Source organism: Alexandromys fortis, unplaced genomic scaffold, assembly GCF_014885135.2.
Source record: "Alexandromys fortis isolate MF-2015 unplaced genomic scaffold, M_Fortis_MF-2015_v1.1 scaffold_119, whole genome shotgun sequence".
In the NCBI taxonomy this organism is placed as follows: Eukaryota; Metazoa; Chordata; class Mammalia; order Rodentia; family Cricetidae; genus Alexandromys; species Alexandromys fortis.
Genome location: NW_026067991.1, coordinates 2,314,664 through 2,385,754, shown reverse-complemented (window position 1 = coordinate 2,385,754; position 71,091 = coordinate 2,314,664). Strand labels below are relative to the sequence as shown.

Here is a 71,091-nt window from a genome sequence, read left to right as displayed (position 1 = left end):
TGGACAAGGTGCCCTGAGAATTAAGAATGTCCTCAGCTTACGTAGCTACCTTCCCCCAGCTACCCAGGATCAAGTGAGGCTCCTCCCTTGGTCCCACTGGGACTTACTTCTCAAAGGGCTGCCCTTCTGGGGTACAAAAGGGCTCTACCACTTTTATCCAGTGACCATCTCCTGGGGAGTAAGCACCTCTCTTGGCCAGGCCCTCTATGTGAATTTGTTCAAAGTCAATCAATAGGTCAACCAAGCGTTCGTTCCAAGTTTACTGTATGTGAGTTGCTTGCCAGGCCCTAGGTATAGGAGGTAAACCTGGTCCCTGCCCCTCAGGGTGCTCGGTCTCAAGAGAACTTCTCCCCATACCTCCTGCACCTGTCTCTTCTCCCTCTCCTCCCAGGCCTCATGCCTTTTCCTGATGAGGGCCCCCCACCCCCCACCCCCACCCCGCTTAGGTTTAGTTTCTGTTTCAGAGTTTGACCTGGTCCCTCCTCATCCTGAGGTTTCCGTGTATGAGTCACTGGCCTCGAGGAGCATGAGGTGACAGAGATGATGGGGTCATCAGGAGGATAAGGAGGAAATCTGGACAGGGCAGCAAGGTCACATTTCAGGGCCCTGCAGCCTCTAGATCATTCTGGAATGACCCACACCGAGCTTGTCCTGAGAAGGACACTCACCTAGTGTGGGGAAGGACAGGAGCATCTGGGGCAGAGCAGAAAGACTCCCATCTTCCATCAGCCTTTTGATGGAGATCAGGGTCGTGTGTTTGTGTCAGTTCAATGTCTGATTATCTGGACTGTGGAGCAGGGAGAAGAAGTGACAAACGGAAGGCTGTCTACCAGTGGTGTAGGTACTAGGAGGACACCACTGTGCCTCCAGTGTGAGGACTCTGCACGGGCCCGTGGACAGCAAACATGGCTTCCACAGTTGTCCATGCTTTCTAAGGAACGGTTCCTTCTGCATTAGTCCGTATCTTTACTCTTTCCCAATGGCTTGGCATGGCTAACGGTTTATAGGACAATAGCTAGAGATGTTGGAGGAGGCGGTGGGGACCTAAGCCAGGGTCTGGCACATCCTGAGTCTCCACCTCCTGATAAACACTGTACTTCTCTTAAGAGAGTTCAAGGGTTCATTGCTGGGTCTATGATGCCCACAAGTGAAACTGCAGCCTGGGAAGTCTGAGGAACTTGTCCGTACCTTGCGTGTGAAGACATGGGGTATACCGGGCAGTCACAACTTAAAGACCCAATGTCCTCAGCCATGTCACTGATGAGACAGCATGGGACGGGACTTCAGATTATCAGGTCCTCTGCAGTCCTATGAAGCCCTTCGCATGTTCGCAGAGCGGTATCCCAGGCAGTGACAGGGTCGAGGCGCGCACAATCTTCCTTAGCTGTCAGAGCCACGGGGCACTCCTCTGCCTTCTCCTCCTCCCCTCGGGTTCAGACTTGTCTGGTCATCTCAGGGCTCTCTCCTCTTCCTCCTAGTTTCCTTTCAAGCACTCACTTCCTCTAGGGTGATCTTCAGCTTTAATCCCAACGATATGACTGCTTCTTAAAGACTCTGGACCATGCAACCAGCCACACACTTTCACCCACACCCTCAGCCCCACCCAACACAACACCCTGGGGAAGCATGTGTTTATCCAGAAGTAAGAAACACAGACAGGACAGCCCATTAGGAAAACTCTCAGCAGGACACCCCCCCAAGCATCTCCCCAGATGAGCACCCCCTAAGCAAGGCATTCCCCCAGCAAGATACTCCTAGCTAGCACTCCAGGTCTTTGGCTCAAGCTCAGTCTGGGAGACCCCCACCCCCACACTCCCATCCCCTCACCCCAGCACAGGGTATGTGCGTCTCTTCTCCTCCCAGCTCAGCCCTGCCCCCATGCCTTGGTGTTTCTTGTGTGCACCAGTCAAATGGCTAGCCTTCAAAACCTGGCTCAAGGTCAAGTTCCTTCAAAGCACAGCAGTGGTCTAATCCTGGCTGTTGGTCAGACCGCGACTGTGTGGAGCATTTTTGAAACAGGTCTACAGCCGTAAATGTGGTACTTGCCACCAAGCCTGCCGTTCTGAGTCCATGCAATCCCTGATAGAAGGAGAGAACAGACTCCCACAAAATTCTGACCCCCCGCAGGTGCACTGAGACATATGCACCACCCCAGAAAAATAAGTGGATAAATGTAGGACTGGAGAGATGGCACAGGGGTTAAGAGCACTTCTTGCTCCTGCCTTGGACAGTTTCAGTTCCTAGCAACCGGCTGACAGCTAACTCCAGTCTCTAAGAGATCTGGCACCATCTTCTGGCCTCCACGGGTACTGCATATATGTGGTGCACAGACATACGTGCATGCTAAAACAAGCATATGCATTAAAATAATTTTTTTTAAAATAATAAGTCTGTCTCCAAAAATACCAGTATCTCTGAGATGTGGGGCCTGGGAAGGGGATTGTTTATCCTCAGGGTCAGGAACCTTATGGAAGCATTTGGGGCAAGCAGGACGAATTGCTGCCTCTGGCTCTAATTCAGGATATTGCCATAGTTCTTCCAACCTCAGTTTCCCCACCTATGAAAAGAAACTTGTAACGGCCATTCCCTGGAGGTGCTCTCAGAGAGGAGGACAACATCCAGCAGTGGCCAAGCGGCTGGTTCTCAGCTGCCCTCTCTCAGGTCAGACACGGCAGTACCGGGGAAGGCGTGGGTATACGCTCTTCTCAGGGCTACTGGAGCTCACACATTTGAGGTCAAGGACAACAGATAACAAACACATCGAGTCCGGGTCTTAAAGGATCTGTATGCTTCTCTTCACACTCGAGGGAAGAGTCGGCGATGCCCAGGGTTAGTGAAGAGATGAGGAGGTTTGCTTGCTGGCAGTGTGCCATCTGAGCTAGACACAGGTACTTCTGCTTCCTGGGGCCCACATCAGAGTGTGAGAGCAGCCAAAGGCCTTACAACCTGGTTGCTGGCTTCTTCAGGTCCCTCTGTGGTATATGGACAATCACCTCGGGGTGAGCCTGAAGAAGGGGACCTGAGACTGCTCCATCCACCAACCCAGGCTCCTCAGGCCTTGGACAAGCATGATGGTTGATCTCATTGATGGAATGTCTATGGGGAACCTTCAGAGAGGACGAACGGAAGAGCTGAGACACACACGCTCACGGAGCACGAGTCACACCACCGTGGGTTGGGTTCTGGATAAAGTACAAAGGAGGAAGTGAGCAGAGGGCCAGTGTCCATCTCTTTCTGGTCCTTGACTGCAGATGCTGTGTGAGCAGTCACCTCATGCTCGCCCACCGTGATCCCCCATCATGACGAGAGAGTGAGCTTTAACACTAAAAGCTGACCGTTTGGCTACGCACTTGTCACGGCACCGAGAAAGGGAACCAACATCTCAGATGAGGCTCCCAGAGGCCCAGCAGCTCCCAGCCTCAAGTTTTCCCAGTTCTCTTGAACCTGCAGCAGTGAATGCGCCCAAGATGTCGTTACTCTTGACTGCTAGAAGGAATCTGGAACAGAAAACAAGGATCTGGCTGAAGGTCATCCCTGATCCAGACCTGGATTGCTCTCACACTTACCAACTGTGTGACCTCTTGAAGATGTCTGATGGCCCAGAACTTTGGTTTTCTTAACCAAGGTTTGAGAAGGGCACAGACATCTTAAGCTGACGAGAAAATCCCAATAAATAAACATTAACATTAAGTTCCGAGTGCAGGCGGTCGGAAGAAAGCACTTGTTCCAGGGGAGGGCAGTGGCCACCCCTAGGGGACAAGCTGAGAAATTCCACGGCTATTTTTAAGTCACAGACGACAAGAGCAGGGCCCAGGGACCCCACGGCACAGTCAGGCCTGAGAAGGTATGTCCTGTAGCCTACGTGACAAAGGAAGGTTTGTACAGTTTTTAGACAAACTGAATTTTCCAGGAACTCAACCACTGTGCAAACTCAGAGAGTTGGGTGTTTTGTTTGGCACGTCACCAAGAGTTGTTAACTTCATGGAAAATCTCCCCGCTCACGGTACTGCCGGTGTAGTACGAAGATGATGCTGGTCCTAGGCGTCCACATTGGCGCAGTAGTCCCTCGGGCGCATGCGTCGGATCTTCTCACTGTTCTCACCGGGGTTTCCCATACTCTGACGTGCACCCCAGGGGTTCTTGTTAGAGTCCAAGTTCCTTGTGATAGGCCAGAGATGGGACAAGGCCCTGGGAGATGCTGGTGTGGAAGAGGGCAGGTTTCATTACATACTCTGCTCCTCTATTCCTCCTTTTGAGTGACAGGCACCATCTTGAGTCCCGTTCCCCAGTCCAGTGGGCAAACTCTAAGAGAGAACGGAAGGCAGGGGACTAATGGGGTGTATCTCAGAATTACAAGCACAGAGGAGGAGGTGGGACTGTGAGATTGTCACAGCCCAGGCCTCAACTGGCATCCTTGCTCTGGGGTGGCCCTGGGCTCGCCTTCAGAGAGCTCTCAAACTAAAACAGGAGGATGAGGCGTCTACCAGTGTGGTAGTGTAACTGCAACCGGCCCCCACAAGCTCACAGGAAGCCACACTATTAGGAGGTGTGGTTTTATTGGAGTAGGTATGACCTTGTTGGGGAAAGTGTGTCACTGTGGGGGTGGGCTTTGAGGTCCCTATGCTCAAGCTACACCCAGTGATGCAGTTCACTTCCTGTTGCCTGCAGATCAAGATCCAGCACCATGTCTGCCGGCATGCTGCCACGACCATCCATGAAGACAATGGACTAAACCTCTGAAACTAAAGCCAGCTCCAATTAAATGTTTTCCTTTGTAAGAGTTGCTGTGGTCATGGTGTCTCTTCACAGCAATAAAATCCTAAGAAAATAAAACCCACTGAAAATCAAGGTCTAATTTTCTCTCACCCTGGGAATATCAATTCGGTTCTCTCTCTCTCTCTCTCTCTCTCTCTCTCTCTCTCTCTCTCTCTCTCTCTTTGAGTGTGTGTGTGTGTGTGTGTGTAATGTGTGTGCTGGTGTGCCTATGCACACACAGAGGCCAGAGGAGGTTTTAGGAGCAGCTCTATCACCCTTCACCTTATTCCCTTAAAACAGAGTTTCTTACCAAACCTGGAAGGACCCAGTCTACCCTCCCCACAGCACAGGGGTTACAGACATGTGTATGAACATGCCCCCCTTTTTATGTGGGTGCTGGGACTCAACTCCCACCCCCATCCTTATGTCTGCACATTGCCTCCTAAGCTCCTTACTGTGCCTGCTTTGGCTCTCTGTGGCCTCGGCTGGGAGCTGTCAGCACTCAATACTTAGGGAAATGAAGGAAGGGGAGGAGCAGATGAGAGCTGGGTGGCGCACCTGGCACTCAGTAGAGCCATTTACTAACTTTTTTTTATTTGTTTTTGTTTTTGTTTTTTGAGACAGGGTTTCTCTGCGGCTTTGGAGCCTGTCCTGGAACCAGCTCTGTAGACCAGGCTGGTCTCGAACTCACAGAGATCCGCCTGCCTCTGCCTCCCTAGTGCTGGGATTAAAGGCGTGCGCCACCATCACCCGGCCATTTACTAACTTTTAAATAATGTATGGGGACAGACTGTATCATCTATGAAATCCCGTTATGGCATAGTAAGGGGACTACATTCCTAAACAGGGGACAAGGAAAGGTGGCATGAGGCTTAACAAGCTAAGAACCTCCGTGTAACCAACAGCAGCAGCTCCTGGAACAGAAGTGGGAGCTTGCCAAACACAGCAAGTATTCCTTGGTGCCCACCATATCCAAACACAAGTATTCCTCACTGCCCACCACATCCAAACACAGCAAGTATTCCTTGGTGCCCACCATATCCAGGGCTGGGTTAGGCACCCAGAGGCTCAATCAAGCAGCTGCAGGGCTGTCTGGGCCATGAGCCCAGTTCTTGATTTGAGGTTTGCACCTCCTCCAAATGATCCACACCACCTACCCATGCTGGACTGTCAGTGGGGTTCAGCTAGTGGTAGGTGCACCACAAAGACCCAACCGGGCCTAAACCTTGGCGAGGAGGACGGCTTTTCTCCGACCAGACAGTCTACAGCCCAGAATCATGGGGATCTCCTCTGGTTTTCTCTCTGCCTCCCCTTTTCTTGGTCCCAGAGGAAGACATATATAGTAGGACAGAGAGTCAGATGCCATCACTTTGGGCTCAGACAGGTGAGAAGCCAAGCTGGCACTTGGGTGAAAGACATGTGGAAGCCTATGGCAATGGAGCTGCCCAAGCTACAGACCTCAGAGCGCTGTGCTGGTCCAGGACATGGCTGGTCCATGGCTCTAACCTGCTCATATGAGGGGCTGAGAGGGGAACCAGCATCCCTAATTGGCCACCGGGTGGCACATGTGGGACAGATCCAGAGAGATTAAACAGACATTGGAACCACAGTTCCCAGAAGGCAGATAGGCGCGTGTGGTCAGGACTACAGAGACGGTTCAGTTGATGGGCTGCTTGCCATGTAAAGGTGAAGACCCAAGAAAGGATCCCAGATCTCATGGAAAATACTGAGTGCGGGCCAGAGTGCGCCAGAGATGCTCAGTAGGTAGCCACACTTGCCCCCATGCCTGATGCCCTGAACTCCACCTGGGGATACACATGATGCAAGGACAGCGCTGACTTCCTTAAGTTGCTTGTCCTCCACACTCATGTCATGGCATGCCCGTGACACACACACACACACACACACTCATGTCATGGCATGCCCGTGACACACACACACACACACACACACACACACTCATGTCATGGCATGCCCGTGACACACACACACACACACACACACACACACTCATGTCATGGCATGCCCGTGACACACACACACACACACACTCATGTCATGGCATGCCCGTGACACACACACACACACACACACACACACACACACACACTCATGCCATGGCATGCCCGTGTACACAACAGAGAGAGAGAGAGAGAGAGAGAGAGAGAACTAAATGTAATTTTAAAAGATGTTTTTAAAGCTAGGCACAGCCGTTTGCAGCTATGACCCCAACGCTGGGTCCCTGGGGCTGAGTGGCAGTCAGCCTAGCCAAATGGCTGAGCTCCACTCCAGGTTCAGAGACCCTGTGTTTAAAAAGAAAATGTGGAGAGTCACTGAACCAAATATCAGACACTAACCTCTGGCATCCACCCACACATGCACACACTCACACTTCTGTACACACGCATGAACACACTCATACAAAGAAATGTGTGCCCTGACTTACACTCATCTGCTGAAACAAATAAACACACAAGGAAAGCCCCCCTCCGTGGGCTTTAAACATGACCCCGAGTCTCAGAAGATAATAGGCATAGTGTCTACGTCCCAACTCAAAACCACTTAGTGAGATGACTATTGTCTCCCCACCAAAATAAAAGATGGCTCCTTACCCCGAGTAAAACATTTCCTTTCTTTGCCAAAGGAAATTCTTCGTTATAAAGCTTCAAGAACCGAAAAATAAGGCCTCCAGCTCATTTTTAGTTCTGACTTTTGAATACAACCAATGTTTATTTTATTGCTGTTTCTACCCTCGTGTGCGTGTGTGCGTGCGTGCGAGCATGTGTGTGTGTGTGTGTCTGTGTGTGTGTATACAGTCTGTGTGCTGTTGGTCATTTGAAGGGGTAGTGCCTGGTTTCCTTGCTTTATTTAACTAATTTACTGAGACAGGGTTTCTCTATGTAAATCTGCCTGCCACTTCCTCTGAGATTCCTGCTGGGATTAAAGGTGTGCACCACTATGTCCGGCAATCCTTGTTTTATTTTTAGTGCCAAAGATTGTGCTAAATCAATTTCTCTTTACCAGGATCTCTCAGTGCACAGTGTGTCGTCTGGTGTGTGTGTGTGTCTAAAATCAACCGGGGACAAGGGCTTGTGGGGGCAGTGACTCTCTCCCTGTCTCTCATCTTCTCCCGCCAAAGGCCTTGACTTACAGGCGCAAGCATGGCTTGGGGTCCCAGCTTTGTTCTTTGGGTGGGGCTGTGAGAACACAGCTGCCAGGGGCCACTTGTGCTCCTCCCTCCTCATGCCGTGGAGGCCCTGAGCCCCCAGCCCCGACTCAGCCTGTGAAGACACCTTTTGTGCCTTCTACAAGCAGACAGCGTGAAGAAGAGACAGAGAGCCAGGCAAGTGGCTCAGGGGCCGCAGGGTCTGGGGACAGCGCCTCCGCCCTCGACCTTCAAACCTGGACAACTTTTACCAGTGGAATTGTTTTATTTATTTATTTTTTGAAACTGTTACTTTGACTGTTTGACTCTTTTTTTTTTCCTTCTAAATTTTCCATTCCTTAATTTTTTGTAGGTGGGGGGTCAGAAGGAGGTTCGATACAGGGCTTCATTACGTAGCCCTGGCTGTCCTGGAACTTGCTTTGTAGACCAGGCTGACCTCGAACTCAGAGATCCGCCTGTGCCACCGTGCCCCGGATCTCAGTTCTGTTTTTAAAAGCAGTTTAATAAAGTTGGTTTGTTTTTTTTAATATAGTTGCAGAATTTTTTTAAGCCATAAATCAAGGCACTTTAAAGCCGATGGCTCATAGCAAAACGAGGAGCCCTCTGCTGTAGCTATCAGATGCTGGCTGCGGACATTCTTAGCTTTGGTGTTGGTGGAAACTAGCGGTCTATTACTATATCAGCAAAGGGTTCACATGATAGCCACACGGTCACACAGATGTTAGGCCAATGATTACCTAGAAACACACTAAGATAGCCTGAGATAATTCGGCTCCAGATCGGCCGACTCTCCACATTCACTATGGAGAATCATTAGCACAGGGATGGCTTCGGTTCACACCCGTCCCATAGCCGTGGAGTCCCTTCCCATGTAATGATACGTTTTAAATATTTAATTTATCTGTTGTGATGTCCTCTTTCTTTTCACTCCAAGAGAGTTTCTTCTGTTGGAGCACAGTCATCATGGCTGTTGGGGAATGGATGTCTGCTTTGTCTATAGCAGTGGTCTGTCGAATGTTAGTCCTTGTGGGACGTCAGACTGTGCACGGAGTGGTTTTGAGTTGGGACGTAGACACTATGCCTATTATCTTCTGAGACTCGGGGTCATGTTTAAAGCCCACGGAGGGGGGCTTTCCTTGTGTGTTTATTTGTTTCAGCAGATGAGTGTAAGTCAGGGCACACATTTCTTTGTATGAGTGTGTTAATGCATGTGTACGGAGGTGTGTGTGCGCGGAGGGTGGGTGCCAGAGGTTAGTGTCTGATATCTGGTTCAGTGACTCTCCACATTTTCTTTTTAAACACAGGGTCTCTGAACCTGGAGTGGAGCTCAACCATTTGGCTAGGCTGACTGCCACTCAGCCCCAGGGACCCGCTTAGGTCATAGCTGCAAACGGCTGTGCCTAGCTTGAAAAAAAATTTTTTAATTACATTTAATCCTCTCTCTCTCTCTCTCTCTCTCTCTCTCTCTCTCTCTCTCTCTCTCTGTGTGTGTGTGTGTGTGTGTGTGTGTATGTGTGTGTGTGTGTGTGTGCGCGCGGGCATGCCATGACATGAGTGTGGAGGACAAGCAACTTAAGGAAGTCAGCGCTGTCCTTGCATCATGTGTGTCCCCGGGGTGGAGTTCAGGGCATCAGGCATGGGGGCAAGTGTGGCTACCTACTGAGCATCTCTGGCGCACTCTGGCCCGCACTCAGTATTTTCCATGAGATCTGGGATCCTTTCTTGGGTCTTCACCTTTACATGGCAAGCAGCCCATCAACTGAACCGTCTCTGTAGTCCTGACCACACGCGCCTATCTGCCTTCTGGGAACTGTGGTTCCAATGTCTGTTTAATCTCTCTGGATCTGTCCCACATGTGCCACCCGGTGGCCAATTAGGGATGCTGGTTCCCCTCTCAGCCCCTCATATGAGCAGGTTAGAGCCATGGTCCAGCCATGTCCTGGACTAGCACAGCGCTCTGAGGTCTGTAGCTTGGGCAGCTCCATTGCCATAGGCTTCCACATGTCTTTCACCCAAGTGCCAGCTTGGCTTCTCACCTGTCTGAGCCCAAAGTGATGGCATCTGACTCTCTGTCCTACTATACATGTCTGGTGTCAACCTTAGTTAGCTACTGGCGCAGTGCCAAGGGACAGACATAGCTGCGAGCTCATCTGGTGGGATTCCTTTTTGCTGAGGTTAGGAATGCATGCATGGATAACATATTTGGGTTTTAAAACTTCTCATAGAGGAAGGGGTTAGAAATAAGAACTGTTCCAGATGGGAGCTGTGTGCAAGGGAAAATGAACGTGCTTTCTCGCCCGAGGCTATGGTTAAACAGAACACAATCAGCCCACGCACAGAGATCCGGGAGGCCGGCCCAAACTGTTCCTAAAACCAGGTGGGCAGCGTTTCTGCTTGACAATGCTCTGCGCTTCCTCCAGGGGGCGCACGTCAGCAGTCCTCTGGCTCGCCTTCACTGGCTTGGCCCAGCTGAGGTTTGAGGTTCCCCGAGGTGAGGGAGGTGCGCAGTGGAACCAGGAGGGCCAGACCCCTGGTGTGGGGGAAGTTCCTTGGCCCTACGTTTCCCGCTATAGGCTGGACGCCACGTAGAGGAAGGGGATGGGGGAGTTATGGAGGGGAAGAGCAGGAGAGCTGGGAAGGGATGAAATCAAATAGAGAAAGTCCGGTCCACAAAACACCTAGGAGTAAGATACCGGTAGACTCTATAGAACTCGAAAACCTTTCACAGAGGCAGCGACCCCAAGCCACCTGCGGGGCTTTTTCCTCCGCTTCCCCAACCTCCCTACAACAAGTCTTGCCACTGTCCTCCACTGCAGGGGTGCTTCTGTGGTTCCAGATGTCTGCTCACCACTTTCTACTGCTCCTAAGGTCGGCATCCCCGGTGACCCATTCACCCTGAGGTTAAGACATCCAAGTTTCTGTCCCCACCCACCTCACCACCAGGGCTGCCCATGGCTAAGCAGGGACCTCCGTGAAGAGAATGGTGTCTGTCTGTCCCATGTGGGAGAGGCAGCCTGGGCTAGAAGGGAGAGGTGGGGGGGGGGCGGTGGCTTTTCCATAAGATGATGGACAGCACACACAGTGGAGCGGGGAGAACGGGACTGGGGGGAAGCAGACGTCACGTACTCGCTGCTTCAGGAACAGACTAGTAACACCTTGAGGGAGGAAAGTTGAGACAGAACCCGTTGGTGTGTGAGAAGCGAGCTGGGCGTACTGGGCGGAAGGGCAGAAAGACATTACGCCAACTGCGAGAAATGAGACTCCTGGCTAGGAGGTCCAAAGAAAAGACAAAACCAGGACAGCAAACAACCTGAGGAAAAGGACGGGCAAAGACAGGATGTTTCGTAGGAGACCAAAGTCACAGTATGATGCCGCCCACACCGACAGGAAGAAACCAGTGCACAAAGGAAGGGGCATGGAGGAAGAGAAACTCTGTGCATTGTGAGTATGAACGTAAACTCAAACATGGAGTTCAAAATGGAGTTTTCATGTGGCCCAGTAATCCTGTGTCTGGTTAAATACCAAAAGGAGTCGAAAGAAGGGTCTTTAGCTTTGGAGCCTGTCCTGGAACTAGCTCTTGTAGACCAGGCCGGCCTCGAACTCACAGAGATCTGCCTGCCTCTGCCTCTCGAGGGCTGGGATTAAAGGCGTGTGCCACCACTGCCCAGCAGAAGAATGGTCTTGGTGTGGGCACACTAATGCCCACAGCAGCATTATGCTCAATAGACCAAGGGTAGGGGCAACCCAAGTTCATAGAAATCTGGCAAAGAAATGTAGTGTATTCATTCAGGGGAATATGATTCAGCCTTCAAACAGAAGGCAGTTCTGACACGCTTGGACCTTATGCTAAGTTGATGCTCCTTTTTGGGAGTGAGGGGGACAGGGGGTGTCTCATTGTGCAACCCTGTCTGTCCTGCAACTCTGTATGTAGACCAGACTGGCCTCGAACTCAGGGTTCCACCTGCCTCTGCTTTCCAGGTGCCGGGATTAAAGGTGTGTGTCACCAACCACACCCGTATTGTGTTGGCTGGTTTCTATGTCAACTTGACATGTGTTAGAGTCTTCTGGGAAGAGAGAACCTCAATTGAGAAAATGTCCCTATCAGATTGGCCTGGAGGCAAGCCTGTGGGGCAGTTCCTTTATTAGCGACTGATGTAAGTGGCTCCAGCTCACTGTGGGCGCTGCCACCCCTGCGCTGGTGGTCCTGGGGGCATAAGAAAGCAAGCTGAGCAAGTCTGGAGAAGCAAATCAACAAGCAGTGGTCCTCCATGGTCTCTACATCACTTCTGCCTCCAGGTTCCTACCTAGAGACCCTGTTCTGACTCCCTCAGCGGTGGACCGTGATTGGGACAGTTAACTGAAATAAACCCTTCCCTCCCCATTGCTGTTTTGGTCATGGTTCTTTATAACGACCATAGAAGCCCTGAGCGAAGACTTTAAGGCAGACACAAGTGGACCAATAAAGCGTGGCTTTACCTAGAAGGAAGTGCTTAGTGTAGTGAAAACCAGAGGAGCAGAGGGCTCTGGGAGCCCACGTGTAGAGCTGGAGTCTTGCAGATTGCAGAAGTTCTACAGGTGGACAGAGGTGAAGATCAGGAAACGGAGCGAACTTAGCATGCAACTGAACACATTGAGATGATGGTGGTGTTGAGCCCTAAATGACACAGCATCACACGCCTATCATCTCAACCCTTGGAGGCCGAGGCAGGAGATTTAGGAGTTTGAGGTCATCAGGGGGACACAGCGAGAACCTGTGTACAAAACAACACCCCCCCCCCAACTTCTGAAATGTGTTTCCTCAATGAAATGGGAGTGGGTAAGGCAGCATCTTTGGGGGTGGCATGGAGCACAGATTCTCCCGTGCTTTATAATGGCCATAGACACCCCGAGAGAAGCTGCTAGGGAGACACCGGGTCAGACACGGGAGGACCAACAGAGCATAGCTCTACTTATAAGGAAGTGCTTAATGTAGCAAAAATCCTAGGAACAGAAAGCAACATGGTCCTGGTGGCCAGGACCTGAGGGCACTGGGAGGTGATGAGCAGAGCTGGAGTGGGGCCTCCTGGAGCCAGGCAGGGTCCTCCAAGGCCTGCCTGCTCTGTGGGGTCAGGGCTGAGCCACCCTCATTCAAAGCTTTGCACAGTTTCTCTGGAGATCTGGGTAGCACAGATTTCAGTGGAGCAAGTCCAGGGTCGGGCTTCCAGGTCCTGCTGGCTTCAGGTGCTGGGCCTCATGTGACCACTGACATAGGCCATGGGGTAAGCAAACCTCCCCTGGGGTGGGGAGGGGCTCCCACCGGAGCACTGCAGGGGTTTTCAGGATGCCTGGGAACAGGTGGGTTTGTCCCTTCCTCAGATGACAGAATGAGAATGTTCCAGTAGAAAGAAGCCCCCGGGGCCATCCTGAGGGTGGCGGCAGGAGCAGGGAGACATCTTCAAAAGGACAGCTCCAGAGTAGACACCTGCGCCAAGGGCATCTTCCCACCAGGCAAGCTGTGGGGAGGTCGGGCAGCCTTGGGAGCTGAGCTCTACCAATTGACAGCCACCACCCTCCAACCTTGGAAGGAGACTTCCAGGCAGCTAGACCATCCAATCTACCATTCCCAAGACTTGAAAATACCTTGAGAATCTAAGTCCTTTCCTTGGAAACATGTAGACTATAGGAAACATTATTTTTCTGAAAATACATTTACAAACTTGTTAAAAAATAATTAAGGGACTGGAGAGATGGCTCAGAGGTTAAGAGCACTGGCTGCTCTTCCAGAAGTCATGAGTTCAATTCCAAGTAACCACACAGTGGCTCACAACCATCTGTAATGCGTTCAGTGTCCTCTTCTGGCATGTATTACAGGCACACATGCAGGCAGAACACTGTATACATAATAAGTAAATCTTTTAAAAAAACTCATTAAAAAATAAAAATGCTAGTGGGGCGGTGGTGGTACACATGCCTTTAATCCCAGCACTCGGGAGGCAGAGGCATACGGTCTCTGAGTTCGAGGCCAGCCTGATCTACAAGAGCTAGTTTCAGGACAGGCTCCAAAGCTACAGAGAAACCCTGTCTCAAAAAAACAGAAAAAAAAAAAAGAAAAAGAAAAATGCTAACAAATAATGCCTTACACAACAAGAGCTTATCCATAAAATGCAAAGTATGTATGTATGTATGTACCTATGTATGCATGTATGTGTATGTATGTGTATGTATGTGTATGTGTGTATGTGTGTATGTATGTATGGAGTGTTTCCAGGGTGTTCAAGATGAAAATCAGCAGCAAAAAATGTGAACAATTTAAAAGCAGTTTAGAGGGCTGGAGAGAGAGAAGGCTCGGTGATTAAGAGCACCTGCGACTCTTACACAGGCACCATGTTCAGTTCCCAGCACTTATCTGGTGGCTCACAGTGACCTATAACCCAGTTCCAGATGCACTGATGTCTTCTCATCTCAGAGGGTTCCAGACAGACATGTGGTGCACAGACGTACAGACAAACACTCATACATATAAAATAAAAATAAATACATCTTTAAAAATAAGCAGCTAGCCGGGAGTGGTGGCATACACCTTTAATCTAAGCAGGAGGCAGAGTCAGGCAGATCTCTGTGAGTGTGAGTTCCAGGACAGCCAGGGCTACACAGAGAAACCCCATCCCGAAATACACACACACACACACACACACACACACACACGATCTTGTAACTGATTCATGCCAATGCCCTTATTTTTATAATACTTACATATGTACACAGATAAAACTAATCTATAAAATTCCACATATTTTTCTCATTGTGCTCTGCCAATTCCACAGTGGGTGTTAGGACAGTCATAAAAAGAAGACAAATCCAGTGGAGACCTAAGCACCCCAAGTGGGGTGGTGCCAGGGCTTCCTGGGGAGGGACTGCATGCTCCCCGAGTCCTCAGCGTCCTAGCACACGGCTGGGAGGCCACATGTTTCAGAGCATCCTAACCATCACAGAAACAGGCGGGATTCTAATGTCCTTTCTCTTTACCTTAGACCATAGTTTATCCCCATTTGGTACCAGATGGTGGGCAGACCCATTCCCTCCCAACTTTCCCTAAAGCACCCATGGCCCTAAGCAAGCAGAGTTTGGACGGTTTTGTTTGTTGTTTGTTTTTCAAAAAGGGTTTCTCCGTGTAGCCCTGGCTGTCCTGGAACTCGCTCTGTAGACCAGGCTGACCTCAAATTCACGGAGATCCCCCTGCCTCTGCCTCCCGAGTGCTGGGATTAAAGGTGTGCACCACAACTGCCCGGCTGGTTTTGGACTCTTAAATGGTGTGCTGGACAATGACTTCCGGCAATCCTAGTCCTCCTTGGCTCTCAAATGTACTGAAGGATGCGGTGTCTCCGTTTTCAGACAGGTGGCGCTGCTGACACAAAGGAGCGATTGCTTAGGGGTTCTCAAGGTGTATCCGTCATTCAGCAACCCTCCATGCAGACGGAGCATCCAAACACAAGGTCGCCATCTAATACTACCGCTATCACCAAAAACGGAGGGAAAGTGTCTAAGAGATGTTTTAGAAAGGAATACATTTAAAGAAAATCCTCACGGTTTAGTTCTTGATCTTACCATTTCACCCAAAACCTGTCAGCCGTGTGACAGCCTTTGAGGAGCTCAGGGGCAATTCTCCAAGTTCAGAGTTCTGTAGAAATTAACTAGCTTCAAATTAAAAATACCTTTTGCCTGCAAGGGGGGGGGGTCTTTCCTTTTGGCTACATTAGCTACTGTTAAGCAGATCCATCCAGCGTAAAGAGAAATTCCAACACCTGTCTACAGATTCAAAGGAACCCAGCAGCTTCAGGACCGAGACCTGTCATTCACCAGGATACGAGAAGCCCCCAAACAGGAAGAGAAAGGGCTCGGGAACAAGCCAGTCCACACTGTGAGCTAGCAGCTAACCACTGAAACACTACGACCCTCACTCCCTGCCCCCCTAAGTCAGCAAGAGTCACATTCTGGGGAGCCATCTCCCTACACACACAATGACTACAGAGATTCATCAACTTGCCGTGATGACGTCACTCTTTCCCAGGGGCACAGACTGTGTTCTGTGTTCAGCTTGTGTTCTGTCAGTGAGGCTGACAGATTGCCCAACAAATCCTCAGTTGATTCCCCAAGTTGGTAAACCCAGATCCGCTTCTGCTACACAGAGATGCTACGCGAGCTGGCAGGTGGATTGCTGGAAGCCAGCAGGAAGGCCTGGAGTTTAGGAGACACGGCCCGAGCTGCATTACACACACACACACACACACACACACACACACGCGGGAGTTGCAGCTGCTCTGGCGTCCTGCCCCTGCAAAAGCCCTTCTTGAAACACATCCTCAATGACAGTCTTACAAGCTGACAACTCACACAGCATTTTTGTCTTCTTAAATGGAGTTGAAAATTGATAGATCTATAAGATATTTCTGAATGTAAGAAAAGAACATTCTAAAAAAAAAAAAAGAATATTCTGTTGCAAAAAAAAAAGTGGGAAAGTGTTGGGAGCATATATATGTATGTGTGTGCATGTATGTGTGCTGACATAGAGATCAGGTGTCAGATGTCCTGTAAGCGCTGGGAACTGAACCGCGGCTAGAGCAGTAGTTTTAACCGCTGAACCATCTCTCCAGGCATCCAACTGACTTAACTCTCCTTACTCATGAGTGAGAGACATAAACAAGAACCGTCACCCCATTTGCCACCAGGCAGCCTGGAAAGGCAGGGAGCTATACCACATGGCCAGTTCTCGCTGCTGGTGTGACCACTGATGCTCACAATGCATCACCCAGTCACCCAGTCTTGCCAGTGGAAGGCAGCCGTATACCCAGCGGAAGGCAGCCCGTATACCCAGCGGAAGGCAGCCCGTATACCCAGCGGAAGGCAGCCGTATACCCAGCGGAAGGCAGCCGTATACCCAGCGGAAGGCAGCCCGTATACCCAGCGGAAGGCAGCCCGTATACCCAGCAGAAGGCAGCCGTATACCCAGAGGATTGCCACAGTGGCGGTAACTGCTAAGGACTGAAAAGAGCCAAGCCAAATTCCTACAAAATTTTTTAAAAAAATCTCTCATTTAAGAGAGGGCAATACACAAGAAACATGATAAAGGCGGAAAGGGCAAGCGGGATGGGAAAGTGGGCTGTTGGGGTGGTGCTCTGTTGTGCTCTCCAGTAGCTTCTAAACTCGAAACCATGTAATACATTACTTGGCCCTAGTGGAGCCCTGCATGCTATCCATTTCTGACCTAGCTCCCGTTAGCTGAGTTACCAGACTGTCTCCTGAAGTGTGTCCTGCCCTTCAGAAGCAGTGGAACAAGATCCCCAGAAGACTGACGTACCCAGACCAGGGAAAAGGAGGGCTGGCTCTGACAGGGCCCAGGAAAAGGCTCTGCCAGGCTGCAGTTCCTCTCTCTGCCTGTAGGGGGTAGTAAAAGGCTGCTTGCTCTGGACAGCCATGGCCTATGGAGACGAGGGACACAAGAAACAGACAGGCAGGAGTGGGTAACATAAAATAGAAACGGAATTTATTTCACTGGAAGAAGCAGATATCCAGAGCTGGGACAGCAACTTTGGCAACAGAGGCTGATGGGAACACATCGAACAGCAACGGGGAGGGTCAGGGGTCAAACAACAAAGTACTGGTGCCCCTGGGGTCTCCTTCCAATCCAGGCCCTGGGCCCTGCCAGAGAACCTGCCGCCATTTCTCTGCTTCTGAGCCACTTCAGACTGTCTCCAGGTACGCTCCTAGGAGCGTCCAAGTCTGCAAGTTCACAGTGAAGCCACAAGTCACATTCTGTCCAACACTCCAAATGCCTACAGGGGTTCCCTGGAAAAGGGCCCAGCCCTAAGAAGGGCTTGCTGGATGCTGGCCTACCCTTCTGTGCGGCCAACACATCCTTCTTGCCCAAGTCAAGCCTGGCTTCCTTAGTCTAGTCCTCCAGGGCAAAGCCTGGGGCACACGCTAGCCAGTAGCCCAGCCCTGATCCTGAGCCAGGGGCAGGTCACACACAGGGCCTGCCAGGCAGCTTCCTGTCTTGCCTTCACAAGGCTCCTTCCCACCTCTTGGCCGGGGCACTGAGGGCTGAACCAAGCTGTGCAGAACAGCGCTGGGTGGGTGAGTGAGGTGGGCAAGGTGGAGTCCCAGCCTCCTGCTCTGTTCACGTGGAGCAACAGGCAGCAGTAGGTCCAAGCTGTGGGTGTTCCAGGCCTGAGATGGGCATCTCCCCACCCTGGTCCTACAGACAGGTTCAAGTGGTTCCTTTAGGGCAGACTGTTGTTCTGCAGACAACTATCAGCGTCTGAAAGATGGGAAATAGCAAAAGTTTATCTGTCAATATGAGCTAAACAGCTTACAGGAAATTCAGGGTCACCGCGCAAAAACAAAACAACAAAAAATAACCTGGAAATCTTAGACTACAGTTTTAGAATTTACTCTGAAGTGTCTTTCTTGATGAACTTTTGAATTAAGGAAAGAGTACTACTGTGTACTGGAGTATCTAAGCACTACAGGAAGCCCAGTCTTCTCAGGATGTAAATTAGGGACAACCACTGGCAGATACTCCGGCTGAGTGCCTGTCCAGTGTGTCTGAGGGCCACAGCCCTCTCCCACTGTTTCTGATTGTCTCTGATTAGAGTCAGAGTTACACTGTGTAAGAGCGGCACAGACTGGAGGACCCCAAGGCGCCTGCCTCCCAGCGCCCAGTGAGCTGCACTGGTTCCTGGGATGATACTGGTTTCATGTCTGCCTGTTCACCACTTTGGGGCTTGATAAAGATTTCAATTAATTTTAATCTGTGTGCTTTATTTTATATGACTACATATATATAAGCTTTTAGTGAGAAAACAATGAGATTTTCTTTGAATGTTTATTCCTTCAAAAAGCATTAATATTACCATATATAGAAAAGGGCGTGGGAGGGGAGTGTGTTTGTGTGTGAATACAGGTGTGCGTGCCACACTGAGTATGTACAAGTCAGTGAACATCCTCAGGTGTGGATCCTTGCCTCTCTTCTTGAGACAGGGTCTCTGTTGTTTTCATGCTATGGTGTGCCGGGCTGCCAGGCCCTTCAACTTCTGGGGGTTACTCTGTCCCTGCCTCCCATAAGAGAACCGGGATTACAGAGGCGCAAGTTACATGTCCATATTTCACACAGGTTTGGGGATTTAAACTCAGGTTCTCACGCCTGTACAACAAGCAGCGTATTCACCGAGCCACCCTCCTCCCCAGTACTAACCGGCACGTTAAAGAGAAATATGGTACAAGAGCTAAGAAATATTTGCTTAAACAACCAGGACTAAAATGTTACACCATGAAGCACTTGGGCAGCCAGAGAGGAGGTCCGGAAGTCCGCCTCCTCCACCCAGGGCCTAAGGCGACTCTTCCACTCATGACAAAAACCAAGTGTCTGAGTTCATTTTGTTCTTTGTTCTAAACAAAGCTCCTGCCTCCGGGGCCCTGCACCTGCCCTCTCCCCTCCAGCTGGGGACTCCCTACCTATGTGTGGCTATCCCCAATGACAGCCTTCCTGGGAGAGGGAGCTAGGGCAGTGTGTGACTCACTCACTTGTGGTGGGCAGGGCCACAGGAACCCAGGAGGTGGCAGCCAGCTTGCTCCAGGTTCCAGTCAAACATCTCTAGCACTTTGTGGCACTCCACCCGCGGCCGAAGACCCAGTCCAAAGAGCTGCTCCACCTGAGGGGCAAAGGGCAGTGGTGCCATGGGACACCCTGGGGCAAGGGGTACCAGACCAGAGTCGGGGCACAGGACTCAGAGCCAGCGGGGAGGGTCAGGTACAGCGGAACCAGCTTTCAAGGCCCCTCAACGCCAGAGCAGGCAGGAAGTGATGGTACCTTCAGATACTGGGCAGCCCTCTGCACACTCCAGCTGTGGCTCTGCAGGGCCGCCTGGCACTCCTCTGTGGTCACCCCATGCACCATGGCCTGCAGCTGGGCACACCCACCCATCAGCACCACTTGGGCCCATTCCTCTGGGTCCCTCAGACCCCAGCCCTTCACCTTTAAGTGGGCCTGGCACTCACCATCTGGATCTTGTCTGCTGGCTGTGCAGCCTCTTGCCCATCCCCCGGGCAGCCCCTCTGTGGCAGCCGAGCAGTGGCCCTCAGGGCTGGTGGCCGAGCCCCTGGGTTGCTGTTATTGGTGGAGAAGTTGGCCTTTGGTTCTGGGGCAGCCTGAGGCATAGGGCGAACAGTAGCAGTGGGGGCGGCAGGGGCTGGAGTACTGGGTGGGGGCAGCGGCAGGGGCACAGGCATGGAGGCTGGCTCTTCAGGGCTCTGGGCCTCCCGGAGGAAGCGCTGGTAGCGCTCCAGATAAGGAGGGCGCTCAGGTAGCAGGTAGTAGTGCGTACTGCTGACCTTCCTGCCATCGCGGACAATGGGCAGGATACAGGGGCCAGCCCGCGGGCCAGGAGCCTGGATCACTTGTGGCGTGGCATATTTAGGGTCTGAGGCAAAGCTTTGGGTGGTGGGCATGGTCTTTCCGGGTGAGCTAGAGAGCCGGTGTGGTAACGGAGAGCTGCCAGGTGGCACCAGGGGGCTTGGGGTTCTTGAGCCTTGAGGGGACAGGGGTTCCCGGGGAGGCACTCGGGGAGGGGAGGCAGGTCCAGGCCACCGGCTTGTCTCTTCCTCACCCGAGGGAGCTGGAGATAGCTCCACACGTGGACGTGTGGGCCGAGGGGGAATGGGTACCCGGGGTGGCACCTGGGGCTTGTCATCACCTCCTGGGGTGGGGGAGGGGGTCAGCTGGCCAGTGGGGACCTGTAGCTGCCGCATACACTCCTGCTGCAGTGCCTGGAAAATCTCTGCAGTCTGGGCCGAGCTGGGTGGCTTGCCGCCACCCTGGGGTGGAAGAAACAGGTTGTCCTCCAGGGCAGGGGGCGGCTGCGCCTGCTCAGGCACAAAGGCATAATTGGTCTCGCCCTGGCTCGGCCCAGCAGGGAGGCCTGCACCCACTAGCGTGCTGTTGATAGAGCAGACCTCAAAGTCATCCTCATCCTGGGCCACATCGTCATAGGCAGGGGGCGGGGGCAGCGGGCGAGCGTCCCAGTCCACTACAGGTGTGGGATGTAAAGGCCGTGGCAGTGCCCGCGTGGGGCTCTGTGGTGGTGTCTTGTCCAGCAAGGAGCAGGCATCCATGGCCAACTGTGCCAAGGAGGGTGCACAGGGCCGTGGGGTTGGAACCACGGGCTCCTCGCCAAAGTCGATGAGCGTGACCTCGCCCCCACTGCTGCGGCCTGCCTTGGTGCCTGGCACTCGGGCCGAGGGCTTTGTGAGCCACAGCCCTCGGGGCAGGGATGGCTTCCTCAGGCCCAGCTTCTTGAAGTCGCTGGACAAGGGGTCTTGGTCCTCACTCACAGGGTCATATGTTGGCTCTGTGACAAAAAGGGAGACCCCAACAGGGAGATGGTGTCAGGTATGAGTGGGGAACAAGGGAAGGTAGGATGTGTAAAAGCAACCAAGTAGCCCCCACTGACCCATCACTACCGACTCCCCAGAGGTTAGCCTCTGCACCAAGACCATACCTGACCCTGCTCAAACAGGGCAGAGCCAGCTGTCTGCCTTCAGGCCTCAATGTAGGCCCCCCAACTCTACCCAAGCGAGAGCGGGCCAACATCCCATGCACACCTGACTCTGACGTTCCCACCATAATACAAGAGCCCTGAACTCCTTGCTCTCGGTCTGGTTAGTAACCCCTTGCTCCACCTCTACTGGGGCACACCGTTAGAGCAGGCACGGGCCAACAGGAGCTTCCCTCAGAAGACGGACTCCTGATGCCACCCTGACATCAAGACACAACCTCTGCATGTCTGAAAAAGCACGAGCTGGCTGAGTCACGGCAGGACCGCCTCATCTTTGAGGGCACAGATGGGGAGGCAGGCATGCCCGGCCAGTTCAGCAGCAAAAGCTCACAGCACACACCCGCTTCCCCTTCCACACAGCCACTGGAGCTCTGTACCTTCCAGGAGAGGAGAGGTGAGAGGAGAGAGAGGGCGGGGGCAGGGGCCAAGGCATCCTGAGAAGCCCCACTTACTCTGTGTGAAGATGGCAGGCTGAGGTGGGCGAGGTGGAGGCTCCCCTGTAGGAAAGGCCATGCGGACAGGGGAGGCAGAAAAGAAGAGTGACCAAGCAGGGCAGGGATGAGGGGGGAGGTGGAGCCAGACAGAGGGAAAAGTTCAGGTGAGAAAGGGAGAGGGAGGGAGGGAAGGAAGGAGAGAGAAATAGAGAGAGAGGTGAACAGGAGTGAGCAAACGCACAAACCCAACTGAAGATGGGAGGTGGGAGGGAACGGGGAGGCAGGATGGAACAGTTGTGTTCCAGAATGACAGGCACAGGATCTGGGAGGACGGGGCTCCTGGCTGAGACGGAGCCCAGAGTGGGGTGTTGGCTTGGGAGAGAAGAGCATGATTAAGGCAAGTATGGGAGCCAGGATCTGAACAGCCTGGTGAAGGAGGGAGGAGGAAGCTGAGGCTGCAGGGCCAATGCAGACCAACCCAAGGATACCCACCTCGGCGGATACAGCTGCCTCTCCTCTCCTACCCCACCCCACGCCTAGCCAGGGCCAGGAATCCAGCTGTCCCACCTGCTGCTCTGGCCCAACTGCCCTCAGAGTAGAAGAGCAGGCTCGGGGTGGCCAGTGAATTGGGAAGACCAAGGAATGGGAGGGCTCTTACTTTTCAGCCTTCCTAGATGCTGGGTGGGTCGGGAGGTGCTCAGCTCCACACTCAGCAGGTCAGGGGGGTCCATGGGGTTGCCCAGATACAGTCTGTTGGGAGAGAACCAGGTCAGAAGGCAGAGCAGTGGGGGAGGCACTTCTGGAGATGAAGGCCAAAACCACAACAAAACAAAACCTTCCTGAGTGTTTAGTGAGCAAAGCAAAGAAAGACTAAGACTCAGAGGAAGCTGAGTCACAAGGCTCCCAGACTCTGTACTGGTCAATCCCTTGGGAGGTGGCTCCCACGGGGTAAGCACACCTGACCCAGGCTGAGAAGCCTGTGCCTTCATGGACTCCAATACCTTACAAGGGCAGAGGTGCCCTTGATAACCCTGACAGCATCCAAACCCATGCCAGGCTTCTACCTGCTGGTACACTCTTGTTCTCCAGACTGAAGAGAAGCACCTGCTGCTAGCCCCTAGAAGGGTGGGCAGGAAGCAGCTTCCTGCTGAACCACAGGAAATGGGGAGGAGGTTGAGCTGCCGGGTAGGCTCCCCACTCACTCACCCCAGACCTACTGTCACTGTCTGAGACCTGGGGCTTAGTCAGCAAAGCTGATTAGAGCCTAAAGAATGAGCTAGGCTGGCTAAGGCACAACAGGAGCGGGACACAGGGCGCAGGTCCCCTTTCTTCAGGGGCCCTTACCTGGTTCCTGTGAGGCAGAGCCTCTCTAGGGGCCCGTCGTTCTGGAGTGTGGGGTATGGAAAAACAAAGGCCTATTTTACCATGCTCTCAGGAGGAGGCAGCTGGAGAAAGGGTCACAGAGACCCAGCAGGAGAGCTGACAGAGTACCATAAAGTACCTAATCCTGTATCTTTCTCAGATCCAGGGATCTCACTCCCCAAAACAGAGTGGGCTGGGGCAGACTAGAGGAACACTGCTCCCTAAGATCCCCCTAGGACTGTGCCCACTTCTGAGAAACAAACTCCCTCCTGCCTGGACCTGCGCAGACATGACCCTTGACCTCATAGGTTCAGGGCTCCACAACTCTGGAAACCCCTGAAGGACCTGGACCTGCACAGACATGACCCCTGACCTCACAGGTTCAGGGCTCCACAACTCTGGAAACCCCTGAAGGAAAAAAAGTGTTGTTCAGAGGCAGATGTCTTAGAGAACTGCTTCCCAAGTGTCTTCCCCGTGTGTCAGAATGTGGTGCCTTGTCTGCTGGGTGACAGGGGACTTTTTAGTAAGTAAAAACGAGTCCATCCCTGGGATTTTCTGACTTTGATTTTACTTACAGTGGAAAACTGTACACAGACAGAGAAGCTCTGCCCCACAGGGTGGTTTGGGGAGAAGAGAATGCTGGGGGCCCAGCAAAGAGCTCCCTGGCGCACCACCCCCAAGCACCCTCAGCACTTGGTCACCTACACCTGGCCCACCCCACCTACACAGCCTCCTCTCTTCTGGTAGAAGGGCTTCCGGAACAGAAGAAGCTAAGAGAACAGAAGTGAGGAAGAGCACAGGAGGATGTACGGCTAAGGGCCTGCAGCGGGGAGGGAGGGCAGAGAGGATTCAGAAAAGATGCCTCAGACACCTACGCACCTATTCTGAGGTAAACGCTCTGCAGAGTCAGCACAGAGGGGTCATCGCAAGGGAGAGAGCAAATGTCATACACAGTGGCAGAGAAGAAATGACGCACAACAGAAAGGGATGTGGTCCAAGTGCCACACCAAAGGATCCCCGAGGACAAGTGATAAACAAGCCGCAGGGATGGGGAAAGTTTGCATCTGTGTCCCTGAGGCTGGCAGCCTGTCACGAGAGAGAAAAGCAACTGATTATAGAAAATCATGTGCACACGCACAGCTCGAGGGCCAGCATCTATCTGCATAGGCGACCCACAGCCAGGGCAAAGGCTGTCCCGCTGCCCAGCAGCCATCCACTATAGGAAATACTGGGACCGGAACTTTCACAATGGACCCCATTTGGCTGAAAAGGCCAACAAGGTTAATACCTTAACCATTCCTGGCCTTGGAAAATGACTTTGGGGATGCTCTTTGCCTGCTCCTGGTACTGCTTGCTTTGAGCAGCACTAAGTTCAGAGCCTATTCACAGCCTTAATCTTGTCAGTAACAGACAGCACCATTTTTGGAACCTCTGAGGGCTTGTGTGTGGTGTGGTGAGGGGCCCAGGACCGTATCTGGTCAGTGTCTCTGTCCAGGTACTTACTCATCAATCCTGTCAGGGAACCCCCAGCAGTGCCGGGGGTCGCTGTCTCCATGCCCCGTGTGAATGAAGCTATTCTGTAGAGGCTGGCTGATGTCCTGGGCTGACAGGCCAGCCACGGAGGTCACCACATTCCGAGGGAAGGGTCCTACGCACAGTGTCCGGGTGTTCTGACCACGCCACCAGTAGTTCTCAGCCCTGTGTGACAAAGATAACACAGTGAATACGAAGTGGGGGTGAAGTGACCCCTGGCTAGGGTCCTACTCATGGACCCCTGGCAAAGGGTGCACACTGAAGACCTCGTCCACCCAACAGTCCACTGTGTCCAACAGCAGCCCTATAACCTGCCACTCCTGAAGAGGGCCTGAATATTTGCTCAGCCTTACCCTAAGCTCCTCTGGCAAGCTCAGGTAGCTTTGTCTACAGTCTACAAACAAGGAGACCAGCTCCAACAACTGTCCTACATGACCAGGATCCGAATCAACTGAGTCTGCAAAACTATTTCACTCTCACAATACACCTGTTTCCCACCTACAACGGGGGCCTACCTTGGTCTTAGGGGTCCCTAGATTCACTCTTCAGCAGGGTCCTAGGAATTTTAGTTGATATATCAGCCACAAGGAGCCCCATAAGTTTAGGACCATGCCTTCCAATTACTATTCAGCCCTTCCATGCAGACCTTCAAGATGAAGGAGCACATGGAGACCTGGGGCTTGGCACCACCTGTGGGCAGGGCTATGGGGATCCAGCCTTGCCATCCTCCCTTCTTCTCGGGATGAGGCCGACTCTCTTGCCTTACAACCAGGTGGTCTAGATTTCCCAGTACGGCAAATCATGAAGACCTCAGTCCCTCACTCTGCAGACAAAGCAAACCCGTGTCTGACCCAGGCTGAGCCCACACAGCAAGTGAACAAGTGGAAGAGAACAGAGCTCTCTCTGGACACTCCAAACGCCCCAGAGCTAGCTGCGGAGGCCCTGTGTCTGCTGCACATGCCTGAAGATGTGGACAGTCTGGGTTAAGGTAGCAGTGGTGACAATCGTGCTGCAGGGACCTACCCGCACCACCCACCACTGCCTGCCTGCCCTGTCCCCTCACCTTCACAGCATCTGTCCCATCAGAACGGCCTCCCGTGAACACAGCCTCAGCACAGGGCTGGGGAGCTGCTGTGCACTGCCACAGCTACCTTCTGGTCACTAAGGCTGCCTGCTGGCCCACCACCACCCACAGCAACCCTATGATTACTCCCTGCCTTCAGGGTAGGAAGGGCAGGGAAGGAAGGAAGAAGAAAGGACAACACCCTGAGAAGGAACAATCTCATCTGAAAATAGCAGTGCCATTCCAAGGAGAGAAAGGATCCTTAACGCACACACAGAGCTGCCCGTGAAAAGCACAGGGCAGCAAGGCCTGCCCAGCACCTCCCATCACCAGCGGCTCCTCCATGAAGCAGCCCGTCCCTTTCCTGGCCGCCAGCCCTAAACTCTACTCTGCCCACCTCCTGCGGTGTTCTCTAACTCAGAGAGCCGCAGCAGAGGTAGAAATGTTACCCAAACATTCTGCTCACAACACACACAACCCTACCTTGTCCCTTCTGAGGGCAAAGATGAGTGCCTTCCACCCCTCCTACTACAGGAAGTGGAGGCTGCAGGCCAGGCCAGGCCAAGAACCTGCAAATGGATTTCAAAACTTCTGTCCCCACTCAATACCACTTCTGAAAAAAACAGGGCCTCCAGCCATCCCACCCCCCAAGTAAGACCCTTGAGAAAGGCCTATCATCACTTGTATCCCCACGTCTGTTTTTAGTTTTAGGGCTTTTTGTTTGTTTTTTGGACAGTGTCTCCAACCGTCCTAGAACTCACTGTGTAGACCAGGCTGGCCTTGAGCTCACAGAGATCCTCCTGTCTCTGTCTCCCAAGTTCTGGTATTAAAGGAATGTGCCACCATGCTCTGCGTACCTCCAAACCTAGACAGAGTTCCCTGAGCTCAGCTCACTGAATGTCTAGGTATCCTCTCCCTGCCCCGTACCCCGAGAAGAGCTGGGCACTGGGACAAGCTGCACCCTAGAGCTGGAACTAGGAAGCAGACTGAAGACAGCGCCAGAAAAGAGAAAGACAAGGAAGACAGGCAAGAGCCAGAGGAAGAGCCACAGAGACAAACCCAGCCCAGAGACTCTCCAAGCTCATGCACCGGAAACATGGAGACAACTCAGGCAAACAAACAGAGCGATCTGGGGGTGAAAAGGAGGAGGAAAGCCCGGGTAACCACAGATACACAGGCCCACTCCCGAGGCTTGCCGGCTGCTGGAGTCTCGTGTCCCTCACCTCCCACCTCCTGAGCAGTTCCAGGGACCAAGTAAGAGGTGGCAACTCAAAGGGACGTGTTCTAGGAGCTGAACCATGGGCTGTGACAGTACCAGCAGTTGAAGGCAATGGGAGCCTGGGGCGGAAGGGCAGGACAGGGTGCACCTGGGACAACCTCCCAGGAAGAGACACTCCCCTGGCCCCTCCTGTAGTCTGCCTTGCTCTCCATGACCAAGGGCACCACTTCCAGAGACACCCGGGAAACTCCAGCGTTAGCCCCAGGGAACACAGGCTCCAAGTGGAGCCAGAGACAGACTAGTAAAGACTTGAGGCCAGAGAAGCACAAGGTGGAGTTGGCTCCTGGAAGTGGAAACGGTTACAGGCCAACTTCTGCCCTGGTACCTCCAAGGAGGTTCCCTACCCACCCTCAAATCTTCCTATCTTCAGCCTATTTCCAGACTACTGACTCCTAGGCCTCTGACTTACCCCTGAGGTCCAAAGCCGCACACAGCTCCTTCCTGCCTCCAGGTCTCCCTGAGCAGTTTTTTTTTTTTTTTTTTTTTTCACTTCTATCACCACCCTCTCCCATTCTCTGTAACCAGCTAGGACGTCATTCTTGTTCCAAGAACAGAACAACATGAGAGCCCTGGCCTGAGGCAGCGGGACAGGGGTCACAGTGGATACAGGTAAATCTAACACACCCAGCTCCAGGGCCCATTCCACTGACTCAGGCTAGGACTCACCTCACTCACCAACCCTAGTAAGGCACAAGTCATACCTGAAAGGCCCCCTGCAGGCATCCTTACCCAGTTCTGAGTCAGTGGAAGGGGTACAGGGAATCTCCCTTTGCCTCACTTTTCTTCCTGGTCCTCAACACTCACCCACAGTGCTAATGCAAAGACACCCTACCAGCAACCAGTTCCTCAGACACTCTGGGGATCAGATGACTGGAGGCAGGACCAGCAGAGGGTAGGGCCAGGGCAGGGACTGGAACTAGAAACGTGGAGGAGGCAGGTAGGCCGATTAAGGGACACTGCACATAGGCTATGACCCGAGTTTCAAGTAGGTCAGACACATAGCAGTCCTCCTCACGGGGAAGCCCTGGGAATAGAATGGGACAGAGGTCCAGGCAGTGGATGGAGGGAGACCGTGACTGGGAGACCCCGGTGGGGGGGAGGGGGCTTGACAGGAAGGATGGAAAGTTGCCATAAGGGCGAGGCAGAGCAGGGAGAGGCTGCTTGGGGCCTGAAAGGCTGGAGGTGAGCAGCCAGGCATGGCTGTTCACACTCACAACCCAGTCCTTGGGAGGCAGAGGCAGGAGGATAATGCATTTGAGGCCAGCCTGAGCTACATGAGACCTCTCAAGAACAGAATCCTTCACTTGAGACACCAGAAGTGAAGAACAAGAAACATTTGGGGATTCTGGTGCTGACCCCCAGCTCTGAGGCCAAGCTGGGCTGGGGCTAGCAGGGAAAATCTGTGCAGACGGCTCTCAGTAGTGTGAGGCCCGTCACCAACACTGCCGCCCCGGCCTCTGTGCAGACGGCTCTCAGTAGTGTGAGGCCCGTCAGCAACGCTGCGGCCCCGGCCTCTGTGCAGACGGCTCTCAGTAGTGTGAGGCCCGTTACCAACGCTGCCACTCTGACCTCTGTGCGGCGAACTCTCAGAGGCAGAGGGGGCTGTTATGCACCTCTCAAGCCTGTGCCCTGGAAGGGACGCCCCTACCTTCCCTCGATGACAGTGATGACGTCATTCATCTGGATGTGCAGCTTGTCTGGCTCCTCGAAGTCCTGAAGGGCCCGCATGTCAGTAGGCTGAGCCTGGGGCACAAACACATCATGTCTGGTCCAGGCTAAGCATCCGATGCCCCCTCTTGCACTCCCCAGCCACCATGGGCAGATCCGCCCTCACCTCCAGCAGGAAGTCCCGAAGGGCCACAAAAGTGGGTCTGTCCTCTGGTTTGTGGGCCCAGCACTGGACCATGACATTGTAGATGTCTTGGGGGCAGTCCTCAGGCCGGGGCAGGCGCTCCCCTTCCTTGTCAATCTTATGCAGAATCTGCCAGGCAGGAGGGTGCACAGGTTAGGGGCAGCAGGGCTCTTGTCTCCTCACCGGCTTTTCCCTGACCGGACCCACAGCTGAAGGTGACACGCCTGGCCACCACGGCACATGTGTCCCCAGAGCCCAAGACCTTTATTTCCAGCCTTAGCCCTGCCCAGAACTCATCCCTCATCCATGTTCTCCCACCCCATCCCTGTCCTGTGACATTCTCAGTAGCCACTCTCTTGGCTAAGCTCAGAGAGGCCGTGTCAACACAGAGCATACTGAGAGTCGATCAGAAAAGAATCAGTTCCAACAAGGTCAGGCTGGAAACCAGGGGAGGATGACTCCCACCCACCCTATGGAGCCCACCCCTAGTCTCCTCACCTGGCTGCCATTGAGGCCAATCCAGGGCTCCTGGCCATATGTGAACATCTCCCACAGTGTGACCCCAAACATCCAGGTGTCACTGGCATGAGAGAAGGTCCGTGTCTTCAGGCTCTCAGGGGCACACCTAATAGAAAAGGGTCAAAGGGAAGGCTTCTTGTGGACCCTATCTCTGGAACCAGAAGATCCTACCATCTAAGCAAAACATCAGTCCCGCCAGGGCCCACGGCTGGTAGGTACCACAACACACAGGTGAAGAGCACCAGTCTCAGCCTTCAAGATGCAGCACAATCTATTCCTGCCTGGGCCAGCTTGACCTAAACACGCCCACTGAACGTTCTTTCCTGGCTATTCCCCATACATTTTAAATTTAACAGCAAGCCCTCCACAGGGCCTTTTAGCACCGCACTAAGTACCATGCCCTTGGTATCTCAAGAGCAGTCACCCTTGGGCCTTCCAGTATCCACCTAGAGAATTCCTTGGATGGATGTGCAAACATGTAAGTAGATAAGAAAGGTACCCCAGGCACAGAACAGATAAGGACAGGCCAGGGCAGAGACAGTGCTGTGGTGGGTAACAGAGTGCCCAGAAGCTTGTGGGTCTTCTGAGCCTGGGGTGGAACTCAGGCCCTATAGGCCGGCGGCACCTGCCCCTCACCAGGCAAAGGGCACCTTGCGATGTTCTTGCATGACATAGTGGTCATCATTCTGGGGTAGAGCTCGCATCAGTCCAAAGTCCCCGATCTTGACCAGGTCACGGGTAGCCAACAGCAGGTTCCGAGCAGCCAGGTCCCGGTGGATGAAGCGCTTGGACTCCAGGTATCCCATGCCCTCAGCCACCTGCACAGCATAGCGGCTCAGAGTCCCCAAGAGGAAATGACCTTGGTGTTTACGCAGTCGGTCCAACAGAGATCCCAGAGGTGCCAGTTCTGTCACCTGAGGTCAGACATGAGAGGGTAAGCAGATCTCTACTCTCTGAGGGGCAAGGTTTCCGGTCCCGTTCTGGACATCTGCCATAGCCATACGTAATACTCCTTCCTGACCTGTCTGCTCAGAGTTACCACGAGTTCCACAGCTTCCCAGCCCTGTCCCTCCAGCGACCCCAGGGATCTGAGACCCAGACAGCAGCACCCCAAAGAGGGTCAGACTAGAAATTCCAAAGACCAACTTCAGTTAAGGGCCAGTCCTTCCTACGGGCACAGCTCCTTGTCAATGGGTACTAGAAAATCTAAAAATGGCAGTGCTGGGCAGGACCCTGGTAACCCCCTGGCCATGCGTGGTGGGAGACGCTCTCTGACCCTCCCTCCTACCCAAGCTCTCACCATCTTCATGGGTGGCGTGAGCACCACACCATACAAGCGAATGAGGTTTCGGTGGTCAAGCGAATGCATGGCATTGACCTCCCGGATGAAGTCATCCATGGCCTCTGGCTGACTCAGCACATCTGGCTTCAGGCACTTCACGGCCACACTCACCTGTCAGGATTAGCAGGGAGTTAGACCTTTCATGGTTGGTCGCCAACACTGAGCTAACTGCTCCTTCCAACTCGGGGCAAAGATCCTTGACTCAGACCTGTTCACCTGAGTGGGTGAGCGTGTACGTCCCTGGCGTGGGGACAGGGCTGACTGACCTCTGAAGGTCATTAAATACGGGCCTGCTCTTTCTAGGAAAACTCTCAAGTTAGCAGTGCCAGTCCATGAAGTGAGGAGCAGTACGAAGACAGTGATTTGTTTAGCTTTTTCTGCAAGCTACAGAACTGGAAAAGGGGATGTATCTGAAATGGACACAACACCTGTGGGGTGGGGGCTGGGGAGGAGACAACTGCGGCTCTGCGTCAGTCAAGCAACGGAACTGCAGACCACTGGTCTTTCGCTTTTCAGAGTTCAATCTTTCACAGTAAGCAAACTAAAATATTTTTAGAGTTGAAAAAAGAAGCCGCTGTGCTTAGTTAAGCCTGAAGGCGAGTCCTTTTACAATCCACACAGAGCTCACCGTCTTTCCCGCAGGGGCGTCCCATTCACCCCTGCGCACCACGCCAAAGGAGCCGTCTCCCAGCTTCTCCAGGAGGCGCAGGTCCTTCTCCCCGATGAGGCAGGTGAGGCTCTGCAGGGTCCCTTCCCCTGCCAGGCCCCCTGGGGTGGGTGAGGGCTTCCGGAAGGTGCTCTGAGAGTGATGGGGAGGGAACTCAGCCTCCAGCCGCTTTCCACTGAACACCTGTTTGAAGGCAGCAAGGAGCCAGATGGAACCCAGAGCCCCAGAACCACTCAGTTTTGCCAAGCTGCCCAGGGGCGACCCATTAAAGGCTCATACTTCCTCCCGAGTATACCCTAACTGAGAATCCACAGTTGAAGCCTCGGGGTAGGTGTCAACAACAGGTAAAAGTACAGTTTATGGCTAGAGTGACCCCAACTGGTCTGTGAATGGACAACACAAAGCCCTCTGGGTACACCCCCCACCCCTAGTCTTCAGCTCCTCCCCGTTCTACCCTTCCCTTCCTGAACCTCTTATCCATCACACACTTTTGCCCCTAGCACACAAAGAGAGGGTAGGAGCCTGAGGGGCCCTCCAAACACCTCCCTGTCCATTTTTAGCCCTGGCCCCTTCTCTGGGTTAACCATTTGGCTCTGTCTGTCTCTACCCTCCCTGGGGAGTCGCCTGCCCTTCATCCTGCCCAGGGGAGAAGATAATTTTAGTCTGAGGTTGAACCATGAGTGTGTGTGTGTGTGTGTGTGTGTGTGTGTGTGTGTGTGTGGTGTAGATGAAGTGAGTCTTTTCTGGAGAAGGGCCTGGGAAGACAGCTGGGGTTCTGGAGAGGAGCCTAGAGTCAGAGGCTGAGAAGGATGGAAGACTAGAGGGGTCTCTGAGGCCTGTTTTTGAGAAGGAAGTGCCAAAGGTCAAGAGACGGGAAAAGGGCCGTGAGCAGGCCTGGGCATGGCAGTCTGAGAGGGCCTCCAGAGCTCTAGCTCCAGGCTGCAGACTGGCCTCGGCTCCCCAAGGTTGGCCACCTTCCTGCATGTGCTAAGGGCAATCAAATCTGAGGTCCAATAACTAGAATTACTAATATACTAGGTCTCCCTCAGCCACTGCAGCCAGGAGGGACCCTCCCACAATCGTGCAAGGTAAGCTGGGTAATGAGGCTAACTGGTTTCCTGGAGACATGACCATTGGGAGAAGGACACTGATCACCCAGAGACCTACTATGAGTCAGGCACAGATCCAAAGCTGCTACACTGCTTCTCTCTCCCACCGTCAATCAGCCCGACACACTCATCTTTCACTAAAACCTGGGCAAAGGACCAGGACTGTGTCCCCAGAAAAGGCCACAGGCTCTCAAGAGACAGCCCCTTTGCCAAATTGCAGCCAGGAAATCTCTACTGCCCAATCCCTGACCGGCTGTTCTGTCCTGCTCACCCCCCACTCCAGTTGAGGCCAGGAGTGGGGAGGGAGGCCCTGGCTGGCTCACTTCCTCTCTCATTGTCTTCCAGACAATGGGCAAAGTTCCACTGAGTCACATCAGGGACTCACAACACCACAGACCCAAATTAGGACGGGTGCGGGGAGCTGTGGGGAAGGAATTCGTCAGCAGAGCCAAATGACCAGAGAACATGGGGGACGCGGGGCTGCATGTCAAAGCCAACATGTCCAGACAGTCCTCGCTACCCTATGATGGACACTGGCCTGACTCAAAGGGACAGTTGTCAACAAGTCCCTGCCCCTGCACACAGAGAGGCTGTTCACGTGTCCGTCTGTGGCGGAGACAGACACTTAGTCAGGCAGCTTCACAAGTGCCCTGCCAGATAAAAGCCTGGAGGAGGGGGTCTGTACAAAGTGTGCAGGAGCTGGTGAGATTACACCTGCTGGGGACAGGATGCGGGTCCTAGGCCCGCCAGCGGTGTGAGGCCCTTGGGGTGCCCCTCCGCCCCCACACAGTACTCACGCACCTTGCTCATCCATGACTTGCGTTTGCACATGACCTTCCTCCTCTTCACAGCCTCCCACAGACGCCTCTGACCTGCGAGAAGGGAAAAGGAGCCCAGGGCTGTCAGGGAGACTGCTGTCCACCTGGCAGGCTTCCTCGGTTCCTCCGGTAGGCCCACCAGTAGCTACCGCTCGGCACACGGACACTCAGCCAACTAGGAATTTCATTCACCCAATCTCTGCATGACTTTCAAGCTGGGTGGAGGTGTCTTTTCATCAAAACTGAACAGTCATGGCGGGCAATTGACTCTCCAGACAAATCAGGTAAAGATATATACAGAATTCCCTCCATTCTAAGGTTTATTCCCCATAAAATGTCCTTACACTGCTGACACCAGGCACCGTGCTGGCTGGCTTCACGCCAACATGACACAAGCTGGAGTCATCAGAGGGACGGACCCTCAGTTGAGAAAGTGCCTCCAGAAGACCAGGCTGTAAGGTATCCTCTTAATTAGTGACTGACGGGGGAGGGGCACCCCTGGGCAGGCTGAGCAAGTCATGAGGAACTAGGCAGTAAGTGGCACCCCTTTGTGGCCTCTGCATCAGCTACTCCAAGATCGTGTCCTCTCGACAGCTCCTGTCCTGACTTCCTTCGAGGGTGAACAGTGACTGGAAGCGTGAACCAAATGAAGCCCTCCCTCCACAGGCTGCCTTGATCATGCCGTTTCAGCACTCAGCGGTAACACTGAGAGAGATCAGCTACCCAGGCCTAAAGCAGCACAAGTTAGTGTCATTTTTAATCTTACAAAACACTTGGCTCTTCTGAGTTGAACACATTAAGGTTTCTGATTGTGTGTTTTGAGACAGTCTACAGTAGCCCAGGATGGCTGAATCTGCTAGGCAGCTGAAGACTGATCTACTTCTCTGCCTCCACCTCCTGAGTGCTAGACTTACTGGTGTTTGCCACTACACCCGTTTGTGGTGCCGGGAATTAAACCCAGCACTTTCCTTTTTAACAAGCGCATTCTACTACAACCCAATGATTTCTGATGATCCAGAGAACGCCATGACTTCTAGCCGTCAACTGCTACATTCGGTTTAGAAAGAAACGAAAGATAAAGTTTCTATGTGTTAGCAAACCATCTGAGAGATGGACTTTAAAAGACTTTGTACATTTTTATTTATGTATGTGTCAGTGTATACGCGCATGCCTCATGTTGGGAGGTGCAACCTGACGCCTTTAATCACAGAGCCATCTCTCTGGCCCGGTCTAAGAGTTGTGTCCTTCCCTTCTCATTGTAGAGCTCTTGGCACTGACCCCACTGCTGTTCAGAATCAAACAGAAGAGACGAAAGGGACACCGGAAATACGTCCCACAAATATCTGCTCAAACACAAATGGGGCGGGCTGGGAAGCAGGCCTGGGAACAAAGGCATAATCCCGGCTACCAGGGAGCTGAGACAGGAGGAACTAAAGTCCATGGTCTGCTCTGGCTACGGACAGGTTCAAGGCTACTCTGGGTACCTTACTGAGAATCTGTCTCAAAAACACAAAGTACAAAAAGGACTTTCCAACTCACATTTACAACCAGAAACCATTCCCAGGGAACCCTGTGACCAGCACCTCTACTGATGCCTCCACTCATCTCAGGGGCTCTGGGTCTCAGGCTGACAAAGTTCTCAGCTGCCATGACAAAGAGATTCTTCTGTGTCCTAGGCCATACTAAAGGTACCAAGTCAATGGTCAAGAGGATCAAGCAAGGCCCACTGGCTACCTACCAGGCCGGCCCATGCCAATCTTTTCCAGGTCCTCGTTCTTGACATACTCAAAGTGGGACAGGCGGGTGACGTTGAGATCATCGCGAAGCCTCAGGAAATACTGCTGCAGCTGCACCTCGGACAGCAGCTCCAACAGCCAGCCCGTCCCCTCCTCCGGCTGCATGCTGCTGCTCCCCAGCCTCTGCGGGAAAGGAAGCATAGCTGAGAGGCCAGGGCATGTAAGCAAGTGGCAGGAGACCTGGCCATCAATGTGGCGCACCCACATTCTATAGAACCCAAAGCACCTTCTCGTTCCCCCAAACAGCGGAGATGAGTCCCAGACCAAAGCAGTCAGGAATCAAGTCTTACTCCCAAATCTGTGCTCTCTGTCTGAGTGAACTGAGATCAACTGTGCTCAGGGACCTCAGGGAATCACAGGCCCCTGAAGCACAGACTAACAGTATCAGTTATCTTACTCCTACAATCTCATTTAGAAGTCAGGGTGGGGTACAGTGGCCCTGTGAGATCAACCCACCAGACCCCTCATCAGACAGACCCCACAGAAGATCTGTCCAGTTCTTACTGCCTGACACCACCAGGCCTTACCCACTAACCCACGGACAACACCCAGGTGCCTAAAGCGCCATAAGATGAAGACGAGAGTGGGAAGTGTGGACCAGACACCCCAGTAAGCGGGCGCTTGCTTCCCTAAACAGCTGCCCCGAGAGACTAAGGCCCGGTACTTTAACCAAAACTTGTCAGTTTTGCAGTACCAGATGTCACAATTTGTATGACATCTTACCTTCAAAAATATCTTCGGAATGGCAACACATGCACATTGTAAATACTCAAGAGGCACAGGGAACCTCATCCTCTCTCCTCCTGTGCAGCCACCTAGCTCCCAGTCCCCAAAGCCAGCTGCCAATGTCTTCTAAGTGTCCTTTTAAGTCACACATTACCCATACTGCTGTTTCTCCTTTTCCACTTAATATTTTATCTGTCTCAACTTTTAAATGACGCCAAGCAGTTCAACTCTAAAATATGTGTGAGTGCACACAGTCTATACGTACTGGCAAAACAAAACGTACCTGCAGGTACAACCAGCCAATGCTGAGAGTACCTGTCCAAGGTCCAAGGTCCAGAGGAAAAGGCCAAGACCACCTTCAAAGCTAAAGTCAAACCCATCCCTGTTTGAGTAAAACACCTGACAATAAGCACTTTCGCAGACCAGACTCTGGCCTCACCTCAGTTCCCGAGGAAGAAGACAGGTGAGGTGAAAAGGTCAGCTGTCTATTAGGGGCCAGGTGACCCGCTCCTGAACATAGCGCACTCTCAATACAGATGCAGTAAGAGGAATGGGCCGCCCAGCCTGAGCCTCCTACCCCACAATTCTCAGTGGTCCTGCCAACAGTGCTAGGAGCTGCAGCTCAGATGTTCCCTGCACCTCAGGGCTCCACAGAGTAATGGACAGGAAGGACAAGCCTTTGGTTCAAACCCTGGCTCTTCCACCAAGGAGACTGGGCTGGTGGCGGCTTCCAAACTTTAAGCTGTAACCCTTTATTTGGATGGTTCTCTAAGGGCTGTACAACCCTCCAGATAGAAGATATTTTTGTCTGTCATAGTGGGGGGGGGGTGACATTTAGCGGGTAGTAAGGGGTAAGAACATGAATTATTCTGCAATGCACAGGACAGATTTGAACACACGGATTCCATGCAACTTTATGCAGGTTAAAACCATTAGAATGATCCAAACCTAGACTTAGATTCTATTGTACATTAAACAAGAAAAAGCTTTTATAGTTTTACTGTAGCCTGCTTTTCCTGAACTGTGTGAACCGTTTACTGTGTAAACTGAGGAAAACGCTACCCTTTGGAATATGGCAAAAGTCCACTATCAGATTAAAAAAAATTAGGGAATATACCCTATTATCACAAAACTCCTCCCAGTGGCTCTCTTGAGGCTTGAGCCTCTTTGGTCCCTCCCAATACAGCTAGTGCATGACAGAATACATCAAGGGTTACAAACTATTTTCCTCTTATTTCTCCACATATTATAGTTGGCACCATGTTTATTGACTCTACATATACTTAATATGTAACATTCCTATTAACTGTATTTGTGAAGGGAAGCAAAAAATAATTTTTTATTTTTTTTTTTTTGGTTTTTCGAGACAGGGTAGTTATGGTACTGGAAAGATGGTTCAGAGGTTAAGAGCACACACTGCTCTTCCAGAGGACCAGGGTTCAATTCCAGCATCTACATGGCAGCTCAAAATCATCTGTAACTCCTGTTCCAGGTTATCTGACTCCCTTTTCTGGCCTCCTCAGGCACTGTACACACACGATGCATAGACGTACATGCAGGCAAAACACCCATATACATAAAATAATAAGAGAAAAAACTTGAGAAAGCTACAGTTTCTACATCAGTTCTAAAAGTTTAGTTGTACTGGTGCATTCGTCCTCAACAAAATGAACTGTTTGCAAACAGCGTGTGGGGGTTAAGCAGACGTGTGCCACTGCTTTCCAGAGTAAAGCCCGAGGTGCAGGGTGAAAAATCACTGCACTGGGCTCCACCACTGGGCCTTGGGCCTGGAGCGAAGCGGCCCTGCCCCATTAGCTATGTGGAAGGGCTTCAAGATGAGGGCGACTGGTCCCATCAGGAGAAGCAGCCACGGGTCTTCCTCTCCTCTCATGTCCTCAAGCCGTAGGACTCCCAACTCCCCATTCCCGTCTCTAAATCCAGGTCATAGCTCAAAGTCACACCCTGAACAGTCAGGGAGGGCTCAGTGAAACCCAGAGGCCCTGCTGAAGCTACCTAGAAAGCCCAGCCCAGCCTGTCCCCCCCCCCTTCCTTCACAGACTAGCCAACACACCTCCCTGCTCAGCTGGACACTCCCCTCTCCAGTCCCCAACCCAGGGACAGGGCACCCATGAGGGAGAGAGATGAAGCCTAGAAGACATCCTGGCGAAGAGAGGAGTCAGGTGGGGGTCTAGTCCCCTTGCTACTGCTAAGCCCAGAGTGACAGCCCCTAAGACTCCCTCCAGCCACGTTCCTTTGTCTGTGATGCACAGGGCACTAGAGCAGCGACTCCCAGCTCAGACAGTCTGGCCCACAACATGGTAGGAAATCTACACTACCTGTGTACTGCACATGCAGCTGCATGGCCTGTGTGTAAGCACACACCAGACTGACCACACACTCATACACGTAGGCGTGCACACAGGCTCCCAAGAACGACTGCGGCAGCTAGGAAGGAAGACACTCCAGCTTACACTCCGTGAGCCTCAGGAAGGTGCCGCTCAGTCATGCCTACCCTGCCTCTCTGTAAAGTGCTGCTACCGAGGGGCTAACCATGTCCACAGCAAGTGCGCTTCCCACCCCCAGCCCCCCCACACCACCACTCACTGTGTACAGACGTCGCCGCAGTCTGGCCAAGAGAGGAAAGGAGAGCTCAAGGCCAGGGAACCGACGGGCTGCCGGCATCTCCACAAACTGAAGCCCCTAAGAAGTCAAAGGAGCTATGGCCTAGATCTAAAGAGGGCAGGCAAGGGTCGCAGCTTCTGAGTTTTATGCTCTGCCCAGCAAGGAAACCGGCCAGAGGGTGGGAAACCTGTCTTCGAAATCCCCCAAGTCCCACCAGAAGTAGGGAACGGGGAAGAACGGAGTGCCGGCTTTGCTCCACAGCTGGCCGCAGGCTGGGTCCTCTCCTGTCTCCTCTCCAGGGCAGTGCTCACAGCTCTAGTCCTACCCCCGGGCTTCCCCCCACTGCCTGCTTGCCCGCCTGTCCTCCTTCCCTCCCTCCCTCCCCAGCTGAGCGGCTCTGACACTGGCTGAAAAAAGACCTTTCTGAATCACTGCCAAGAGGACAGCAGGAATGGGGGGGGCACTCTTCCTCCTAGCACCGGCCCCACTGACTCCCCATACACAAGGCTCCCTGTCTCTAGCCTCCACTGCAGCCCTCACGGTTGCAGACAATCCCTGGGATTTCAGTGTGGGGGCCGTGAACCAAACAGCACATATAAAAACGGGTTACAAGCCTCCATGGGGCTTTTCCGGGTCTATGGGGACTTGACTGCAGCCTGAATTGGGGGCTTGGATTCTGAGTCTTTCCTGGATCCTGCAGACAGATCCTTCAAAGACCCTCCCCCACACACGTCCCAACCTTGGCTGGGTGTCTCCTGGCTCAGACCCTAATGTGGCCCTGTTACCCTGGTGCCCGACGGAAATAGGAGGCTGGCAGCCTGCCAGAGTGGGACAGTCCAGCCAAGGGGGGTGGTGAGAATCTCCACCCCTCCCCCGGATTGCCTTGTGTACTGCCCACAACAACCAGGGTGCCTACTTCCCAGATTATCTGGCAAAGACCCAAGACTCCCTCCAAATAAACAAACATGTCCAAGCCCTCTGCCGGGATGCTCCCACCTCAAAGCTGCAGCTCAGGCTGCAGGGTAGCATCTCGTACAGCACTGCACACACATAACAACCTCAGCTTAAGGAGGCACCCCACCAAGCCCCTAGGGACCCCCATATTCCTACAGCTGACAAATGTTCCCTCTGCCCCTCAAAGAGGCCAGCTGCTCTACACCCCCTCACTGCAGCTCCCAGATACACCTGACAGCTGCAGGAAGTCCTCTTCTGCTCCCCAGATCCCAGCACCACCCCCCAGTGTAAGGAGCCCCTGTTTCTTGTACACTGCTCTCTTGTCCCTACCCAGCTGGCTGCCAGCTCAGGGAGCCACAGCTGGCTCATGGGGGAGTTTTGGGGAGTCAGCATCCCAGCAGACTCTTTCCAGGATCTTTTTCAGTGGTTGGACTCCTAGCTAGAAGGACAGCCATTTTCTATTCTGATGAGGGGTGCCCCCAGCAACAGCCCTTCCCCATTGCCATCAGTCATACAAAGACTGTGGACTGCCAAGTACAGCTTCTCTTCAGGCTTAGCAAACAATCAGTGTGACCACTGAGGTCAAATGTGCAAGGCAAGGTCAGGCCGAGGCTACACGCCTTTCAGCACAGGTTGGCTGACCACACCCTCAGACTGCAGCAGGCTACAGACGATCCTTCTCCATAAGATACCACCTGAAGCTGACCTGCGTCTGTCAGTAAATTAAAACAGGTTTTTTTTTTTTTTCTCTACTGCTAAACTGAAGCTGATTAGAGTGGTCAGCGTAAAAACTCCAGCCACCCCTGAAAGGAATGCCCCAAATTCACCAGAAAACTATGCCTGATCGTTCCCTCGGGTGTCTGCGTAAGAACACCTGGCAGCTTACCCAGAATCCAGCTATGGGAGACTTGAAGAGGGCAACAGACGTATATCGTGGGGTCAGAAGCCAGATCAGTTCCTGGACCTCTTCCTTGCCTGGGAAAACAGACCTGACCTTTCTGCCTCTCAACTCCCAGGCACATTCCCCTTTTCCTGCCAGCTACTGCTCTCTCCCGGCTAGGAAAGAAAGTGCTTGATCTCCAAGGGGAAGAGGACCCGTGCCATTTTCCAAAGCCCACAGGGATATTTGGATTCATACACATACTCAATAAATGGGAACGCCCCAAACACAGCTTCCTCCTATAAAAGAGTGTTCCTGAATACTAGATGTGTTTCCTAGGCTCCTAACCCGCAATGCAGAAAGCCCAAAGGGTAGCTTATTTGTACCCCTAGGGACCCACACTGAGTCAGATACCAGCATCAATAATTCACCACCACCATCACCTCAGACTTATCAGCCACACACACACACACACACACACACACACACACACACCCCGCTCTGCACCCAGCCTCCTAGCCCTACAGCTCGGGGGAGGAGGGGGCGGGACGGGGGACGGGACACAGGCACCCTGAGCTCTCACGAAGAAGCTCTGCTGCAGAGAACAGAGCTGGGCCCACAGAGCACCAGCAGATGAGGCCTGACTTCCAGGTTTCTCGCTATCCCCATTACCTGCTGTCCCTCCTCGCCCCCAGCCAGGCGCTGGTAAGCAGATCTCTCCCCCATTGTACCCAAAGTCCCACCGTGGGGGCAGAGGGAAGCGGAGCTACCCGCAGCCCCCGCCCCTCCAGCCGCACCGGCAGCAGCAGCACCCGCAGCGTCACTCCCCTGCGTCCAGGGGGGCGGGGGCGGGCCTCGAGCATCCTTCAGGAGGGGAGGGGCTGCTAAAGCGCCTGGGCTGGAAAGGCTCCAATCCCGGCACCTGCATGAATTCCAAGGGCTCAGGTCCACAACCAGGTTATCACAGCCTCTGCTCCGGTTGGGCCCGGCCTGTGGGCACCCAGTCCCCACAGCCTCCTTCCCAGTTTCTATTCGTCTCTGTGTAGCGTTGCCCCTATGCAGCTAACCAGCAAGCAGTGGCAGCCGCGACCCTTAGGAAACCAGAGCAGAGGCTCCACCCTCTCTGACTTCAGAGCCATTGCTCCCCTGAACTTCAGGAGCCTCCAAGAATTCAAGCTCCAGAGTCACCAATTAGTACCTCAGTGATCCAAACACCCTGATACTCAATAATACCGGGGTCACCTAAGAAGCCACAGAGGCCTGTGTCCTACTTCACCGAGCCCCTCCCAGCAATCTTGGGGATTGAAATATCTTCTTCCTACCCCCTTAACACCCAGGTCTACTCCACTCCAAGAATGCTTGGCACCCACCTGCTGAGAACACATACAAGTTCTAAGCTCCCTAACTCACTCCTCACCCAGTCATGGAAGCCACATCGCTATCCCTCTGTCCATCCCCCACTCCCCATGGGCAGACTGACAGACCCAGACCCAGGGCATCCTATTGCCCTTAGCTCTCCAGTCCTCGACCTCTCCTTCCTCTCAGACAGCACTGGGTCTGGGCATGCTCAGCAGACGCTTGTGACTTCAGAGCTGAGGAGCCCAGACTGCTGGAGAAGTGGCTCCAACACAGGCTGGGAAAAGTGCGAGCAGAGACACACACACCCTCATTCCTATGGCATCTGAGGCATCCCGACTCCTTCCAAGCAGGTATTTAGAGCTCAGCTGAGCTCAAGGCACTCTCCTCCTTCCTGGGACGCGTGCGAGGCAGAGAAAAATGTTTAGATACTCCTGCAATCAGCCCCAAGGCAAAAGAAGAGAGCCTAGGAGGGCACTTTGTGAGTTCCCAGCAGGCTTTACTTCCTCCCCACACAGCCCATCTTGGAGCAGCTATGGCAGGGAGAGGACTCTGCCAGGCCCCAGGTTCTAGCCTACGTGGAGGCTCCCTGGTATCTTACCACAGCGATGGTAGAAACTAGTCTTGGGCACTGTTACCAGAGCCCAGAGTGGGCAACATGAAGAGAAAGCAAGGCTGAATACACCTTGCCCATCCCCTTTTGCCCAGGTGGGCTGAATGAAGTCTGATTCAAAACCATCCCTCGTTCCTGCGTGCTCCATCTCATCTCCCATCCCTGCACTGTCACGAAATGCACAGAAACCACACTACCGTGACATCCGGGAATCCAGTCCACACAGACACCCTCACTGGGCCTCACTCTCCTTTAGCTCTCCACACCATATAACCAAACAGAGCCAGCCCAACAGCTCCAGGGAAACCACAAATTCACACTGCGAAGTGGACATGACAAGCAACTTCCTGCCAAGAGGATTTTGTTTTTTTCCAAAAAATAGCCTACCATATTCTTGGGACTGTATGCCAACCCAACAACCAAGCTGTCCCTCACCCCCTCTTCCTCTCTGGTAAACACAGGAGCCCACAGCTCCTCCCCTAGCCACAGCCACAGAATTCTCCTGCCGCCCATACGAACTCCGCCAAGTCAGATCAGCTCAACTCACCTCTATGTATGCGGGGCCCAGGCTTCAGGGCCCAGGCTTCTGGCCCAAGGCCAGGCTGGTTCCCCTCAAGACCTCATTCCAGAGGGGACTATACCAGGCAACCCCACACCTTCAGGTCAGCGTGGTCTGACATCACTGGTCTGAGGAGGCAGCTGGCCAGAGGCCAAGGAAGAGAAGGGAGTGATTCAGACACACACCATGGCTGTCCACACCCTCTCCATCTCCAGGACAAGGGGCCCACTCACTCCTAAGGAGCTGGCTAACTGAGGTCCTGTGCTTGGGCCAGGCTGAGCTATTTTCTCTACGGATATTGGGCCCACAGACCAAGGCTAGCCTAAAACCTCATCTTCCCCCCTCTGCAACCCCCAAGACAGGGTTTCTCTGGGTAGCCCTGGCTGTCCTGGACCTTAGAGCTCTGCCTGTCTCTACTTCCCAGGGACTAGGATTAAAGGCATGCGCCCCCACTGCCCAGCTTGTCTTCCTTAGAGCTCCGCCTGTCTCTCTCCTGAGGACTGGGATCAAAGGCATGAGCCACCACTGCCTAGCTTGTCTTCCTTACATTTTAAAAAAATATTTTACTTGAAATCTAACTAATGAAATAACATCTAGAGGAGAATTAGGGAGTATTTTAAAGCACGCACCGTATTAGACTGCAAACAGCGGCCCAGCCTCTTAAGACAGACTGTCTTTATAACTACTACGTCCTCTCTGAGCACCATTCATTCTCTGAGCCGGTTGTTGTATCTTTTATTTCTGTTGTTTCATGTTTTTTATAACCCACTGAATCCAATTAGTGTTGCTCATATGCTCACGGGAGTGAGGCCACCCACAGAAGCGTGGACAACCTACCAGTGGTCACGCCCTAGAGAAGTGGTCACGCCCCAGAGGAACACGGCTCTCTCTCCCTACCAGTTACCATTATTCTCCTTAGCTGTTATTTCTAAAGACTTCAGACCTCACCCTTCCTTCTTTTCTAAAAACAGTTAATTCTCTGGAGGCCGCTTCCTCATTCCTAGGTCCTACAGCCACCTTGGAAGCCCCTGCAGCTCTCAACTCCTTTGTCAGAATGAACACAGGAGCTCCAGCAGGATGCTGCGCTGGCGCCACAATCTGCACATCCCAACAGAGCGCTCCTCCCCTAACTCCTGCTGGGCATGCCTACTACTACTCCTGATGGCAGCTATTCCAGCATCTGCCCAGCATCCTAATGGCAAACAGCACCAACCATCCCAGGCCAGAAACCACACCCCCAGCAGCAGCCATGGCTCCTCCTTTCCCCAGGCCACCACCCAATCACACACTACCTCAACCTTCTCGGCCCTCCTCCCACCTATATCAAAGAGATCAAAGCTCTCCTCTGTGGTCCTCACTCTCTTCAACTTCAAGATGAACTCCTATATTTTTTTAAGACCCTAATCAAATGCCATCATTTCTCTAAGTCCCCATTTTCTATCCCCAAATGGCTGCTTCTACCAAGCCCCCTGTTGTTTCGTTGAAGGAATGCATATAAATAAGAGAACAAAAACATGTAGAAGAGCCAAAAATATTTTTAAAAATTATCCACCATGGGGGGCTGGATAGAGGGATGGCTTGGTGCTTAAATGTACTGGCTGCTCTTCCAAAGGACCACTGTTCAATTCCCAGCACCTACATGGTGCTCACAACTGCCTGTAACTCCAGTTCTAGGGGATCTGACGCCCTCTTCTGGTTACTATGGGCACTGCACTCCTGTAATGCACTGCATAAACACATGTGCAGGCAAAACACCACGCACATAAAAAAATAATATTATCCATCACATTCCAGTCCTTAAAGAGTTATTATTTATGTAATTCTTTGGGTTAGTATATAATTCTACTGAGATAGGCATTTGCATAGGCTTCTAATGTGGTTAGTACCTGGCAAAATTGCCAGAACCTAGCAAGAGAGGTAAAAAGGACTTCAGCCTTTGAGACAGACAATGGAGAAAGGTGGCCTCGAAACCAGGAGCAGTCGTCATCTGGCTGCCTGATAGACACCAGGGAAAAGTCTGATCGCCTGCTCTCTCCCTGCCCTGGCTTTCCTTGCCCTCCCGTCTGCACATTGTAGCCTTAGCTAGCCTGGAACTCTGCCTGTCTCGACCTTCTAAGTGCTGGGATTAAACATGTATACCATCAGGCCCTATTCCTCCTCACTGTTTTCAACCCAGAGAAGACAACTCCTTTGCGGAAAGAGGGGCTGTCAATCATGTCAACACTTTTGCTCCAGCCCCACTAAACTACCCTGTTGCTATATAGCCATTTCAGACACAAGGACTGGTTCAAGCCAGTGGAGAGTCTGAACCAGCCCTCACAAAGGAGTTTTCCTACTGGACTAAGGGAAACAGATTTGTGGTGTGGGACCATGGTTTGTAGTCTGTCAATTATATTTTAAATAACACTGACTTGCCAGTAGCCAGGCAGGAAGTATAGGCGGGACAAGCAGACAGGAAGTAGAGGTAGGTCATGGTGAACAGGAGAATTCTGGGAAGAGGACGCAATCCTTGCCCAGCCACAGAAGAAGCAGGATGTGACCACCCTGCTGAAAAAGGTACCGAGCCATGTGGCTAACATAGACAAGAATAATGGGCTAATGTAAGTTATAAGAGTTAATAAGAAGCCTGAGCTAATGGGCCAATCAGTTTATAGTTAATGTAGAACTCTGTGTGATTTCTTTGGGACTTAACGATTGTGGTAACCTGGCAGGACAGAAAACCCCAACAACACATTTGGGTTCAGAATGCCACATGGGTTGACCAGACCCTCCAACTTCAGAGGAAGAGAGGAATCTGCATCCTCAGCCTGCACTGAACACCCCACCTGTGGGTCTTGATTATGAAGTAATGGGATTTGTGCTCCACCAGCCAAAGAGAAGCATGTCAACCCTGCTACCCACAGGTCACCTAGAGTCCTACCATGCTCCTGGAGCTCTGCTATTTTCCTATCAATACACTAAAAGTGTGTGACCCAGGACAAATTCCTCTAACTGTCCAGGTTTCCTGTCCATGTATGACACACTGCTGCACCAGGACTTGAACATCAGACCTCTTGCCCTCCATCCTGTCCAGGCACCCTCATGGCAACAAGACTCATCACCGGCTCCAGGGAAAAGAGAGCAGCCAGAGGACAATGCAGTCAGCCACTGCAGTCAGCCACTGCCAGGGCTCTTCCAGGGCTGGCCACCCGGTCTACTTCTAGCTCTCGCTTTGCCCACCCCCATTCCTTGGGCAGCAACCCCGGGCTAAAGAGGCCTATTGTTGGGCCCTGTAGTGGGGTGAGGAGAGGAACAACAGCGCAGACACACCAGAGCAGTACACTGTACGACGTTCACCATGCACCAACACCCTTCAGACCAAAGTCCCAGCCACTGGAACAGGGGAGCCACTGCAGGCTTGAGGCCTGAGAGTCTGGAGTAGGAGAAACGTCAGGGTACTTCAAATCCCATGGCATCCTGCCTGTTTGATCACAAGCAAACTGAGATTCTGGATGAGTACGGGAGGCACCTGCTCCAAAGCATGAAAGGAGTCATCAGGAGTGGACACAAAGTGATGAGCGAGAACATAGAGGTGATGTGTTGGAAGGAAAAGGACAAGGTTGTAACTGCTTACCTCCATGTAAGAGCTAACGATACCTCGTCTGCCTTCCCAGCACCCTCCACACTCTGCAGAGGCTCGTCTCTCTCCATAGAGAACACACTAGGTCTGCACAGTATCCCAGAGGCATCACTAACAATAGGGAGAGCCACATCTCAAGGAGGAGAGCACACGGTAACTAATGCCAAGATGACAGCTCCCTTCTCTACCTGCTCCAGAAACCTGGGGCCGGGGGCTGGCAAAACACAAGTTCTGGGCTTCAACCAGACCAAGATGTAAAGACACGCAACCTAGGGGCTTCCAATAAACAGCTTGCCCAAGTCCCCATGAGACTGTCTACGAGCCACCCTCAACAAGCTACCCAGCACCACAGCAAGCTTCTTCCTAGATTAGAAACAGACAACAAAAATATACCAAATAACAAAGGAAAGCCTCTGGCTTGGGAGAAAACAAAATGTACACAAAAAAGCAAATGAGAAGGAAAAAAAATGAAAAAAGAAAAAAAAATAAGATTCTCCAGAAGAAAATTTCAGACAGATAATTCTCAGTAATATGCTCAAACTGATAAAGTGTATCCACAAAATAAGAACAAGATCTTTTTGTTTTTAAACCAGGAAACAAAGTATCAAAAACAATTGGGCTGTGGAGATGGCTCAGCTGTTAAGGTGAATGCCTGACTCCTTAAGGTCAACCCTCAGCTTGACCCCAGCCAACACATGGCGGAAGAACTTAAGCTACGCACTGACCTCCATACATGGGTCACAGTCTCGTGAAAACAAGCTATGTACTGACCTTCACACGTGGGCCACGGTCTAATGAAAACAAGCTACGCACTGACCTCCACACGTGGGCCATGGTCTCGTGAAAACAAGCTATGTACTGACCTCCGCACGTGGGCCACAGCCTCATGAGCCCTTCCACAGATAAGAAAGCAGACTGTGGGCTAAGGAGATGGCTGCAAAAGTGCAAGGACCTAAACCTGTATAAAGAGTCTGAATCTCCGAAAAACCCACTTAAAACCAATCAAGGTAGCAAATTCCCAGTGTTCCTATGGCACGGTGGGAGGAGACAGGAGAATCCTGGTTACTGCGGGCTGGTGAGACTAGCACACACGGCATCACACCAAACACAACGGTCTCAGAATGAGGTAGAAGACTAGGTTGTTTTTAATCCCCTCCTCTTTCGCACACACAAACAAAGACGAAAAATAAAGCAGACAAGAGTAAACAGATCCACTCCCAACTAGCAGGCAGGCTCACAGCAGGCATTCCTAAGTGCAGGTCACTGTTTTTAAATCTACAGTACACCTAAGTCACAAATGTAGGTCCCAACTTCACAGATACAAGGTTGACATCAAAAAGTTTTCTGCATTGAATTTTTTTTTCAAGACTGTTTCTCTGTGTAGCCTTGGCTGTCCCAAAACCAGGTTGGCCTCCAACTCAGAGACCTGCCTGCCTCTGCCTCCTGAGTGCTGACATTAAAGGCGTGTGCCGCCACCACCACCATTCGGCTGTGTCTGAATTTCTAACAAGCTCTTGAAAGATGCTGTTGCCACTGGTCCATTAAGTACCATGTGAAAGCAAGGATCTCTAAGCTCTGGAGTAGGGGGAGTTCTTTGTCTATGCACTAAAATCAACTGGGTGCTATGAAAATGTCAACACTGGGCTCCATCCCCCATGATTCTCATCAAATTGGTCCAAGTAGTCTTGAAGACTCTTCAAAAGGATCTGTACTTGGGTTAAGACCCACAGCTCTAGACAAAACCTATAACTGTGCCAAATCGTTTGTCCTGGCCAAACCAACCCATTTTCCAATACTGCAACCACTGCTGACATGAGACACTTTAAAAAAAGATGTGCATTAGTGTTCTGCCTGCACGCTTATCTGTATGAAGATGCCAATCCCCTAGAACTGGAATTTCAGACAGTTGTGAGCTATCATGTAGGTGCTGGAATTGAACCTGGGTCCTTTGGAAGAGCAGCCAGTGCTCTTAACTGCTGAGCCATCTCTCCAGCCCCAACATGGCACACTTTTTAAAACTACTCTTCACGTCATGAAATAAGCATAAACTTACAGACCTACTCATTATTCGGATAATTCAGATAATAATGATGTTAAGCCTCATTAACATTAGTGGAGAACTCATAGCACGCAAGAGAAATTTATTCTTATTAGAGTCTCACGTTTATGCTGAAATTAAAAAACAAACACATACTTTTTTTTTAAACGCAGACCTCCAAGTCTCAGCAAGTCACAGCTTTCTGGGAAGGAAATATCCTTCAGGGAGCCATAGATCAGCTAGTGGGGCAGTATTCTGGGAAGAAGACATCCTTCAGGGATCCACGGATCAGCTAGTGGGGCAGTATGGTTTCAACCACTCTTCAAGTTGCACAAAGGACCAGAATGACCTTAAACTTCAAACACTCTTATGGTTTGGATGTGAAGGGTTCCCAGAAAGGCTCCCGTGTTCTAGGCTTGGCCACCAGCTTGTGGAGCTATGGAGAGGTCACTGGACCATGAGGTGTCTGACCTAGTCAATGCATTAATCATTTGATAGGCCATAATTTGAGGACATTAGTTAGACATGGGCCTGGCTTGAGGAATTAGGTCACTGAGGGTGTGCTTTTGACATTGGTCCCTTCCTGCCTATCTTCCTACCTCCATAAAGTTGGAAGCATTGCTCTACCATGCCAAAAAGCCATGGAGCCAGCCAAGCGCACACTGAAACCATCACTAAAAGTGTTTCTCCCTTCAGCTGATTTCCTTAGGTATTTATCACAATGACAGTGACTAACATAAGTGCAAACTATGAAGTCTAAAATACAATAGCTTCACACCCTCAAGACAGGGAAGGGAAATATCACCTACCTAGATCTCTATGGTCATATAACCACCAACTAAGCAAGTATAGGCTGATGTGGTCCCAATGGATGGCTCGTATACATTCCTCTTCAGGACACTACAGAGGATGTGCTACCAAAACCATCAAGGGGATGTAGTATGATCTGAACAGGAAATAGCAAGAGTTCCAGCACACAGTCCCCAGATAGTGAGGCTGTTCTGGTGAGCTGTGGGACCCTTCCTTAGGAGACAGGGTCTAGCTAGAGGAGATGGGACGCTCACAGTTCCAGCTCTAGTCCAACCAAGTGCTCTCGACTTCCTAGAGCAAGTCAGATGGTAACTTCCTGCTGCCTTGGAAGGAGCTTCCTGCCACCATGCCTTCCCCACCCCCACAATGAGCTGGATCTCCTGCAGCATAGTGAGACCGCAGGCAGCAAGGCGATGGTGGTGCACGCCTTTAATCCCAGCACTCGGGAGGCAGAAGCAGGTGGATCTCTCAGTTCGAAGCCAGTGTGGTCTACAGAGTGAGTTCCAGGACAGCCAGAGCTACACAGAGAAACCCTGTCTACTCTTCAGTTCTCTACTTTAACTACTATTGTGTGTTTAGTAATGTGAAAACATGATTCTTTTTATGCAGTTGAATACATTTTTCTTTGCATAACTGAACATGTCAAATGAGCAGATAGATAGACAGACAGACTGACAGACAGACAAGAATCGGGCATGGTGGTGCCCATCTTTAATCCCAGCACTTGGCAGGCAGGAACAAATGATCTCTGTGAGTTCAAGGTCAGCCTGGTCTACAGAGTGAATATCAGACCAACCAGGAATATATAGTAAGGTCCTGTCTCAAGGTGGGGGGGGGACATGACAGTAAAATCTTTTTGTAAAGGGGAAGGGGCTAGAGATATGGCTTAGCCATAAAAAGCACTTAGTGCACTTACAGAGGACCTGGATCAGGTTCCCAGCATCTACATGGCAGCTCACAACTGTCTGTAATTTCAGTTCCAGGGGATCAGATGCTTCCTACCGACCTCTGATGGCACCAGACACACATGTGGTACACATACATACATACATGTAGCCAAAACACTCATGAAATGCACATAAAAATGATATAAAAAGAAAGAAAATAATGGGCATCTAGCCTGATCAAAACGAGAGATAAAACTAAGTTGAGAAGCTGGAGCTTAGGCCCCAGGGAAGATTCATGTGCTTACAATTCAGAGAGCCAGAAAGGAGACCGTGCCAGAGATCTATGCCAAAGGTCCCCGCAAGGATCTGCTGAGCACTGCTCTCATGCATGTAAAGGCAGGCACTGACGGAGACCAGGGGAAAGGACCACCCAAGGAATGAAGGGAACAGTGCTGGGCACTTACCAGGAAAGCACTTGCTTATTATTCAAAATGGTTTAAAAGGTAAGGTGAGTGTATCAATGTAGCATGTCATTTGTAACAATTGTTTCCTAGGAGGGAGAAGTGAAAGCATCCTTTAAGGTTCTTACACTAGTATCACTTGAAAGAAACTATAATAAGTAAAAGATGTATACTATGAATTCTACAGTCATACAAAAAAAGTACCTAAAAACAAAGGCACAAGTTCTTTGTGGACATAGAGTATTGCTCCATACACAGCCCAGGCTGGCCTGGTCCTCTTGCTTCTGTCTCCTAACTGCTGGGGTTACCAACATGCCACAAACACTATGCCTGACTCCACAGAAGATCACAATCCAGATGTGGTAGAACATACCTGCCATCCCAGCACTAGGGAAGCTGAGGCTGAGTCCAGAGGACTGCACAGAGTTCAAGACCAGCCTAAGTCACATAGCAAGTTCAAGGCCATTCTGGGATATAGATGTCCAACCTTGGTGTGGGACAATTGTCTGTATTTTGTCAATTATATTTTAAATAAATGCTGATTGGCCAGCAGCCAGGCAGAAAGTATAGGTGGGACAACCAGACAGGAAGTAGAGGTGGGAAAATTCTGGGAAGGAGGGAGCCCATTCCTCTGCAGTCCTTGCCCAGCCACAGAAGAAGCAGGATGTGACTGCCTCACTGAAAAAGGTACCGAGCCATGTGGCTAACACAGATAAGAATAATGTGCTAATATAAGTTATAAGAGTTAATAAGAAGCCTGAGCTAATGGGCCAATCAGTTTATAGTTAATGTTGACCTCTGTGTGATTTCTTTGGGACTTAACAACTGAGGGAACTGGGCAGGACAGAAAACTCAGACAACACAACTTAAAAATAAAAAAACTAAAACAATAAACCTTAACAAATTACTTACAAGTAGTGTATATATGTGTATATAGACACACACACACATATAATAGTGCTGGTATAAATATCATATACATAAAATTTTATGTTACTCACGTTAATAAATCAAAACAGAAAATTCAATCATCATTGACTTACACAGAGCATCTGACAATGCCCAACAACCATTCTGATTAACACACTCACTGGGCAGTGGTGGTGCACACCTTTAATCCCAGTACTAGTGAGACAAGAGTACTGTGAGTCAAGGCCAGCCTGGTCTACAGAGAAAGTTCCAGGACAGGCTCCAAAGCTACAGAGAAACCCTGTCTCAAAAAACAAAACAAAACAAAAAAAGACTCTCACCACCAGGACCAGAAGGAAAGTTTTCAAACTGAGGCATTCTGTACATGAAGGAACCCTACAATTAATAGCACGCTCAACAGTGAAAGATATGTTTTCCTCAGGGATGGGCACTGAGGTTATCTATTCTTCCATACCACGATACAGCCGTTATGACCAGAAAAAAAAAAAAAAAAAAAAAAGGAAATAGATTACAGGCACAGAAAGGAAAAATAAAACCGTCTTTGTTAGCCGATGACATGGGCACTATCAAGAAAATGCAGTGGACCTCTAAGAAAGCTAAAAGCTGCTAGACCAAGTAAGCTTCGGGAGGGTTCAGGCGCCGCATCATCAGCATCCACATCAGCCGTGGCATGTGCGGTACCTGCCTGCAGTTTCAGCACTGAGGCAGGCCCGAGAACCGAAAGCCAATATGAATTCCATTTCTGGATCCCACCGGTGGCAAGAGGTAACCTAGTGTACCAAGCTGGTTCAAGGTCATCCTCAGCTACAAAGGGAGGCTGAAGTCGGCTAGGGATATATAAGATCCTGTCTAAAGATTTAAAAAAAAAAAAAGGCTAGCAAGATGGTTCAAGAGGAAAAGGTACTTGCTGCCAAACTTATCACTTGAGCTGAATTCCTGGACCCATACGGTAGACAAAAAATACTGACTACCAAAAGGTTTTTTTTTTCCTGGCTTTCACACATATGAACATACACACATTAAGTAAATAATTGTAAATATGATTAAGTTAAAACAACAACAAAGAGAAAGGATGAGAAAGGGGAGAATGATTAAAATTCAGGCCGCAAACTACAAGAAAAACATGCAAATTACACACCTGATAAAACTTATATTCTGAATATATTTTTAAATTCTTTAAAACAATGAGAAAAAACATCCACACAATGGGTAAACAACGTGAATAGATTCCCCATCTAACGAGTGCAGGAAGGGACACCAACAGTCACTAAGGGAACGCTAATTAAAGCCTATCAGATAGACTGTACACCTCCTAGGTGTCTAAACACACCACCATACAATCTATGGTAGGGTTATAAAATTGTTCAACCATTTGAAGAACAGTCTGTCTGGTAGGTTTGGGGCCCTGGGGTCTTTTGGGAGGGATGCTGCTTGTTTGCTGAGCTGGAGTCCTGCTAAGTTGCTTAGGCTGGCGTTTAGCTCCTGGGCTCAAGTCAGTCTCCTGCCTCAACATCCCAAGTAGCTGGGGCTACAAGTACATGCAGCCATGGCCAACTACTTATTTTTAATATTATTTCCTTGGTTGCTTTAAAAAAACATTTTAAATTTATTTTTAACTGGTTTATGAAAATGCAAATGTGGTAGCTATTAATTGGGGTATGTAGTAAGTCTACAAGTTCGATAAAGGTTAAATGTTCACCTACAATATGATGCGAGCAAGCATTCCAGTCCTAAGAATTTCCCTGGGAGAATGAAAGCATATAGCCACACTAAGGCTAACACAAGCACCCGAAGAGGCTAACTCTGTAATACTCAGTCTGAAACATACCCATCACCACGTACATGGATATAAAGACGATGACATACCCATTAGAGACTATTGAGCAATGACAGGGAATGAACTAATGATACGTGTAACAACATGAGCCAGTTTTGAAATAAAGATGCTGAACCAAAGAAGCTAGACTCTAAAAGGTCACTATTTGATTTCCACTTACACAAAATGCTAGGCACTGCAAGCTCAGGTGGTGCCAAATAAGCAGTCCAGTTGCTCTCCTCCTGTTCACTGAAAAGTCAGCAAAGTCACCCTAAAGTAAGTGTATGCTTATACATACGCTGAGAGCAGAACTCTCCCCACTGAAGTCAGTGAGCCAGAACCACTCTGCTCATTCCAGGAAAGCGTGGCACCATGGACACAGCAGCTAAACTCCCCGTGTCAGAACGTCTGAGACAGCATGACAGACAGGTTGGGCTTGCCAGAGCTGGCAAACCGGCTCCTCTGCCAGTCCTAGCCGCCACCACCCCTTCTTCTGCCCCCACAGGAGAACCCTACCTCCACCCAGGCTGGTTCAGAACTGGGGTATGGGGGTCATCTGAACCATAGACACATGGTGGGCTGGGGCAGAGATATTCCCTGCTAAGGCCCTGAGAGCAACTCTGGATCCATCCCCACTGGTGGGGCAGAGATACAAGAACTCTTGACAGGGCTAGGGAAAGAAAGCCCACCTGGACCAGGAAGGAACTGGTGGGTCCTTGTGTCAACAAGAAACCAAATGTAGCCCCTGACCCTGGCCCCTGTATGCTCCATCTCTAGGCTGTGCCAAGAACAAGCCCCAGGGTTGGGTGGGGGTGTGAAGAGACCTCAATAGGATACCACAGCTCCTATCTGCCACCTTCCACAGTGTGAGGTCAAGGCCTAGGCCAAAGAGGAGGCAGCAGCCGCTGTGACACCCTCCTCTCTCCTTTGGCACTCCATTCAGAGATGAAGACCAGTTGCGCTCTGCTCCTCTACCCATCCTTGGCTTTGGGCCCACAGCATAATCAACCGTGACAAAACCGTGTGGCAGGCGCAGGTCAGGCTCGTGCCCCAGTCACTACTGACTGGCATCCTCACGTGACCCACAGGTCAACAAGATAAGGCACTGATAAAGCAACACTACCCACTTCCCTTTTCTGGAGGCCACCGAGCCGAATTGCACAACTTGCCGCACACCTACTACCACCAGCAGACCGGTGGAGGGCTGACTTCTTCCCCGCAACTTTAGCCCTGGGGCTACCTTCCCCTCCCTTGCCACTGCCACTCAAAGGACTTTACATCCAGTCTAGACTTGAAAAAGTGACTACTCCACTGTAGCAGCTGCCAGATACAATGGGGCGGAGGATGCTCCGGGGTTAGTCAACCTGAGGGCTGTTTGGAGCCCATTCTTTTAAACACATCAACTCCAGCTGGGAACAAAACTGACCTTTCTTACCTGAGTTTTCAGCTACCCGGAGGCAGACACTGCTTTGAGGAAGCTCAAACTCGAGGTAGCAGAGAAGGTCCTGCAGGCCAGTGCCTGCCCTCCGGCAATGGCTTCCAAAGGTCAGGTTCACAACGCTCTTCTGCTCCCCAATCCTCTACACCCTCCAGCATTACTCTTGGCACTGGAGGGCTCCTGATGGCAGCGAAGTGGCTAGCAGATTACCACCTCCTCCGCCGCCTGCGCCTGCGGGTCCTGTGTCCCCCTTGGAATTCCTCACCTCCTGGGGACCCTTTACCGTTCAGATACGTTTCCTGAACGGCCCACGCGACCTGACCCTCCTGTACCCCGGGCAGCCAATTTGCCTCCTGCACCCCCAGACGCCCCTCTCCTTCAGGCCCCCGGGGTCCCACAGGTCTGGCCCTCCCCAGTAGCTCGGGTCTGTTCCCACTCGCGGGGGATGCTCCCAGGACCACCGCCTCCCTGCCCAGGTGCCCGCAGATCTCCCAGCTGCGCTCGTCCGAACTTTCGAGCTCCTCCGTGTGCAGGAAGGAACCGTCCGTCAACTCGGGCAGCTCCTCGGGCTGCCGCAGAAGCCTGCGTGGGCTGCCCTCCCCGCGCTCCTGCACCCCGGCACGGGCCTCGCCGCGCTCCTGCACTGCGGGTCCGCCTCCCCCCTTCTCCTGCTGCTGCCTGCGGGGCCCCAGGCCCTCCTCCTGCGCCACGGGCCCGCCGGCCGAGGCCGTCCAGAGGGCCGGGCGCCTCCAATCCGCGGCGGCGGGCGGCTCCCACACCACCCCCAGGCTGGGCTCGTGAGCGCGGCCGCCCCGCTCCTGCACCCCCAGCCCCACGCCGCCCTCCTCCTGCACGGCCGGACCCACCCCGCCCTGCTCCTCCACGCCGAGCTTCAGCCCGCGGAGAAGCTGCGGGCCCCAGCTGAGCCGCCCGACGCGCGCCGGCTGCTGCTCCGGCAACGCGGGGCTCACTCCGCCGCGCTCCTCCTGCACCCCCCGCCGGCGACCCCCAGAACCCGCCGCGCCGCGCACGCGCCTGCCCCCCAGAGGCCGCGCGCTCCCGCCCCTCCAGATGGTGCTGCCCTGCGCGCCCCCGCCCCGCGGCTTCCGCCTCGGCCCCGAGAGGGCAGTGGGGGGCCCGGCGTCCCGCCCCCGCCTCCGGCAGTCAACCTCGGCCACCCGGGCGCCGCGCCGCAGGTGCTGCGGCCCCGCGAGCCGGCGGCCCTCCAGCCGGGTTCCCTGAGCCCGCGCGCGCCTGCGCCGCCCCGGGGGGTGGGGCCCACTAGAGTCGCTCCGCCCTCTTAAAGGGTCCGGGCCCTGTTTTGCGCGCGCGGGCGTGCATAGACACACACACACACAACTGAAAGATGAAGTTCAAAATGAGAACGTTTCATCGATTAACAAAGTCAAGTGCGATGGATGTCCTAAAATAAGAGTGGGTGGGAAGTGGAAAAAGACAGTCTTATGCTGCCACCCAAGCTGGCTTCGAACTTCTTGCCGCTGCCTCCTGAGTGTTTGAAATTCTAAGTGACGGTTCAGGTCCTGCGAGTTTACCTTGTGGGAGTGAAAACTCACTTCTACCTGTTCTCAGTTTCTCCTGCTTTAATCTAGCAGCCAGGCAGAAACAAAGTGGACCATTTCCTGTGTTCTTTCCCTGGAATCAAAGGAGGTATTCCAGAACCAGAGAGTTTGTCTTCCTATTGGAGCCTTGGGTAGAAACTGCCCCTAAGCAATGCCATCATCCTCCCTCCCCACTCCTCTTAGGTCCTCTCTTTCCTTGTGTGCAGGTAGTCCTCCTCTCCCCAGAAAGAAAAAACAGACTGGGATTCCCAAAGCCAGTGCAATGTGATCCTAACCCAAATGGAAGCAGGCTATACAGTAAGACCTAGAACCCACAGGCTACCCAGTAAGACCTAGAACCCACAGGCTACACAGTAAGACCTAGAACCCACAGGCTACCCAGTAAGACCTGGAACCCACAGGCTACCCAGTAAGACCTGGAACCCACAGGCTACACAGCAAGACCTGGAACCCACAGGCTATATAGCAAGACCTAGAACCCACAGGCTATACAGCAAGACCTAGAACCCACAGGCTATACAACAAGACCTAGAACCCACAGGCTCAGTGCCATTGAGCCCCATGATTGTCTCCACCTCATTTATAAAGCAGACATAATAAGAAAGTAAGGATGAAGGGTAAGCCATCTCATTGGGAGTAGGCAGCTGTCACTTTGTATGGGTCTGTCTTTGACTTCTCATTCCTTTTACAGCATTCTAAATTCTCAAGGAAAGCTAACCCTAAATGATTAAGATGTTGACAGATAACCATACTTTAGATTTGCAAAGTCCACATTTGGTGACCTCTGATAAAGTTAGGAGTGTAAGTCCACTTCTTATTCTAAGTCCTGTATTTCACCTATGCAAAATGCTGTGGGTTTTAACTTACAGAAAAGTAATAAGTCTAAAGAATTACAGGAACTAACCCCAGGCAGTCAACAGTCAAGGTGAGAGAGAGAGAGAGAGAGAGAGAGAGAGAGAGAGAGAGAGAGAGAGAGAAAGAAGACCCTGAATGAAGACAAGTTCTTCTTGCTCCTTACCAGACCAGGACTTGCCCCCTTTTTCTTTCCTTATAAAAGCTTTTATGTCCTGTGGCACACGCTTTTAATCCCAGCACTCGGGAGGCAGAGGCAGGTGGATCTTTGAGTTTGAGGCCAGCCTGGTCTACAGAGAGAGTTCCAGGACAGCCAGGAATATACAGATAAATATATCTCCAAAAACCAAAAATAAAATAAAATAATAATAGCTTTTTTGTGCACTTAATTGTTTGAGGGGTACGATAGTTCCACTCATCTGATCAGAGTGCAAGCAATTTAATAAGATGGGTTTTCCTTCCCATCAGCCCTTGACTCCTAAGGGTTGTGCTTTCAGGAAGTGGGCAGGTGGGCTTGGTCCTGCTCCTGTACTTATTTGTCTGACATTGAGATCAAAGGCTGTGGCCAAGAAGGTGGATAGTTAGGACATCCAGAAAGGAGATGAGTTCTAGTAAGCTAGACAAGAACTAATCTGCGTGGATTTGGGTCATGGTGGCTTGCTCCGTGAGGTGGACAGAGAAACATGCTGAATCATTTCATCTCAGCTCATTTGGTGGAGACTCTTACCCAGGAGCCGAGGGGTGACTATTCTGTATCTCAGCTAGGGTCTTCCCTCTAGATGCCCGGCCTCAGGGAGAAAAAGAATTCCATGTGTTTGGTAGAAGAAAGCCGAGGGATTCTGTCCCCCAACCTCTCTCACACTGTCTGCCTCAGTCACGACAGTGGCTAAGATTTACAGAGTTCATGAGCCTAGTCTTGCCCTCTGCATCATCCCCCCATCACCCCCCAGCAATGAGAACATATTACCACTCTCGGTTTATAGTGATAGAGCCGAAGCCTTGTGTGACTTTCAGACTCGTCTGGTCCACGGTAGTAAAGCCAGAAATCCAATCCAGCCTGTTCTCTGAATCACTCGAGCACAATAAAACAATGTCAGCCCAGGAGCTGTGCTGCAGAAAAACATCCGGGCTATAACTAGATTTTCGTGGTCAATAGATGCAAACAACTGATTTGGCCAAAATGCTCCAGCTCCAAATCAAACAGAGCAAGGGGTCAATGCAGCACCATCGGAAGGTCCTGACAGGTAACTCTCTTAAGGCTGCTCAGGTTCCCTTCTCCCGTCTCTCCTCCAATCACCCGCAAGATCTGTGCCCCTCACATATCCCTAGCACGTGGCTACCTGAGGGTACCGGAAGTCTCCTGCTTCCTCCATCCTGCCCTGCTCTTCACCAGGGAATCTAGGGCTGGAGCTGCACTAGGAGGTTGCTCTGAGGCCCTGGCTGCCTCCCTATCACCCTAGCCTGGCAGTACAAGTGACTGGAGACTGCTGTGACATCAGGGTAGCTGATGCTTAATGGAGGAATGAGCTTCAGATTAGAAGGCAAAGGCTCAGGAGACCTAGGAGGTGCCTGACCCAGACTCTTCCCAGACCTGGAACTTTGGGAGAGCTGCCAACAGCATAGTGGCTCTGAGGGGAGGAGGACTTGTCGGGTCTAGTTCCGAACACAGTGTGCCATCCTGCTCCAGGGCCGTGTTGGTGGTTCCCTGAAGAATCTCCACTGTGAGACAGTTGCCCTGCTGGGTGAACAAGAAGGCAAAGCAGGGGTGGCAGGCACCCTGGCTCACACCTGCAGACACTCAGCCAAGACTTGGAAGATGCTGCAGAATCATTGCACCAAGACTTTGTTTTTTGCCACCTCACCCCACCCCCTTACTTTTCTGACTAAAGCAAGGTTGTAAATCTACCAGCAGGAGGTGAATTAAATCCAGTGAATATTGGGTTGGCTTTTCTTTTCTAATCAAAGGACAATAAATTAGAAGATACCAGGGTTGAAGAGATGGCTCAGTGGGCAAGAGTGTTGACTGCTCTTCCAGGGGACCAGGGTTTGATTCCCAGCACACACATGGTGACTCACAACTGTCTGTAACAAACATCAATGCATACACAAAAATCATTTTTTAAAAATAGAAAATACCAAAACAGAGCTGTTTTGACTTTTTATTTTAAATATAAAGTTACAAAAATGAATCCAGAGAAATTCAAAAGCTCGTGTCTTTCTAAAGGGCATTCACATCAGGGTCCTGGAACGTAGCCAGCTCCCGAGGGTAGCCTTACTCAAGATGTTTCTTAATAAAGAGATTTACTACGCTTTCAGCGTGCCTTTCATACTCGTGGGTTATTTGTGACTTCCTGACTGTCTCTCTTTCCCGCCCGAGCAGACTATAAACCCTACCACAACATGAATTTTTGTTCTGTGTACACAGTGTTGGAATAAGGCCTAACACAACACGATGCCAAGAATGTTTGTGGAATGGATGAGCATATATCATAGGTAGTGGGCATGTTGTTTTTACGACATTTTTGATTCATTATACATACGTGTGTGTTCTGCATCTTGATGTAAAAATCTGTGTCTTTCTGTAGGTCACAGTGAAGAACTTTGGACGGCTGTTGCTACGGCATGAATAATCTGGTAGCTATGAATGGAGGACGTGGTATATGAACTAGAACAGCGATTCTCAGTCACCTAGGCGTCTTGTCGAGAGATGCAGATTTGAATTCAGCAGGTTGGAAAGAGAATCCGAGGCCTGACATTTCTACCATCAAACTTTCCGGTACTGGTTCATGAGGCAAAATGTGTTTTTATTTTTAATTGTTTTAGATTTATTTATTTTAGGGGCAGCAGTGTTTTGCCTCTGTGTATAAATATGCACCACCTGTGTACCTGATGTCTGAGGAGATCAAAATGGGCATTGGATCCCCCGAAACTGAAGTTTCACAGATGTTTGTGACTGCCATTTTGGTGCTGGGAACAACAAATACCCCTAACTGCTGAGCCTTCTCTGCAGCCCACAAAAACATGTAAACAATATTGCATACCCTGGCATAATTATGTGATCTCTGGCATAGAATTCAGCGTCTCTGGCTCCTTTTTTTTTTTACACATGTGTGTGCGCATACACAAATTTACTTACGTGGGGGTCAAAAAACAACATGTGGAGTTGGTTCTCTCCCTTTCCCATGTGGATTCAGGGGTGTATGGGTTCCTCAAACTTTATAACCTATGCCTCTAGTCCCAGAGCCATCTCACTACCCGTCTCTATTGCTTTTTAGAGCTCCCCTGGTGATTCCAGAATGTGACCAGAAAGGGACAGTGCTTGCTGAAACTGGGTAAGGAGGTAGAGAGACCAGATATTCTGGCCTTTGTACCCTGTGCCTGAAACAAGTCTGAAAGGAGGTCCCTGGGCTGTGAGATGCTGGTATCCGAGTCAATGATTGGATTCCACAAGAAAAAAGGGGGGGAGGGGTTTAAGCCAGGAAGGGGCCATAAGAAGAAGGCGAAGGGAGGAATTCTGACGATTCCATGGGCGCGGGAGTATCTGCGAACCCAGGCCATATCCTCCGAGAACCAAGAACAGACCGTGCCCTCACCTATCAGTAGATCAGAGCTCCTGGGAGCTGTTCAACAGGCTCTGTTCACACGCCCCCGGGGAATTCAGTTTTCAAAACCTTACTAGGGCATAGGGAGGAGTGGTTTGCCGCCAGCTTCTCCCACATGCCTGCCTCCTCTGCCCAGCTGGGGTTGAAAAGTCAAAAGATCTTAAACCCTGAGGTCAACATGGGCTATATTCCTAAAGGAAATAGCATGGCGTCCTGGGTTCCGACGCCCCCTGGTGGACGTCTAGAGTTAGGATGGGGCTGCACCAACTGTCCCGTTGTGGTCCAGCATGTCAGGCATTGTCGTGATCAAGAGGTTGGGGATGAAGCTTTAGTTGCTTGTCCCCCACATAGTCCCCCGCGGTGTGGTGAGTCCTGGCTGTAATCCTAGCACTTAGAAGGTAGAGGCAGGAGGATAAATTTAAGGTCATCCTCTGCTACACAGAGAGTCTGAGGTCAACCTGGACTACATGAGACACTATTTCAAACCAAACTACACGATCAAAAACGAAACAGACAACAAAAATACTTCTGGAAAGTCAGGCTCTGCGTGGCAGTGGTGAGGGATTTTCACTGGGTGCCCTTCTGCATCTTCCCTCTTTGCTCAGCTTTCCTCGATTAAAAACTACACAGTCCTTTGCTGTGTTCCTTCTCGTTTCCACCCCGCCACCCTGCTACATCTGAGGTAATTGGGCTCACACATGTAGCTCTCCCGGCATCCTTGGCTCCCTCCTGGTACCAATGTTCAGCTGACTGCCAAGCATTTCTAGCTGGTCACACGGATCTGAGGAGTTGGCAACATCCCGAATACAAGTCCAGCATTCCACCCCACCCCAGGCTCTCTCACTGTCCCAGAAAACAGACTTCGTTTCTGTCTGTGTGTTTGTGAGACAGGGTCATACTCTGTAATCCAGACTGGCTTCCAACTCACAGAGATCCGCCTGCCTCTGCATCTCCAGTGCTGGGATCAAAGGTGCGCGGCACCACCGCCTGGTTCAGACTCCGGCTCTCAGCAGCTTCTCGTCACGACCACCCTCAACCCGCAAGGATGACGCGCAACACCGGAGCTTTTCTCACTGCAGTTTTATTCAGGACCTTTTTTTACAATCGAAGATCTGTCTCTCTGTCTCTGTCTGTCTGTCTCTGTCTTCCCCCCCCCCCAGCCTCTCCCAGCTCTTAAGTAGGCCTGGGCTACCAACCCTGGATAGCCACGTGGGCGCCGTTCATTGGTCCACGCTCACGCAAGCATCGGGTGAAGATCGCAAGAGTCCAGCCTCTGCCATATATGGTGTTGTTTTTCACGGAGAGCACTGGCTTTCGGGATTGTGGAGGGCAGAAGCCAGCGCCATCTTTAATTCGCGGTTCCACGCAGCTCTCTACAGCTTCTTTTAGCCATTTCTTCATTCAGCACCATAGCAGTGCCTCAGTTCCACAGGCTTCCAGCCTTACTCCACTTCAGGACACCTAGAGAGAACCTGGGTCCCAAGCCCTGGCTTTCTCCCGGGCAGTTTTCATTCAAGTGGTACCCGCACACCTTTGACACGCCAGACGTGATGTGGAGAAGACGCTTGCTTTCACGGTGTGCTTCTCAGAGCCTCCCTCAGAGGGATTTCAGGATTACAAGAGATAATACGGTGACATCTACACCCCTGAACTGTGTCATTACCACCGCGAGTGTCCTCTAGATGACCTTGCTGACTTCAGACTCTGAGCCTCCTCGTCAACTGCTGGTTAATCTTCCTAAAACCTGATTTCATCACTCCCCTCTTACTTAACGACTTTATGGCTGCTCCCTGGTAATCCCTATGTGTCTGGTAAATCACAGCAGGGTAAGACCTACGGGGATTGATTCATCACAGCAACACAGTGGGAAGTTAGGTACCCAGGGGTCAGCAGTGTGAAAACAGAAGCCAACTCAGGTCTGCGAGTTACCATCCTAGGAAATCTTACTTCCCAGAAGACAAGATTAATGCGTCAGAAATCAGGGCAGTGAACAGCAAAAGTGAGGGTGCTGACCTATGAGGTATGTCCCTAGCAAGACAGCCAGTTCCTGGAAATGTCACTTGAGCCATCTAAGATGACTTAGTATCGTTGGCTTCAAGAGATTGGATGGTAAGAAGATCAAGAGGAACGCTAGCTGGGGCAGTTAGGACAGATGCTCAGGTTTAGACGGCTGTCTGCAAGGTAACCAGATGAATACAGGTTCCCAGAGGCACCCCTAGGTTACTGAGCAGTGAGGAGATTACAAATGTGTCCTGTGTTTTGTCTGCTTACTGGTTGATCACTAATTGTTTATTCAAAGCAGTGGGAGGGTCCAGGATGCCCAAGTAAAGCAGACCCGAGGTTTCCTGCTGTGGAATAATCACTTCCTACACAGTGAAGATTTGTCACTCAGATTGGTTTAATAAAGGGCTAAATGGCCAATAGCTAGGCAGGTAGAGGTTAAGCAGGTCTTCTGGGATAAAAAGAAGGCAGAAAGACTCCTGGCAACAATGGAGTTGCCAGGAGATGCAGAGGAAGCTGGACGTGGACATGCTGTGCTGACAAAAGGTATCACCATGTGGTAGAGCATAAATAAGAAATATGGGTCAATTTGTAAGAGCTAGTTAGTAATAAGCCTAAGCTATCGGCCATGCACTTATAATTAACAATAAGTCTCTGTGTGGTTATTTGGGAATAGGCTGGTGTAACAGAAAACCCTGCCTACAGTTTCCCGGATGATAAATGTTATAGCTCCAGCTTCTTCAGTGCTTAGCAGTCACAAACGAAGAAAGTAGAGGTCATCTTTGGTTTGTGTGGTGCTTTGGAAGAAAATGACCCCCACAGGGAGTGGCACTATTAGGGCATGTGGCTTTGTTGGAGTAGGTATGGCCTTGTTGGGTGAAGTGTGTCACTGTGGTGGTGGGCTTTGAGGTCTCATATACTCTCAAGCCATTTCCAGTGATAGAGTTCACTTCCTGCTGTCGGAGGACCAAGATGTAGAACTCTCAGGTTCTTCTCCAGCACCAGATTGGCCTCCACACCAATGATGGTAAAGGACTAAACTTCTGAAATTGTAAGCGAGTCACTCCAAAGAAATGTTTTCCTTTATAAGAGTTGCCCAGGTCATGGTCTCTACACAGCAATAGGAACCCTAAGACAACCAGTAAACTGGACTCTTTCAGGCTGAGGAAAGAATCTACTTCACAGGTAGAGGTAGCACACTAAGAGATTTGATCCTGAGCGGACCAACCCTCCCAGCTTGCATGTGTCCTTGCTGGTGAGACTCATGCCTCCTGGCAGCATGTCCAAGTGGGTCCAAGAGCAGCTGGGAATTCTGCCCAATCATTCATTAATCAAAGACAAGGCTGATTGGACAGCTGGTCTAGTCCTTTATAAAGTCCAGTCATACTGGTGGCACAGGTGGCCTGAATCTACCTGTCCCTGTGGTGTAGAGAGTGCAACCCCAGCTTGTGATTTTGGCTACATTCTTGGCATTGTGGTCCTGCGTGTTGGCGAACACCAGAAGAACAGCATTGTAGAGCCGGTCCTTCCCAGCATTCTCTTTTCTTTTTGTTTTTTGTTTTTAAAGATTTACTGTGTATACAGTGTTATGTCTGCATGTGTGCCTGCACTCCAGGAGAGGACACCAGATTTCATCCTAGATGGCTATGAGCCACCATATTATTGCTGGGAATTGAACCCAGGAGCAGCCAGTGCTCGTAACCTCTGAGCCATCTCTCCAGCCCCCTTGACCAGCATTCTCATGAGTTTCTCATGGATCTCTTTCACACACCCTCTGCCGTTACTGTCAACCTGGAGCATTCTGGAAGTAGTGATGCCACATTGGCTGGCCCGTGTCCTGTGGTCACCTGCATCCTACACAGTGAAGATGACGACATTCTTGTGCTCAGTGGCCTCCAGGTGGAGCCCAGGGACGGAATGGTGGTCACTGTTTTAGCCAGCTTCTGTCTGTACAGGCTATTGTATTCTCTGCAGTAGCCAGGGCTACCATGAGAAGGCACATTTCGTCTTGCCAAAATGTCCCTTGGAGGAGTTTGCAAAGATATCCTCTATGCTTGTCATAGTGGCTGTTCTTGGTTTTCAACTTGACTGTATCTGGAATGAACTACAACCCAGAAATCTCAGGGACACGTGAGAGAGATTTTCTGCTTGGTTTGAAGTGAGTGAATCTACTTCTAGTTTGGACCTTAGAGGTAAAAGACACAGACACACACTTTGATCTGGATCTTGAGCAGGAAGACACTGCTTGAATACGACACAAGCCACGCCTTCTGTTGGAAGTCTATATAAGGACACAGAAGGACGGAACCTTCACCCTTTGCCTGCTGGCCCTTGTCGGCACATCCGTTCCTTCCCTGGCACTGGAGCTATTCTTCACGGTTCCCTCATATACAGAAGAATAGCTGAGACACCCAGTCTCGTGGGACTGGGCAGCTACTAGATTCCTGGACTTAATGTTCACAACTAGCCACTGTTGGATTAGCTGGGTTGTAGTCCATACAGCATTCCAACGAATCCCCTTTTAAAATATAGATGGAGAGATCCATCCCCTAAATTCTGTGACTCTAGAGAACTCAGACTAACGCACTCGTGGTCAGGAGGAAGAAACAATCATGAGGCACCTCAGAGGCTGCACTGAGCCAGGTTTGGCTCTCCTTTCAGGTTGTCTTTTCGAGGCCAGCTAAACTCTAGGTGACGGAGGATGACCTTGAACTTCCGAACCTCTGGCCTCCAACTCCTGAGCGCTGGGTACGCCCTCACACGCAGTCTATGAATCACTGGGGCTGAGTCCCAGGACTTTATACATGTTAGGTGAACACTCTGCCAACTGAGGGACACCCCCAACCCTGCCCCATAAAGGCACCCTAAAAAGACATACTGAATCTGGGCTTAAAATAAGAAATAATCTTTTAGAATTTTTAAAGGTTTATTTTATTTTATGCTAATGAGTTGTCAGAACACAGTCCAGGAATGGACTCCTGTGAGAATTCTGAGCACTTGTGAGGAAACTCTAAGGAATCATCAGGTCTTGTGACCTCGGTGTCTTCAGAACACAGAATTGGTCTTGGAATGTTTTTTCGTGCTCCTCCCAGCAGAAAGGGGTGAGTCTATGTCAGGTTGTTAGTCATGTGTCTCTATGGAAAAACATGTTTTTCCACTTGTGGCTTGACCTTGTGATTGCACACCTCACTCCGGGGGCTCTTCCTACCCTCAGAGTATTCACTGCCTGATGCTCTGACTGAAGCTGACGATAGCATGAGACTTTAGTCGGCCTCACTTTTAGGCCCCCTTCTCCCAGGTTCACGCTACCACAAATACAGTGGTAAACTGAGTGTTTTGCCTTCACATATCTGAGTACCACGTATGTGTCTGGCTGCCTAGGAAGATCAGAAGAGGGTGTTTGATCCCCTGGAATTGAAGTTATGGATGGTCGTGAGCCACCATGTAGGTGCTGGGAATCAAGCCCAGGTCCTCTGCAAGAGCAAGTGCACTTAACCACTGAGCCATCTTTCCAGACCCGAACAAACGCTTTTTAAAAATATTTTTATTATTTGAGAATTTCACATGATGAACCCTGATTACACTCACTTCCAGGTCCTCCCCTCACCTTTGTGACCTCCTTCCTTCCCCCCCCAAAAAAGCAAGTCCAATTTGTGTTGCCCATATCCTCACTGGAGCATGGTCAAACTGGCCCCTTGTAGAAAACTGAGTCCTTCCCCAAGTCATCAATGCCACTGCAAAAGCAGCTTCCTTGTCTTTTCCAGTCAGCCGGAGCATGAAACACGGGCTTCTACATGCTCTCCAACATCAGCATGTGCATGGACCACAGCATGGTCTCTGGTGGCAGCACAGCCCACAGACATCAACATGGCCCTTAGTGGTGGACTCTGGCCTCAGACATCAACATGAGTCCTGGCTGAAGCTGGACCACTGACCCAGACATGGTCAAAGGCCACAGCACAGCCCACAGACATCTACACGGCCCTCAGGTGGCGGCTCTGGCCGCTCACATCGACACGGTCCCTGGCTGCTGTGGGACCACAGACATCCACATGAACCTCAGGCTTCAGCACAGACTGGGGCAACGGACCACAGAGGCCAACATGGTCTCCAGGAGCAGCCCGACCACAGAGGTCTTTTGAGGAGGTCCAGTCCAGAAAATGGAGCTTTCCTTCATCATCTGTAAGTTCTTTTTCTCTAGAAAAGCCTGAGTAATAGACTTATCCCCTGAAACTAGAAGCCCAAATAAACTCTCTTTCTGTCAGCTGCCTTGGTTATTGCATTTTTTTTAGATTTATGTATTTATTATGTATACAACGTTCCGTCCATCTATGTTTGTAGGCCAGAAGAGGGCACCAGATCTCATTATAGATGGCTGTGAGCCACCATGTGGTTGCTGGGAATTGAACTCAGGTCCTCTGGAAGAGCAGTCAGTGCTCTTAACCTCTGAGCCATCTCTCCAGCTCGGTTATTGCATTTTTAATATATTTTTTAATTTTATGTACGTTGGTGTTTCACCTGCATGTTTGTCTGTGCAAGGGTGTCGGATCCCCTGGAACTGGAGTTTTGAGCTGCCATGTGGGTTCTGGGAATTGAATCTGGGTCCTTTGGAAGAACAACCAGTACTCTTAAGGGCTGAGTCATCTCTCCAGCCCCTGGTCGCAGTATTTTATCACAGCAACAGAATCATAATTAAAACACATACGTTTTTTAAAAAGGGAGGGAAGTCAAATATTTTAAGAGACTCTGGGGGTTTATAGACAGAAAGTATTCATGACTTAGTCTTTACTTGCAAGACAATCGCTTTCCTAACTGAGCACACCTCTACCCCACCCCCACCCCCACTCTCTCTCACACACACCATGTCACCCCCATCCTTACCACTCAGCCGACACACCCCATCCTCACCCCACAAAAACGCACCCACACCCACAAACATACACCCCCCTCCACACACCCAACCCCCTCACTCACCCACCCCCATAGCCCCTACCCATCACACACATGCATCACCCCCACACCCAACCCTCATTTCCCCCTCACCCCCACCCTCCTCGACACACACAGCCACTATGGTTTTATTTTTCAACTTTGAATCTTTAATTTATGGGAGATTTGCTTTGATGTAGGAATTCAAATAGGCATACACCACCTTCCCCTAGGGCAACAGACAGCTCATTTCAGTGGTAGAAACTCTCCGCACCACTGAGTGAGGCAGACAGGAACCGATTCTTTAGCTGAGGGAGACCAGAAGCCACAGGGAGGTTTGCAGGACAATCTACACCCTGGGGCTGCGAGTGATGAAAAGTCTTTGCCCTTGGAATGGGGAATCCCAGCAGCACTCAGGAGTCCAAAGTTGGGGGATTACCACAAGTTTGAGGCCATCCTGGACTACAGAGTGAGATCTTTTTTAAACAAATAGGAACTTTAAGATCTATAGACACCTTTCCCATTCCTGCCTACAGACGACAAGAGACTCACCAAGGGCAGCTGGAAACTGGAGGTTCTGGGGGTGGGCACAAAAAGCCTTATTCAAAGCCATGAGTGATAGCTTCTAGAGTATATGGCTAGGCTGCAGGCTCCCTTGGGCTTAGATCACCAATAATTGAATTTACAATTACCTAGAATGGTGTTTCTCAATCTTCCTATTGCTGTGTGTGACCCTTTAACACAGTTCCTCATGTTGTGGTGACCCCCATACCATAAAATTATTTTTATTGTTACTTCATAACCGCGATTATACTACTCTTATGAATTGTAACGTAAATATCTGTGTTTTCCTGTGAAAGGGTTGTTTGATCCCAATGGGTTATGACCCACAGGTTGAGAACCACTGCCCTAGATTAAAAAACAAGAAACTAGAGAGACAGACATGTTTAGGAGTAAGACTTGCAGCTACTAGTGCCCGGTAGAGTGTCAAGGCCCTGACTCCCCCGAGGGGTTTTCAGATAAACAAATGCATATTACACATGCTCTCTCTTTAAAAAATAGACACATACCAAACCCCACCTACTTGGGGAAAAGGTTCACATCTTTGGAAAAAGAAAAATGAACAAACTCGGGGAAATCAAGAAGCAAAAACAGGAGAAAGTCTCAAAAGAATATTACTATTGAGAGATAAAAAAGATCCCATCCATGATACAAGAATACAAGGGTCATGATACAAGAATACAACAGTCAAAGAGAAAGTAGTTCTTGAAATTTAAAATTATAGTAGCAAAACTTTCAAGAGGGAGTTAGAAAGCGAAGTTGAAAAACTCTCACCCAGAGCAGATGAAATCACCAGAGAGACAGTGTTGAGGAGTACTTTAACAGAATCCAGACAGTCCAATTCTACAAACAGGATTCCAGAAAGGTTAAAAATCCTAGCAGACTTTATAATCCCTTGTTGTAATAGGAGGGGCGGGGCTGCGTCCCCAACACCCTGGCCACCTGGCTAGCTTATGCCCGAAATAACAACACACAAACTGTATTCATTTAAACACTGCTTGGCCCATTATATCTAGTCCCTTCTCAGCTAACTCTCGCACCTGGACTAGCCCATTTCTAATAATGTGTGTAAGCACCCCAAGGTGCACTTACCGGGGAGATTCTAGCCTACGTCCATCCTGGATCGGAGCTTCATCACGTGTGCCTCAGAGAGCAGAGCTATCGTGTCTACCTGGGAGAGGGGAGCATGATGTCTCTGAGCTCACTTCCTCTTCCTCCCAGCATTCTGTTCTGTTTACTCCTCCCACCTATGTTTTAACCTATCAGGGCCAAACAGTTTCTTTATTGCTTAACCAATGAAATCAACAGATTGATATATGACACTCCCACATCAATCCCTCATGGAAAATGTCTCCATGGCAAAAGATCAAGCTTTTTAGATTTGCTTACTTGTGTTATTGTGTTAGTGTTTTGCCTGCAGGTTCCTATGTGTTGCACTATGTGTGGGTCCCGATCCTCTTGAGGGTCAGAAGAGGTCTTTAGATTCCTTGTGGGTGGTGGGAATCAAACCTGGGTCCTCTGGAAGAGTAACCAGTGCTTTTAATTGTTGAGGGGTTCTGACCCTTTAATATAGTTCCTTTCGTTGCTGCTTCATAACTTTAATTTTGTGCTGCTATGAATCATAATGTAAAAATCTGATATGCAGGATATCCAATATATGACCCCCCCAAAGGGGTGTCAACCCACAGATTGAAAACCGCTGTCTTAGGTTTTGTTTTGTTTTCCCTTCCCTTGGGAGACCTGGCCATCTTTTCATTCAAAGGGCTCTAGATTTGCAAACTGGCTTGTCCGGAAGTGGTTCATAGGCTGAGATTCCCTCTCCTCACTATTTGATGTAGCTTTTTCTTCCATTTGTTTGAGAATTTATTTGCTTATACAGATCAAATTCTTGGGTCCTCGGGGTTGTGCAAAGATGGGGACAGACTAACAAACCAGAAGCAAACTTTATTCCAGGAAGAAAAATAAATCTCCATGGGGCACAAAAAGCTTATCAGCTAGCTGAGACCACAGCCAGAGTTTGGGCTTGTCAGTTTTTGAAGCCCACTCCCCCATTTTTATATTAAGAAGCAACAAGCATTAGGCAATAACAAAGGATTTTTTACAATCTTGAGGTGAAACTTAGACACAAATTGCCCTTCTTTGCAATTTCCATTAAGTGAGTCTTTCAGTTAAAGTAGTGTTTGTATTCAGTCCATTGCTTTCCCTAGTGTCCTCTGACAGTGTTTACCAAGGCTCTGCACCTCCCCTGACACAGCCAATTTCACAGGGCAGGGAAGGGTATGGGAAAAGGCACAACCAAAAAGTAACCTAGCTCACATCAATTGCTGGTCATGAGTGGCCGGTGTGTGTGTGGGGGGGTATCTAAAAGCTGATCCTCAGTTTGCAGAACGACCCTAAGTTTGCAGAGAACTGCTTCAGCCTCACAAATAGAGCTCTGGGTTGTAAAGCATAGTAACCCGCTGTTAATAGTTAATCCTTAAGCTTGGAGAAAGCTGCGGACAGCCTGCTCTTATTCTCCTAGGCTTACAACTTTATATTTATTTATTACTATTTATTTTTGGAATCTACATTTT

At 51.0% G+C, this 71,091-nt stretch overlaps 1 protein-coding gene across 14 annotated transcripts; it reads right to left on the bottom strand.

Annotated features, from left to right (window-relative positions):
• Positions 1 to 17,397: 17,397 nt before the first annotated feature.
• Positions 17,398 to 55,178, bottom strand: Tnk2 (tyrosine kinase non receptor 2). 14 transcript variants are annotated; one of them, XM_050159848.1, is made up of 15 exons: positions 54,982 to 55,178; positions 35,227 to 35,407; positions 33,472 to 33,542; positions 31,523 to 31,744; positions 30,853 to 31,005; positions 30,189 to 30,466; positions 29,532 to 29,658; positions 29,016 to 29,162; positions 28,830 to 28,924; positions 24,810 to 25,004; positions 22,603 to 22,694; positions 19,955 to 21,303; positions 19,767 to 19,862; positions 19,481 to 19,608; positions 17,398 to 18,215 (listed from the first exon to the last, which is right to left on the bottom strand). In XM_050159848.1, exons 2-15 carry the CDS (start codon positions 35,387 to 35,389, stop codon positions 18,209 to 18,211), a joined length of 3,123 nt encoding a protein of 1,040 aa, XP_050015805.1. In that variant the 5' UTR covers positions 35,390 to 35,407; positions 54,982 to 55,178; the 3' UTR covers positions 17,398 to 18,208. The 14 variants fall into 14 exon arrangements, with proteins under 14 accessions (XP_050015805.1, XP_050015801.1, XP_050015799.1 ...); XM_050159844.1 differs by lacking the exon at positions 54,982 to 55,178 and adding an exon at positions 38,615 to 38,940 and having other exon boundaries at positions 19,767 to 19,856; XM_050159842.1 differs by lacking the exon at positions 54,982 to 55,178 and adding an exon at positions 38,615 to 38,939.
• Between the last annotated feature and the right edge of the window lie 15,913 nt (positions 55,179 to 71,091).

Excerpts from the sequence above, each read along its gene's own strand:
- Tnk2 (XM_050159851.1), bottom strand. The coding sequence starts at position 38,692 with ATGCCGGCAGCCCGTCGGTTCCCTGGCCTTGAGCTCTCCTTTCCTCTC. Across the intron at positions 31,006-31,522 it reads ACGCCCCTGCGGGAAAGACG|GTGAGTGTGGCCGTGAAGTG; the intron begins GTGAGCTCTGTG and ends TAATCCTGACAG. Across the intron at positions 21,304-21,962 it reads GCCTGCCATCTTCACACAGA|AGCCAACATATGACCCTGTG; the intron begins GTAAGTGGGGCT and ends TTTTTGTCACAG.